Here is a 64,819-nt window from a genome sequence, read left to right as displayed (position 1 = left end):
CAATACTTAATGACAACTTTAAAAATACAAAAGAAACTAATGAAAGTATTATTTCGATCATGTTAAAGGTCCAGTCAGGTGTAGTTCGAGTGCTTACAAGAATAATTTCTTAAATTCGTTACTGTTGTTACTGCCTTAGTGGCTGCTCGAATGTTAACTGGACATTCCTTACATGCACATTCTCCTGCCAAGGCAGGCTGCCCTGCCCTTATGTAAGTGCCGTTGTGGCAGATCGCTAGTTTTTTAAAACTGTTCACTTGACTGTCCTTGGCAGTCACGTAGTCTATAAGTCAGGTCGGAAGACTGAGCAAGAGCCAGAAGCAGTAAGAATTTAATGGAGTTGCAGCTTGGAGGGCCAGTCGTGAATCCTGAAGGTATTTCTTGAATTAATTTTTTGTATAACAACATTTTCCGTAACATAAAGGTTGATTCGCCAAAGCTGGCAAGGGATGAGTGATTGAAAGTTTGTATGTGTGTATATCATAATGAAGTGGTTGAATTGACAGGGTGTTCACTTAAAAGTGTGCCAGCTTTTGTGAATTTACTTGTACTAGGTTATAATTTAATTTTTTAACCTCGTGCCGCCCACCATCAAAATTATAGCCAAGCAAGTTTGAATCTTGTTGTATTTTCAATTGGGTTGAATTTCCTTTGTCCGAAAATGTTACGAGACAAATGAAATTCTACCTACTTTGTTTTTAATTAAGGATGACATTCCATATTCCATCGAAACTGAGTGTACATCCTAATGTACATTGGGCGGCACGAGGATATGCAAATCTTTACTTGAACAAGGGGGTGGTTAATAAAGATTACTATTTCACCCCTAAACAAACATTGTTTTTGTTTTATCTTACTTTAAATTATGTAACACAGGAAAAAGCTATGAGAGCTTATACTCTCATTATACTGTGAAATATGAATACTTAATAATTAGTAGAATATGGCCCATGTGGGTTTTAATTTAATATATACCAACAGTCTTTGGTTGATCAATGTTTAACCAGAAATGTTTTAAAATGTGCTAATATATATTTTCTGTCATTCAGGAGGAAGAAGCTTGTAAAAGGAAAGAGCTGGAGGATATCATGGCGGAAAATAATAGACGCATTGAAGAAGCCCAACGCAAGTTGGTGAGTATATCTCCTATTATTATTCACAATGACGTGAATTAGTGTTAACCTTTTGGACGCCAATGACCGATATATCCGCACCGTAGGTTCAACGCCAAAGATCGATTAATCGGTCACAGACCACAGAGCAACATCGACTTATGTGCATATACCATGAATCTAGTATTAAACTGGATTGGGCATGAGTAGTGGGGATAACTGACAGAACGGGATAGTCTTATGTATCTTTCAGTAGGAGTAGCAGCGAAAGAGCTATTATTGTTATTGTTGGATGTGGAACAGGTCGGTACAGCAACGTCTTAGCATCGGCGTAAGTGCTAGACTCCTAGGTAATTTTGTCATTAGCCAAAAAAACCTATTATAAATGAGCAGTCAAGCGTGAGTGGGACTTAATGTACAGAACCCTTGGAACGCGAGTCCGACTCGCACTTGGCCGGTTTTTTGAAATAAAAATTACTAAAATGTAATATTTGACGTTTTTTATGTATTTATCTTGACATCCGCATCCGCGGATGTGAGCCTTTAAAAATCCGCATCCGCATCCGCGGATGTCAAAAAATCGGCATCCGCAACATCCCTGATAAAAATATCTCAAGACTACACTCATGGACAAATCTAGATTAGGTAATGTGCTAACTTAATTTTCAGGCGGAGGAACGGTTAGCGATGATCGAAGAACAGAGGAAAATGGACGAAGAAAAACAAAAACTGAAAAAAGAACAAGAAAAGAGAATTAAAGAGGAACAAAAGAAAATCTTAGGTAAAAACAACTCGCGACCTAAATTGTCATTCTCTCTGAAACCACTGTCGTGAGTACAAAACATGTGGATTGTGAACTTTGCGAACCATGCATTCATAACATTCTCCTTAGTAGGTGTAGTGTGAACTAGTATTTTATTCAAAATTGTCTTAACTTGATCGTCTAGAACAACATTTGTGGCCAAATCTTGTAGTTCATATAAAAAAAAATAGATTGTTTCAGTTACATGGAGGGACATAATTATGTACATACAAATGCAATAAATCTGGGTGTATTTAAATGATTTAAATTTCATTAGGTAGGTAATTTCTACTAGTACCTAAATTAGGACCGTGGGACGCTGGAGGTAATAACCGTATTACCAGAAACATGAATAACATGAATGGTCAATCATAAATAAGTTGTACGTACGAGTAATCTGTTAACTATGTCCGATATTTATTCACATTTGTGACGTTCCCCGGGAAAAGGTACCTTATGGCGCTTACGTCACATAGCATCGCAATAGTATTGGAGCGACGTTAATAATAGCATAAGCGCCAAACGGTACCTTTGCCTATGTGATTTCATATTTTATCATTGTAATTTGATCGTAATATTCGTCTAAATTGATAATTTATCGACCAGGGGCCGATTGCATAACAACTTGTAACTAATAATATTAGCGGAAGTCTCTTTTCCATTCCTTTTATTAGAAAGAGACTTCCGCTTGTATTATGAGTTGTAAAATGTTATGCAATAGGCCCCAGGATGTTAGCTTTTAAGTTGGTGCGTTTATTTAACAAGTAATACAAGCAATACCTGCCATTGATACTAAATGTCCGTGGGCTGCCTTCTAAATATAAGAAGTAACTGCTCAATAGAATAATAGATGCAATAGTAAACTATAGAATGCAGTAAAATAGCCAATATTTTTTCCTTCTATTACTATGATGAGGTTATTTTACGCCAAGGCCTTAGTGGTAAAACGAAATAATGTTAACTAAATGTCTATCAAATTAAGTACTAGAAAAGGGGGCATTCCAGCGATTCCAAGAGAATGTCGCTTACGTAACACAATTCTTCTAATACTTCTGAAAATGCTGACGAAGCGTTATTGGGTCTGGCATTATTTCATGGCTTGGCTAACAAATTGACAGTGTATTCTCGTTTACGGATTTGATTGAGTTAGCTGCCATTACAAGGCAAACGCGTTACGTAAGCGACATTCTCGTGGAATGCCCCAGGTACTTTCAGGACGAAAGGCGGTTTAATCACGATATGTTTCTAAGAAAGGGAATCTTTTAGATTTATCAGTATCAGATAGCTTTTAATAACAAGTTAATACTTAATCTGAAAAGTTGCCTTTTTGTGAGTACTTAGTAAGTACTACTTACAGTCATAGAGATATGCTTGATACATAGTTAAAGACTGTCACAACGTGATTAAAGGTTTTAAAGGTATAGTTTGTTATAAACATTGCAATGATACATTACATAAAAGTAAGTTGTTTTAATATAGCTGGTCAACCAAATCTTGTCAGTAACAAAAGGCGCGAAATTCAAATTTTCTATGGGACGATATCCCTTCGCGCCTACATTTTTCAAATTTGACGCCTTTTTCTACTGTCAAGATCTGGTTGACCAAGTATATAAGGCAAACTATCCATTTCATGCGTGGTTTTCAGAATGGTCACAACTATTCAAGCGCTTATTACATTTACAAGGTCGTCGGGCACTTTTTCTAGAGAGACAGACCGGCTTTTTTTATTTATTTACAAAATATGCCGAACAAACCGTGTGGATGATTACATCCAGTGCTTATTAAAGCACTTAACTTGGAAAAGAGAGAGTAGGACCTTATCTGTTGGAGCGAATTGAATGATTTTTCTATTTACCATGAAAAAAAATAAGTTCAAGTTGTGGTACATTACAATAATACTTCCATGTTCGGCGTATTAAAGTCTAATTAACGTAGGTCAAACCGATTAAATGAAATTACTCGGTAATGCTAAGACATACAGTGTCACTAAGTGTTATAGGGTGATTACATTTAACATGTTTCTTATGTTTACTATACAATTTTTGGAAATTAACAGCGTTCATCAAATTAGCTACATTAGTATTGTGTACAGTCGAGTCGATTATTCAAATGTCGCAAGTGCAAAAATATGACTAAGAATACATCAGGATCCTTAATAACATACACAGATGGCTCTACACGATGGGCCAGCGCCGGCCACTCTAAGGGACGCAGCTATGTGGTAGAATGAGATAGCAATATCACTTGCTCCCTCTAACGCATAAATGGGCGTTTTTTTTTTGTTGTCCCCTACACTTTTTTTCAAATTTGGGATTTTTTTATGTTATTTCTACTCAGAATCATGAGCTCTTTCTATCCTAATAGGAGAAAAAAAGTGTCCTAAGGTTTTTATTTCCATTACGTCACCATTTTTCATAGACTTTGTATGGCGGTCGCGGAATGGAAAGATCGAAAAATGTATGGAAATTTTGGGACACGTTTTTTCTCCCATTAGGATAGAAAGAGCTCGTGATTCTGAGTAGAAATAACATAAAAAACCCCAATTTGAAAAAAAATGCCCAAATGCGTCCCTTGGAGTGGCCGGCGCTGAGATCCCAAGACACGAGGTAATATGTAGGAAATGCCGTAATGACATACAATATCAAAAAAACAATGCACCCGTTTGTCACCTGACTGTACAAAATATGCCAATAGTGGATATATAGTTGTAGATATTATTTTAGGTGTAAAATAAACCTTTAATAAGCTGAGTGCACCATGATTACGCCGTTGTAATTTGCAAAGTAATGTCTAGCTTATAATTATAAATTACTGTTAAGAATTATTATGTATATTCTGTTTCTATCAGTTTATCAATCATTATCAAACATCGGTGGGTGAATCAACTTTTAGAACACCGATTTCGTGTCCCTAGACTCCCTAGCAACAAAAATCGATTTTTCAAAAACCATGTTGATTTTTTGACTTTTTTGTTTACGCGGTCATTATTAGATACGTAAATATTTAATTAACACAGTAAATTAACAACTTGATGAGATAAAAGTTACATTTTGTACGGTAACGCAGTAGAAAAAGGCAAAAATGGTGTGTCCCTGATTTTTGTATGGGAGATAACTTTTTTTCTCCTGCGTTACCGTACAAAATGTAATTTTTATCTGATCAAGTTGTTAATTTTAACGTGTTCTTAAATACTTATGGATCTAATAACGCCCTTGTAAACAAAAAAGTAAAAATATCGACATGGTTTTTGAAAAATCTATTTTTCTTTGGTAGGGAGTCTAGGGACACGAAATGAAATGTTCTAATAGTTGATTCATCCCGGTAAGTATCGCGAAAATGTCGGCAATGTGTGTGTGTGTCAATAAATCTTTATGAGGTCCTAACGCGAACACCAAACTCACCAAAGTTCGCAAATTGCGGGCATCTTTCTCTGACATCACTCCAATTACGCCGTAATTGAAGTAAAAGAGAAAGATGCACGCAATTTGCGTACTTAATGTTCGCAGTAGACCCTCTGATTCCATTAACTAGAAGGGACTTAGTGTGTTGCAATAGTTGCATATTCTACTTAAAATATGTACAGTCGCCATCAAATATATCGAAGCGGCCGAGGTGCTCATAAATATCGACGAGTCTGCCGCCTTGACAATAGAGGCGTGTACAGATATTTCTGAGCGCCTTGGCCGCTTCGATTTATATGATGGCGACTGTACATTAATTGACACCACGTAATATTTACTGAAAATTACACACGTTACCTATGTTTGGCAACTATAAAAAAAATTGTAAACTTGTTCAGTAGCATTCTAGTGGTATGATTTCGAAATTAATCACTTGTTATACTGTACATAACCTACTAGCATTTCTACAGATGATTCATACATAATTATTTAAGGTACTGTAGTTTATTTTTGGACGTAAGGTTACGCCTTGAACAAGGCACTGATTTATCGATGGAAAACAATTTAGGTATTATGCTTAAATTATCTTTACATCCACAGCGGAGATCGTGAATGGTTGTAGCAAAGTTTTAAGTATAACCTATCTATTATTTTTCAGTAATATAACTTTCCGTGAGAATCATTCACCCAACTGTATTGTTATTGTTTCATAAATAAAATCTTAGACTAATAAAAGTGTTTTATTTTTCTTGTTATGCATTACATTTCATACCTTTAGCAATCGCATTTTGATCGAAGACAATATCTTACTTTAAATTATGCATTTTGTTTTGTTTGGTTTGATTTGGTAACGATAGGTAAATTAATTTTGTCAGGTAATTACAATGGTAACACCACATACACGAGCCTAATTCTAGACGTAGCAAATAGAGACAGTGCGTGTTGGCGTTCTCGTGACCTTCCTCGAAAGCGAAAACAATTCACGCTTATAAGCAGGTGCTGCCCCCTATACTTCACGCTGGCTCTATTTCGCATAGTAGGGTCTGCCATCTAGTGGCTTAAATCTAAAAATGGAAACTTGACATAAATACACTTTACTCTTTGGTAAGGTGGTCGCCGTACGTGCGTTTAGGACGCAGCTATAAGTTAGAGCTAAAAAGAGATATTCTGACCGCACCAAGGTGCGCGGTGCGGTAGTCTGTTATGGCTTTAAGAATCATTCAGTAATAAAATTTTAACCTAAATTCCTAACGTAAAAAAATTCAATCATGGGACGTGTAGTGTAGATTACTTATTTACTTTACTCTGGTGTAGATGGTGCACGGACCTAGAGAATAAAAAAAACATTATAACTTCATGAGATGGTGTAAATCAATATTTCAAATTAGTGTGCACTAAACGCTTGACGCCATGCCACCAATGAAAAAAGAATTTATACGTCATCTTTTATACGTCATTGCATGCCACGTCTCACTGACATTTGACCAATTTGACAATGACGTCAATGACAAACTGACAGTAGAGTTCGAGACCGCAAACGAATATTTTTCGGTCGCTTTATCTAATCAATAGATTTGCCTAATATAATTTTATCCCAGATAGCACCCGGATTGTAGAATCGCTAAGTTTAATTTTAAATGTTAGTAAAATGGCGGAGTTTTTAAAAGGACTTCTGCTCTCCGTTTTGTCGGAAAACTGTTACAACGAATATTTTAACAACTACAACTTTCTCGATGGTAATTATTCTTTATTGCATGCATTACTTTAACCTTCTATTTAGTTATTATACTCTTATCAGGGTTCAGAGTTCATTATGCATTGATTAAAATTAGCTTAATGTACTCTGAAAAAGCAATACCTAAGTAATCGATAAATGCGCTTAGTGGAGGCACTTAAAAAATGTTTTACAACAATAAAGTTACTCATTAGTCTTGTATGTCTGTTATTTTAATTAACTAATATGCTAAGTACTAATTTCGACGTATAATTAATTATCTTCCAGTTCCCTGTTTTAAGAGTACGTTGAGTAAAGGACTAGGTATTGGAATCATAGCAGGTTCCATTCTGGTAAAGGTCCCGCAAATCTTGAAGATTCTTGGCAGCAAAAGTGCAAAGGGCATTAATGTCTATGGAGTGTACTTGGAGCTCTTTGCCATCACTGCTAACTTTGCTTATAGTTATGTTATGAGTTTTCCATTTAGGTAAGTCATTATCTTATCAGTTAATCTGTGTTAGTGTTGCATCCTGTGGTGACTAAAGGTTGTCGGAGCAATTGAGCATGCTGTCTACAGATAAAGATATGTTTATCCGTTAATCATTAATTTAACAAAAGATTATATTTATAAGATTTATGTAAATTTGTCTAAAATAGCCCCATGATAATTATTTATATATTGTACTAGCAAAGAGTTCTCAAAACTCTTGATGGGTTACTATTTGAATAAAGTTTGACTAAGCTAAAAAATTACTAAGTATATTTTGTTTATGTTACAATGTATATTCTTCTTTTTCCAGTGCCTGGGGTGAAGGGACATTCTTAGCAATTCAAACTGCAATAATCGCAGCTTTAGTATTGCATTATGGAGGTTCCACAGGAGGGGCTACAGTGTTCCTTGCCACATATGCAGGCCTAGTATCAGTTCTAGTCAGTGGCTACACTCCAACAGACATTCTGTGGAATATGCAAGCCATTAATGTTCCTATTATCCTTATTGCTAAGGTGAGTTTAATTTAAGAAACTACATTTATAACTTCTATTATCTGCTTTATATTGAGAAGCCTGAGAGAAGCGCTGGTGGCCTAGCGGTAAGAGCGTGCGACTTGCAATCCGGAGGTAGCGGGTTCGAACCCCGGCTCGTACCAATGAGTTTTTCGGAACTTATGTACGAAATATCATTTGATATTTACCAGTCGCTTTTCGGTGAAGGAAAACATCGTGATGAAACCGGACTAATCCCAATACGGGCCTAGTTTACCCTCTGGGTTGGAAGGTCAGATGGCAGTCGCTTTCGTAAAACTAGTGCCCACGCCAATTACTGGGATTAGTTGCCAAGCGGATCCCAGGCTCCCATGAGTCGTGGCAAAATGCCGGGACAACGCGAGGAGGAAGAGATCTGCTTTATATTATAACAAATTGCTAACACATATCAATGTCTGCTAATTTAGTACAAATCATGCAAGCACCAATTTAACACATGCACTCCCAGACAAAAAATGGTGCACTACCCCAGAAACCGGTTGTCTATAGCTGCGTATAAAACTACCCGCCCAGCGGCATCTGGGCCATTTTATTTAAAGTTGTCCCCTACACTTTTTTTTCAAAATTGGATGTGGAAGTAGAAATAACATAAAAAATCCCAATTTTGAAAAAAAGTGTAGGGGACAACTTTAAATAAAATGACCCATCTGAGCAAAGTTCACGAGCGCCCACCAGGTGGGTTCCTGGCAGTGAATGTGTTAAACAACCAGAGTTTTTATAACTTACCAGTACCAGCTATTGGGTTGATTTCATTATCAGCCACCTATACCTAACCTTGTACTTCTATTTTCAGTCAATTCAAGTAATCACAAACTACAAAAATGGCAGCACGGGGCAGCTATCAGCTGTTACCGTGTTTCTTCTGTTCGGCGGCTCCGTCGCCAGAATATTCACATCCATTCAGGAGACTGGGGACTCCATAATCATACTAACATACTGTGTGTCTACTGCGGCTAATGCTGCCCTGGTACTACAACTGCTCTGGTACTGGAATGTTGACAAAACCACCAAGAGTAAGGGAAGGAAGAAGAGAAAGACCACATAAATAAGTTATTGTGTACATAAAATGTCTTATTGCAATGAACAAGTACATGAATAATAATATATTTGTAAGGATTCACATGGTCTATTATTTTTTTTCTATTAGGGTTATTTCCCGATAATGTTCTGATAACTTCAGCAGCAGCTTTACTAGTAACAGATGACAATGAGTAAAAGAATCCTAATGTTGCAAGTAACACACAGTTTGCTAACTTTCTAAGTAACCATCATTGGTTCAAGGGGCTATTTCTTTTATAATAACAGGGCATCTAATCAGGGACCGAATACTATATTTTTCATAGAAATTAACCGGTATTCAATTTCGGTATCTTGGTTGTTTATGTATATTTTTTCACCTAATTTAGCAAATCTGATCGATCTATCCTTACCTAAATACTATTCTATAATATCAAAGAAATAATGTGAAAGCTATGAGATATTTTGATTTTTAGTTATACCGGTAACAGTCCCTGCATCTAATACTTACAAATGTTATCCTGGGGTGTAAATTTTAAATTAAAGAAATTAAATGCAATATATATTACTGACTCATTATTTATATTTAAAAAAAACCTTATTTAAATATCTTCTTCAACCTAGCGTTTTCCCGGCCTAGCGCCAGGGTCCGCTTTCCTGCTTAGTCTTCTCCACTTTGCCCGGTCTTCGGCATCCTCATGTGTGAGATTGTTCTCTTGCATGTCCGCTGTCACGACGTCCAGCCAGCGCTTCTTAGGCCTACCGCGGCCGCGTGATCCGCGTGATATAATTACATTATTTTAAATCTATATTAACACTAGCTTTACAGGTTCATGTGGTTCAGGCTTATGTGTTCAACATCTGATGGTTTACTGCCAACTTGCAGTCTTGCAGGTTTACTGCCAACTACGAGTTCCCAGCGACCTTTGTCACATTTTTTGAACTTGCACCCCAGTTCCTCTTTCAAAACTCTACGCAATGTGTTGATTTGTCCTGGAAAGTTGTACTCATTCTTGGCTGCAAATAAGATTTTTTTTAAAGTTAACACTTCTTTACCGTCGCTTTGAAATCTGTGTATGATTTTTCTTATGCCTTCTATCATAGTGTCATCTATATCTAATCTCTTTTTGGGGCTTTTTCTTTTTCGAGTTATTGTTGTGAAATCAATTGTGCCTGTGTCTGAAGATGCTTTGATTCTCAGTGCTTCTTTTTTTACTCTTCTGATTGTGCCCTCCGGCACGCCTGTAGCTATAGCGGTGCGTTCTAAGGCTCGATCTAATGATAATAAAATGTTTTTGTTTCTTTTCTCCATTTCAAAGTAAGTCAAAACTTTGTATAACACATTACGCACCTCATTACTTATTGCCTTTCCCTTTCCCATGGCTATAAATTACTTAAGTACTTATTTAGCAATTGCACTAAATCAAAAACGAATAGTTCAGGTCAAGAACGGAAATATGAGAATAATATACAAATTAATAAATTATTAACGTATTTCTTCAATTATTTTTTGACCTATCCTCCAAGCCGAAGTATACTGACAGAGGTGACAGTGACAGTAGTGACACAAAGAGCAGTGTTGCCAAGTTTATGTATAAAGATACATTTAAAACTTTCTACTATACTCTTTGCGATTACCCTTCCCGCCTACATTTTTTAAATTTGCCGCTTTTTTCTACTGATGGAAATTACTTAACGCATTCACTGCCAGGGGGCGTGGCCTAGGAACAAACTTCTACGACGCGACGGTCCACGCACATGTGCGTCGGTCGCAGTGAACGTGTTAAAAGTGGTTAAAAGCGTTCAATTTCACCTCTCCAGACGGCAAAGAGCCAACCCGCGAGTAAATGTCTAAAAACGTCTACACAAACGCCCAAGCGGATTTTTGACCAACTAACCTTTATGTAGTACGTAACCACTCACTGGAGGCTGCTGGGAGGCAGACTTTACTGATTTTCGCATCAACCAGCGAGTTACGCGGGTGGGTCGCTATTTTACTGGTTTTCGATCAGATCACTTGAAGGATTATGTCAATAAGGTCAACATCTGGAGAATGTCCACAGGGAAAGCACTTGCCCCTATTTATAGCTCAATTTCTGTTTTTGTTGTTACATCTCCGCTCTTATTTAACATAGACTACTATAAAGTAATTAAGCATAAAATGGCTCTTCAAGCGCTTATTATAAGGATTCAGTTTAAGTTGGCATACAAAAAAGGGCAATGGGACAGAATAGTAAAAAAAAAAACAACTTCAGTGTTCATTCTTTATTAATATTTTTAGTACCGCCTTAATTAACACACATCTGACAAGATGTAACATGGAATGGCCTTCATTAGAATATGACAAGCTACAATTGATTGAATGCAGTTAATTTTGACACCAATTTTCTAAAGAAAATACCTACAGTATGCATAAAACTATATTTACAAAAACCTCAAGGATTTGTGTTAAAATGTGTAATGCGAGTGAATAAGTCAGGACCCTAACCAATGTAGTATAGCTTAAAAATTTTAAAACGGTGGTGTAGGTGTTACTCTTTGGGAGCAGGTTCAGAGGGTTTTTCTTCGGTGTGGTTCCTTTCTGGTTCGTTCCCGTCGGCCCATTTTCCGTCATATTCCTTTCTGTCCACGTATCTTTCTTCCTCGTACTCGCCCTCGCTGCGGTGGCTGTCGCGTTCAGAGAAGCGGGAGTAGCTGCAAATTAGGAACACATTATTCTTAGGCACAACACCTTACAGGGTATTTACACATGGTTTAATTATTTATTACGACAGGACAGAAACAAAAGGAATGCTTCCACATATTTTTGTATGTAAACTGCTGCTCATGCTCAGTCAGAATGCTGTTACAACGAGCTGCCAAATTGCATGGGCACGAAGTCCATTAATGAAAAGCGACTGCACTTTTGGGGCTGGGTGTACATGTACAGTCGCTATAAAATATTTTGGGTAGAGAACTTTAAAGGCCCCAGTACACAATGGGCTATCGCCGGCCACTCCAAGGGACGCATTTATGCGTTAGAGGGAGCAAGTGATATTACTATTTCATGGCTGCGTCCCTTGGAGTGGCTGGCGATGGCGCATTGTGTACTGGGGCCTTAACATGATGTCAACATTTCTCTTCCTTCAAAGTATCGAGATAGATGGTAGAGGTACAGTCGACGTCAAATATTTATATCAGGGATGTTGCGGATGCAGATTTTTTGACATCCGCGGATGCGGATGCGGATATTTAAAGGCTCACATCCGCGGATGCGGATGTCAAGATTAGGTACTTAGAAAACGTCAAATATTACATTTTTAGTATTTTTTAATTTAAAAAAAACGAAACGTTTAGTATTTGAGCAAGAATATAGGTGCGTTATATTTAATAAACAGTAACTTGGCCGACTTTTCTGGATCTAGACGATTTCGTTATAGGTAATGACGAAATTACCTAGCACTTACGACGCCGCTAAGACGTTCCTGTACCGACTTGTTCGACATCCGCATCCGCATAAGCTCCGCATCGATTTTATGCGGATGCGCATGCAGATGCGGATGTTGAAAATAATGCGGAAGTTCCGCGGTTGCGGATGCGGATGTTCGCAACATCCCTGATTTATATGTTCAAACTTTACTCCTTTGTAATAAGGCGAAAAATGTAAACATATCTTTGACGTCGAGTGTACAATAATCGTACACTGACCTGTCTCTATCCTTGTCGCGTCGCTCGGGACTGTAGGAGCGCGAGCGGCGCGTCCGGTCGGGGCTGCGCGAGCGCGAGTACCGTCCGCCGCGGCGGTCGCGGAAGTCTCGGAATCCTCCTCTGTAAAAATGTCTCCATTTTAATCTACATTGTTATTATAGTTTGTAGCTTTCTAATAGACCCCGAAGGCTAATCCTATTGTCTATTGTTAAGAAAAACCGCTCGTGCCACGTGCCACAACCACCTGCATAAAAAATCGGTACTTCGGTTACTGAGTGCCGGCGAGTCGAACGCTACAGAACCAGTCTAAAATGTGTCATCGAGATGCGTAACAAAGGCGCGTTATCGGAGAGCGCACCTACACTGGTTTTTTGAGCGTTGGACTAGCCCGCGCTCAGGTGCCAAATAGAATAATTAGGACCCTTTTTTGCAGGTAAGTAGCACGTGCGGTTTTACTGAACAATAGACAATAGGATAAGCCTTCGGGGTCTACTAGAAAGCTACAAACTATACTAGGGTCATTGACATTAGTACTCGTACGAATATTGAAAGGTTTTTGGTTGTCAGATATTAGCGAATTAGCACGAATGAATGAGCATTACGGCCTGGCCACGACATTGCGCGACTGGCTTCGGCTAAGCCGACAACCATAGGTTGGAGCGAGACAGCTATCGGACCTTTCGTTCCCACCTATGGTTTCCTTAGCCGATGTCAGTCGCGCAATGTCGTGGCCAGGCCGTTAGCAGCGACTACGCTGAACGCGTCAGTCTGGTAGGAAGCAATCTGTTGTTGTCATCAGACTACTTGCGACTGCGAGCGTACTTTGCGGAGCGTTATTATTTAATTTGCATGTCAGTAATAGGCTGAAAATGGAGACACTGTCTATAGAATAAAATCATTTATGTATACCCATTTTTTTACAAATAAACATTTCCATTTTTGTGTGTGTTTTACCTGAAAGGTCTCCCCCGTCCACCTTGCCCGCGTCGGGGCCGGAAAGGCCTTCCCCCTCTGCTGCGGTTGTCGCGCCAGTCTGGCTGGAAGCGGCGCTGGTCGTCGCGGCGGAAGTCGTTGTTGCCGCGGCCGCGCCCGCGACCCGCGCCGTTGAAGGTGTGGAAGCGCGGCCGGTAGTACGTGCCGCGCTCGAAGCCGCCGCGACCGCGCCAGTTGCCGCGACGGTTGAAGCGACGGAATCTAAACAGATCAGGTAGATTCATTAGGTAATTATTATCAATTGTGAAACTATTGTATCCAAAAATCCCAAAACTTTGTTTTGTCATATTGTGCCAAATTCGATGAAGCTGCGCTGATATATTATATTGCTATTATTTATGTCCTTAGATTTCACGGGCCTATAATCCCGGTCTTTTGATAGGCTTGCGTGGGGATACAGATCCAACACGTAGAGGCCCCTTGGAGAGCTTTTATGTCATGTAGAACGCCTGCTGGAACCCGTTTACAGGCGCAACAATAGACACCCATGAACCGGTCGTAGCAGGCATTGGGACTATTGTAGAAAAATGAAAAGTATATTGGTCTATGGATTGAAGTGTGGGTGGACAATGAGACTGGGCTATTGTAAAAGAACCACCACCACACCTGCCATAACAATGCTAACACACGTTATCGAGGCAGGTGGTGACTTGCCGCTGATTAGACGGACGGGAGTTTCAGGGAACTGCCGTCCTGAAGCCAGCCAGGGCAACATCGGTGTGAGCGGCTCAGGGGTGTCGAGAGGTGTGCGCCGCTTTCTACCCAGTTGCTGTTAATAGCCACTGTGCCAACTCGCGTCTTATGCATCTTTCACTTCCACCCCTGGAGCATATAGCTCTAACGACTCCTCTCTGGACGGCCAATGAAGGCAAGTCAGAGCTGAGAGTCTTGCGGGTCCCCTTGGACACGCCGGAGACGGAGACCCTGACCGACTCTCTGGAGCACTCGGGTCCGTGGGGTCGTTACTCCCCAACAGCTCGCCCACGGAAGAAAGAATGAGCGCGCCGCGCTCTGACGAGAAACGGCATGTGAATAGTATGGGAACCTATGTCGCCAAGACGCTGTCACAAAAATTGGCCATATTTTCTTATTTCGAAAGGGAGTATGAGCCCTCGCCCATCGCAATAATTTGAACTTTACAGTAAACAAAATTATGTCGAAATTGCACTACGATTTTTATTTTTCGTAAATAGTCATTTATGCTCTATCCCTTTTACACTTGCATGGCTTTTTCAAGAGTGAATGCGATAGGATAAAATATTCGACTATGTGGTTGACACATGCGATGGGGATGTGCATGATTCGGTGTGATATCGATAAACGCTTATTAACGATTAGTGTACACGTAAACTACTCACGTTTTTTTTATACATATAATGTATTACTATATTTTCTGGCGAAGATTAGGTTACCTACTTACTTTTTAATAAAAAATGCTCGTATTGAAAGTAATCAAGCCACTAACCACGCATATAACTGTAAGCGAGTATATAATAAAAACTGTTAATCCTTAGCCACAGGGCGGACACGCCATACATCAAAAATGATATACGTTTATTATATATGTGTGCGCGGCACGTCTGTACACGCGTCATTGTGCATGTGTGGGTAAGTCGCAGTACTGAGGGGACGGCAGTGGCCTATTTTATAAAGCTACAAGTTACAATTTACAAGCGGAAGTCTCGTTCTAAAACATAGGGTTAGAAAGAGACTTCCGCTTGTAAATTGTAACTTGTAGCTTTATAAAATAGGCCACTGAAGTCCGCCAGATTCAAGTCGCGGGGCGAGGTAATGCGAGTCGGGGCGGGGCGGTGCGTGGCCGTTCTGTATGATAATACTATTACTTATTCTGTGCTATAGGTAGGTAAGTGTCTAACCCGTTGTGTACTTTCAGTTTTTTTTTATTAAATCAAATGTTCTTATCCTCCCACCGCGGTGTGTGCGTGCTTGAAAAATACTCAAGTTGCGTATTTTTTACCTGCAATTAATATACTCACTAGATGCGTGCGTAAAAAATACGCAAGTGTAATTAATATGCAAGTGTAGTTAATAAGTGTTCACAATGCTTATTAACTAGCACGTTATTATGTTAAGGCATAACATAGCAATAATGTTGTGTCATCCATCAATATGAATCTCCTATATAAACTCGTATGCAAAATTATTAAAAAAGCGGCCAAGTGCGAGTCGGACTCGCCCATGAAGGGTTCCGTATTTAGGCGATTTATGACGTATAAAAAAAAACTACTTACTAGATCTCGTTCAAACCAATTTTCGGTGGAAGTTTACATGGTAATGTACATCATATATTTTTTTTAGTTTTATCATTCTCTTAATTTAGAAGTTACAGGGGGGGGACACACATTTTACCACTTTGGAAGTGTCTCTCGCGCAAACTATTCAGTTTAGAAAAAAATGATATTAGAAACCTCAATATCATTTTTGAAGACCTATCCATAGATACCCCACACGTATGGGTTTGATGAAAAAAAAATTTTTGAGTTTCAGTTCGAAGTATGGGGAACCCCAAAAATTTATTGTTTTTTTTCTATTTTTGTGTGAAAATCTTAATGCGGTTCACAGAATACATCTACTTACCAAGTTTCAACAGTATAGTTCTTATAGTTTCGGAGAAAAGTGGCTGTGACATACGGACGGACAGACGGACAGACAGACAGACATGACGAATCTATAAGGGTTCCGTTTTTTGCCATTTGGCTACGGAACCCTAAAAACGCTAATTAAAAACAATGGAAATATAGCTGGTCAAGCAGATCTTGTCAGTAGAAAAGGCGGCAAATTTGAAAAATGTACGCGCGAAAGGGTTATCGTTCCATAGAAAATTTGAATTTCGCGTCTTTTTTTACTGACAAGATTTGCTTGACCAGCTATATCAGGGCTCTCCTAACCCCGGCCGGCGGGCCAAAATGTATGGGTAGTTGGGTACAATACTATAAGAAAAACTTTAAATCAAATAATCCATTGAATAGCAATAAATAAGTAAGAATATATTTTGTACATAATATAAAATGTGCATAAGCGACGACTTTTTCGATATGATCATCCAGAGGAAAAACAAAAATAAATTATTAAGAACATGTAATATGAACCTAAACAAAACGAACTGTGTATTTATACAAACATCGACATCGATAACTTTTTTGATATGGTCCTCGCACTGTGGCCGAATAGCGCACCCGTACATGACTTTTACGCTAAATAGATATCAACCTTATCTCATTTACATAAATTTGATTTTTGTACTAAACAATCCAAAATCCTTGCGGAAACCGAAAATGTAAAAAATGTTGAAATATTACATGAAATAATACTTACCGATGATATGAAATGCCTCCATGTCTAATATTTTTTGTCCGGCTAGTGTTTTTACACTCCCAAAATGGAGCAGCACGGCATATTTGTAATTATTTGTAATTTTAACTGGAATCGTTTTCACATCTGACATTTCATAAGCGCCATACTGAACTGACACACGACTGACAGTAGCCTGTGGTGAAAGTGAGTTCAGCTAATCATAATGTTGCCACACGCTATACACGTACGTTTCGCTTCTATTACTTCTTTGTTTTGTGGCTCGCCACAAGCTATTATTATATATTATTATTATATATGTTTAATCAAGCAACAAGGCTCAAAAGGCTGTGAAACATAAAAAAATACTATAAGGTACATCAACATATTATATCACATTAACAACATTGTTAAAAGAAAACATTGTGATAAAATTGGACTAATCCCAGGAAGGCATAGTTTCTCCTCTCAGTTGGAACGTCAGATAGCATGGCAGTGCTTTTGCTAATTCTTGGCATTATGTGTGCAATGTGTGTGTGTATGTGTGTGTGTGTATGTGATGCGTGTTACTTTGTTTTTATTACATATCTAATTGTGAGTTCCTGTAATTGCCACTATATATCTATTTAAGATTCCATTTTTATTTAGTTAGCTATTGGATCTCCTTTTTTAAATAAATAAATAAATTAGGTACCGAGCGCAGGCTCCACAAGTCGGGGCAAAATGCCGGGACAACACTAGTAGAGACTCACGATCAGACTAGGAATCCTCTAGACTGAGTTTAGAGCAATTATTTAATAAAACCGATGCTGCCAAAAATACGGGGGTGCGGGGGGACGAGGTGAGCGAATCCCGTACCGTGATTGGTCCGTTCAAAGACACGGACCAATCACGGCACGGGATTGACTCGAAGATGGAGTAAAATTACCGTATAAGTGGCAGAGGGGGTAGCGATACTATGCTCAGTCTAGACATAGAGAAAAAAAATACATAGAGTGCTCACTCCATACATCAGTTTTAGTACCAAAAAGACTATTAGCATCTAGCATCGAGTAGCGGAACTATCAGTACTGCTACTTGACAATAGATGTAGCACCGACCGGAAAGTCTTATGCTGTTGAGATAAGACTTTCCGGTCGGTGCTACATCTATTGTCAAGTAGCAGTACTGATAGTTCCGCTACTCGATGCTAGATGTAGACACTGAAATTAATAGTCTACCTTATGTATGGAGTGAGCACTCTTGTCTTACTATATTTCTCTATGGTTTAGAGCAATTATTTAATGAAACCGATGCTGCCAAAAATACGGGGGTGCGAGGTGAGCGAATCCCGTGCCGTGATTGGTCCGTGTCTTTGAACGGTTGTCTTTGAAATTGACTCGAAGATGGAGTAAAATTACCGTATAAGTGGCAGAGGGGGTAGCGTTACTATGCTCAGTCTAGAGGATGTCTTGTACAGACAAGACATCCTCTAGACTAAATATTTTTGACTATTGTGGGCACAGGCCCACAATAGTCAAAAATATTAAAAAAAAAAAGAAAATAAAAAAATGATAGCATCGAAACAAACCTCCCATCCCTAGATCCGGAGCGGCTGCGGGACCGGCTGCGTGAGTAGTAGGACCGCGAGGCGTCGGAGCGGGACCGGGACCGAGGCGAGCCGGAGCGGCGGCGCCGCGATCCCGCCGAGCCGCTGCCCGACGACGCAGAGCGGGACCGCGAGCCCGAGCGGGACCGGTACTTGCGCGGCCGGGACCTGAGGGGTACACGGGACGTTATAACACGCCGTATTCCTGTCTGTGTATGTTAATAGTACATTATTGTCGAGGTTCGGAAGTAGCTACTTGCTGGCTGAGGATTCGTTTTAAACGGACGACCTTGGGAGTCCGTTTAATTGGGGGTTAGTTAGTGTTTCTGGGCATTTTCCGCAAATCGACAACCAAACATGTCGAACATGTGAACTGTCGGTAATGCATGAGACTCTTAATCTCAGGGACCTGAGGGGCACACGGGACGTTATAACACGCCGTATTCCTGTTTGTGTATGTTAAAGTGCTATTCGTGACATACTAGCCACGCTAAAATCGTGCTTCATACATTATAATGGTATACAGTGTGGAAAGATAAGTCGGGCCCTGGAGGGAAACTACCTTAAATCCTTAAGCTGGGTCGTTTTACTTAATGGAGACATTCCTTTATTTTTAAAAAGAAACAAAACTGCATTCAAAGTATTTTTCTTTTTTTCTTCAATTTGGCTTGTCTAAAAAAATCTTGACTACTAAATATTACGTTTTATGGATTTTTTGTACGACAGACGAGTTAAAGACCTAATGTTTCCTGGAGAAATGTTATCATTAACATTAACTGTATCGACTAGTAGAATAAAACTGCGAGTTTTTATTTTTTGGAATTTTTAGTCGGTTCGAGTCCCGGGCGAGGCAAGCGAGTTTTAGAAAATCTTTGAATGCAGTTTTGTTTCTTTTTAAAAATAAAGGAATGTCTCCTTTAAGTAAAATGAGCCAGCTTAAGGATTTAAGGTAGTTTCCCTCCAGGGCCCGACTTATCTTTCCACACTGTATATGTATAAATATATTGTACAATTTGTGTCAGTTAATATTGCGCGGTAAATACCGGCATAGAGAAATATAGTAAGACAAGAGTGCTCACTCCATACATCAGTTTAGATACCAAAAAAACTATTAATTTCAGTGTCTACATCTAGCATCGAGTAGCGGAACTATCAGTACTGCTACTTTATAATAGATGTAGCACCGACCGGAAAGCATTATGTTGTTGAGCATAAGACTTTCCGGTCGGTGCTACATCTATTCATCATCAAGTAGCAGTACTGATAGTTCCGCTACTCGATGCTAGATGTAGACACTAAAATTAATAGCCGTTTTGGTATCAAAACTGATGTATGTAGTGAGCAATCTATGTATTTTTTTTTTCTATGATATCGGCAAGTGGCGTGCAGCTGGTTTACTATAAAAATGATCCTAGCCTTACACCCTGGCTGCTATCTATCATGAGAAATAGTTGAAATTCGCAGCCGAATCCAAAAACCCGCATAGCCCTTACATATTGGTCCGGCGGCTCTCATTCGTTCTATTTTATACTGAATAGTAAACGTTTTGGAGCGTCCATTAATTACGTGAGCGTCCAAAAAATCCTCAAAAATTCGTCGCGTAATGAATAGATGCCCCCTTTATTTTATACTTTTTTGTAGAGTAGAAGCGTCTGCTAGATATATTAAAATGATTACGAAAGTTACTTATTTTATATATATGAATTGCAGTTTTAGCAACTAGCGGTGTATCCTTTCACGTATACATAATTTGTACTAGGCTCCTATTGAAGTTGCAGGGTCTCAACTCAAACAAATATGTCAGCCAAAAAGCAACCTGAAGATTTAAAATTTATTCGGATGCGATATCGGGTACGGGTCGAGATTAAAATAGAACAAAGGGTTACAGTTTTGTTTAGTTTAGTTATTGTTTTCTTTGCGAACGAATGAGAACCGCTCACGCCAGAGGCGGCGGGTAATGTCTCCCGGCCCGGGGCCATAGAGAAAAAAATACATAGAGTGCTCACTCCATACATCAGTTTTAGTACCAAAAAAACTATTAGCATCTAGCATCAAGTAGCGGAACTATCAGTACTGCTACTTGACAATAGATGTAGCACCGACCGGAAAGTCTGCTGAGATAAGACTTTCCGGTCGGTGCTACATCTATTGTCAAGTAGCAGTACTGATAGTTCCGCTACTCGATGCTAGATGTAGACACTGAAATTAATAGTCTGAACTGCCAGCCTATTATGGATAGCTTTATCCATCTTTATCCATGTGATAAAATAACTGTCACTGTTTAACACCGTGGGATAGAAAGTGACGGACACCGTTTTATCACGCGGGAACCGAAAGATGTAAACACTAATAGGCAATAAACAATTTCTGATTCTGATTCTGATTATCACGCTGTCACGTAGACAAGAACGACCATCATATCCGTACTGATGTATGAAGTGAGCACTCTATGTATTTTTTTCTCTATGCCGGGGCAGACCTGCTGCGCGACCTTTTCTGGTCTCGTCCGTCGTCGGATGTGGAGGAGCGGCGGCGCGGCGAGGGGGGGCTGCGGGGCCGGCGCGCGCCCGGCGTGGGCGGCTTGATGCGCGTCACGAACTGCTCCGGCCGCTGCCCGCCCACAGAAACAGGCGTCTCACCCTCCTGGGCCAGACGGAACGACCCGAACTTGTCCAGGACTATGTTGCCCTTGCGGACCTGAAACAAACGTCAATTAGGAAATTGGGTACTTTCCTATACATAACCTGCCCGATCCCGCGACCCGAAAACTAATTTTGTTGTTGTCTCCCAGTTGAGCCACTGGGAGTTGAAGTGGGAAGTTTTGAAAATCGTGGGAAATCTGGAAAATTTATTTACGGCTCATATTTGAGCCCTTGGGATATGACAGGTTAAATAGTACATTATTGTCGAGGTTCGGAAGTAGCTACTTGCAGGCTGAGGATTCGTTTTAAACGGACGACCTTGGGAGTTAGGCTCAAATGGGACCGGACCAGTCACGTCTATCGCATGCATCCGGATATGTGGGCTAACTTAGCCACCGAGTGGATGCCGGTAAAGTAGCGTGGGCGGGGTAGGCCCGGGAGGAGATGGCCAGACGTCTATGACACCTTTCTTGTACCCAGTAGTTTTAAGTTTATGACGTGTAAAATGTAACTATGTTTATATTTACCAATAAAGTCTGTATTCTGTATTCTTTCCAACTGGCCGGAGGAAGCAGAAAATTGGGAGTTATGAAGAACCAGGGGAGAAGCCTTTGCCTAACAGGCTCTAAATACACATATACACTCTAAATACACTAATACACTCAAATAGGCTAAGAAATATAAAATAAAAATAACCTAATATAACCAAAATTTAAAAAAAAACCCCCCGACTATAAGAGCTGATGATCGAATTTAAACTGTTGTGAGACATACTAACATTGAATAATTTTACGGTTTAGACTGACTTGTTTTAAGCTTGTTTTGCGAGTGACTTAAAACAAGTGAGTCTAAACCGTAAAATTATTCAAGAGCTGATGATCTTCAAACGGCTGAACAGATTTTCATGAAACATGGCTAAGAACACCCAGGATAAAATTGTCTGACACAAAAAAAAACTAAACGAAAATCGGTTCATCCGTTTGGGAGCTACGATACCACAGACACGTTAAACTTATAACACCCCTCTCTTTTTGCGTCGGGGGTTAATGACATTCAATAGAAGATAAGGAAACAACACGGTCACATAGACGCTGTAGGTTAGCATTACAAACTAGTAACAAATTAGCACTTAGAAGAAAAAGCGCTTTTAACATGTGCATTACTATATTTAATAAACTACCAGCCGACTTAAAGACATTGCCAATAAACCAGTTTAAAACAAAGCTGTATAACATATTGATCGATAAATGTTTTTATAGTATTAACGATTTTTTATTGTATACATTTTGAATATAACCTGACAGTTAATTTACATATATTTAAAAGACATGACTTATTCCTATTTTAATTGTAATTTTTTTTCCTTTTATTCTGATTACTATTTTATTTGACCTGTTACTAAATTAATTATCTACTATTATAAATATTTGCGAAAATTGTCATTAATCCTGTAAGTGTATCTAATTTTAAATGACTTAGTGACTATATATCACTGACAAATATTTTCACATGTCTATATTGACTGAATGTATAATGGGAAGCAATGTATTTAAATTAAGATCCTATTTTTATCATATGTTAATTGTGGATAAACGATTTCATTCATTCATTCATTCATTCAATATGATTTTTTTCATTTTTTTCAATTATAGCTTGACCTACTAGTACCAACAATAAATCTACTATTACCTATACGATTAGAAAAGACGTCCGGAAAATAAACTATACTATATTTTGACAAAATAATTCCATTAACTATTTAATATTCCAATTTATTTATTGACATTATAATCCTGAATTAATTTATCTGACTATGTAGATGCTATTTTATTAAATAATTGGTAACTTTAAATGATTATATTATATAACCTGATAGAATCGTATAAAGTCCTATATAACTGTAAATATAAGTACCTACTATTGTGTGCCCTTACAGGGTGTCATGAACTGGCCTCTTAAATTGTAACACCTTATTATGTACATGACAATGCAATATTGAATAAATGACTAAATGATAGTTACCGGAGGGTGCTGCTCGGTCCCGGGCGGGTCGGGCTCCCGGTTCTTGTTGTTTGACGGCAGCGGCGGAGGCTCCTTCATGGCCATGGCGCGTCGCACGGACACGTTCTTGTCGCCACCAGTCGGGGGCTATAACATTCAATTCAATTCAATTTTATTCATAAAATATGAATTTTACACGTCAAATTTTTAAACACTATTAAATCTAGGTACATTTTGTTATAAATATTTCATATTACAATACTTATTACATATTTTTTTATAATAGATTTCTTATTAACTTGTTACATGTCTATTTATTCATTGAATTTGATACAACCAAAGAACTCATCAATCGAGTACAAAGCGTCTATTTCAAGTTTTGTTTTTATCTTTCGTACAAATGAATTATAGCTTGAAGCCTGTTTAATTGCTGGAGAGATTGCATTGTAAACCTTAGTACCAATGTAACTACATTAGGACATTTTTTAGCTTTAACGAGCCGTGTGTGAGGTAAGCTAAGCTCATGCCGCCGTCGAGTAATGGAGCCGTGCGTGTCAGCGTTGGTACGGAAGAGTTGAATGTGTTTTTGACGTACTTAGCCAGTTCTAGGATGTAAAGACTGGGTACAGTTAAGATTTTGTGATTCCTTGTGATTACAAATTGTTAACATATTTCAAGAACATACCTTGCAAATGTTGACCAATATACTCATTTTATCATTGACAGTTGACAAGTTGAATAATGAATATATTAGTGGGATTATTCGTATTTGCATTATTTGACACATTATGACTGACGTATATAGAGATGTAACTACAGTCGACTCTCGTTAATTCGAAACTCGAAGGACTTTTAAAATATTACGAATTATCGAGGGTTTGAAATATCAAATGGTTCGAAATTCTTAAGAGAAAAAATATGAAAGTTCGAATTATTGAGTAGGTAGGTAGGTAATAATCAAATATTGATTAACTGCTAATTTTTTTACAATATCAAAAAGTGCACATTGCTGAGACTGATCTGAAAATACTTTTGCAACATCACTTGTCTTCCCACCTACCTCCATTTTTACGATTAACTCCTGCTTTTCAGCAATCATCAAGCATTTATACTTTTTAGGACTCATAACTAACACTAACTTTTAATCTGTACACATAACCAACGAAAGAGTGCAACGAAGAACTTGAACTTGTCTCAAAATGTGCGGTTTATTATTACCTCTGTGAGGTCTGCAATCTGATAAATTTGAATTGTAAAGTGTTTGACGCCTATGAGTTCGAATGAACGCGTCGTTTTGTTACTTACCGATGATTATTTTTGTTCGAATTACCAAGTGCTTAAAAATGTATTGATTTATTTCGAAATATAAAGAGATGTTCTAGGGAAATCGTGATAACTTCGAATTATCGCAGGTTTGAATTAACAAGAGGCGATTGTAACCCAAATCGATTGTCACAGTAAGTGATTACGATTGGATGGCACCTAGACTGAGGTATCGAATTGTGACGTTTTAATGAATTTTTATTTGAGATTTAAATAAAGCTAGAATTATATGGTTTATAAATAATAATAAGAAGATATAATAAAATTAATAATGCTTTGTTATAAATATCTAATAACTATTGTAATATGAATGAATTATAACAAAATTTAACTAAATTTAATAATGTTTAAAAATTTCACGTGTAAAATGTAGAGATGCAACGGATAGTTGTTTGGCCGGATACCGGATATCCGGCCTGGACACTGGCCGAATATGAGGTATCCGGCCGCCGGATATTCGGCCGGCGGAACTATACCTATATTTTGAGTTTTGCAGGTGCGCGTCGTGCAGGTTTCGACCTGTTTCGTAGTGAACGTTCGCGCGGACACATTTCTAGGATCGTAACGAGTTTTATCATGTCATTACGTAGTAAGTTCGTTTATAGTTACAAGTGCGCGCGCGTATTTTTGTGTAAACAAATAAGTGTATTGTGTGACATTGGTTATGTATTCATTTCTAAAGAAATTCTATCTACTGTGTCGTTAGCATTATGACCGTGACTGTTTTAGATTCCATTTTTTACCCCAAAATGTGTTAATTGTACTATCCGGTATCCGGCCGGATAGTAGGTTACTATCCGGCCGGATACTAAACGGCCGGATACCGGATAGTAACCGGATATCCGGTGCATCTCTAGTAAAATGTATATTTTATGAATAAAATATTGAATTGAATTGTTGCGACCTAAAATGAAAAATGTATATCGATTTACTTAGACGACTACCGATTATAACGGTGGTGTCCGGCCAACCCTTAAAAAAAACGACGTAGAACGTAAACGTTCGCAGTGCAATTGTCTTCCTTTGTAATTTCGATGTGCAAGACATTTTACGCTGTATTGCTGTTGTGAGTGACATGTGTCAAATAATGCTAATACGAGTGTACAAAGTATAATGTGCGTGCGTCCATAGGTATCTGGCGAATTACGGCTATAACAACTAATAATAAAATAATGCCTTTAACAAAACATGTGGTCTTTTGAAATTTTTCCGTATTTATAAGATATAGAATCACCAATGTTTTTGTTAATCGTCTATAGCTTTACATAATATTATGTACATGTTAATGCATTATCATATTCATGTCAAATTTACTTGTTGGCCCCAGAATTAGCCCTTACCTTAGGCGGGTCTTGTGAATCATCGGAACTGTCTTCAAATGCATAATGCTCCTTATATCCCTTGCTGGATGACTTTTCTTTCTTCTGAACTCTACTGTAAAACATGTTAGAATAAAATAGGCATAGAAACAAGTGTAGACAATGTAATTGACACTTGGCTTTTTATTTTTGTTGTCCGTCTATTATCCTCTACATGTCGCATTTCTCAATCGATACTCGTAAGCAAGTTCAATTAACGTTTTTTTTTATGAATCATATTTTGGAAAATTTTCAAAATGGTGGAGCCATGGGAGTTCGCCAGGTGTACAGCTCACAAAGCTACAAGTGCCATTTAAATTGTAAAGTCTGTCCTGTACATGTAGGTTCGAGTTGTTAACAGAGCATGGACGGTTTTGAGTAGCAAAATAAAAGCATTTTATACCAATTAGCGCCACTTGCACCATCCAACTAACCCGCGGTTAAGTGGTTAAACCGTTAACCCAGTGTCAAATTGTACTGGCCACCATGGTACCTCCAGGTTTAATTGATTAACCCCGGGTTAGTGAATAGGGGCTCAACGCAATTGCTTTTTAGGGTTCCGTACCCAAAGGGTAAAAACGGGACCCTATTACTAAGACTCCGCTGTCCGTCCGTCTGTCACCGGGCTGTATCTCACGAACCGTGATAGCTAGACAGTTGAAATTTTCACAGATGATGTATTTCTGTTGCCGCTATAACAACAAATACTAAAAACAGAAATAAAGATTTAAGTGGGGCTCCCATACAACAAACGTGATTTTTGACCGAAGTTAAGCAACGTCGGGCGGGGTCAGTACTTGGATGGGTGACCGTTTTTTTGCTTGTTTTGCTCTATTTTTTGTTGATGGTGCGGAACCCTCCGTGCGCGAGTCGGACTCGCACTTGGCCGGTTTTTTATTGAAGCGTTACTAACGGGTCCTTGACGGCGCTCATGGACATTTTCCACTTGGGCTTCTCGAGCGGCGGGGGCGGGGCCTGGTCGAGCGGGCTCACGGAGCCGCGCTCGCGCTTGCTGGCATTCTCCACCATCACGTGGTACGCGCTCAGTTTAGACTCGAGCTCTTCTAGGCCGTGCATCTCGTCCAGTATCCTACACGAAAATCAATGTTAGGGTTTTGTTTCGTTTAGTCATAGAGAAAAAAATACATAGAGTGCTCACTCCATACATCAGTTCAGACTATTAATTTCAGTGTCTACATCTAGCATCGAGTAGCGGAACTATCAGTACTGCTACTTGACAATAGATGTAGCACCGACCGGAAAGTCTTATCTCAACAGCATAAGACTTTCCGGTCGGTGGCGACATCTATTGTCAAGTAGCAGTACTGATAGTTCCGCTACTCGATGCTAGATGCTAATAGTCTTTTTGGTACTAAAACTGATGTATGGAGTGAGCACTCTATGTATTTTTTCTCTATGGTTTAGTAGTCGGGTTTTCGGCACTGAATGTGTTAATATATAGTCCCAAATATGAAAATTTTAATAACTCCATGGTCTTTCTGATATAATGGAAATAAGGAAGCGTTTTCAAAGATTCGAGGTCAGGTCATGTCGTGTAAGTCGTGCTATAAGCCGTTGCAGTGGTTCCTAACCTGGGGGTAAAACTGGTTTTTACGGGGATAATAAGCTAACCTAATATAACAATACAACAAACGTACACGTTTTATTTTTTATTACCATTGGATTGGGTGACCGGACTGAAAAGGTTAAGGAACTAAAGGAACCACTGCGTTAGTGTCATTCGAAATGAACGGCTTTACAGTCGCCATCAGATATATCGGAGCGGTCAATGTGTTCACAAATATCTGAACACGCATCTATTGTCAAGGCGTTAAGAGTGCGCGTTCAGACATTTTTGAGCACCTCGGTCGCTCCGATGTATCTGATGGCGACTGGACATAACACTACAAGGGAATGGTAGCAAATGAGTTGGTACGGCCAGTCGTCTTATACATATGTTCTATCCATAGACTAGGAATCCTCTAGACTGAGTTTAGAGCAATTATTTCATGAAACCGATGCTGCCAAAAATACGGGGGTGCGGGGGGTCGAGGTAAAAAAAAAAAAATTAAAATTTAAACTGTTTATTTCAGTAAAAAGACATTGTATTACAGGTGAGCGAATCCCGTGCCGTGATTGGTCCGTTCAAAGGCACGGACCAATCACGGCACGGGATTGACTCGAAGATGGCGTAAAACTACCGTATAAGTGGCAGAGGGGGTAGCGTTACTATGCTCAGTCTAGAGGATTCCTAGTCTATGGTTCTGTCTAATACAAGTAGGTAAGCGATCTGGAGCGATCGTGGTTTAACATACTGTTTTAAGACTACTCCCAACACCAGACCAGTAGTTACAATTACTAAGGGAAAAAGTAAACTTAGATGGCGAAGTATACCTTTTGTCACTGTGTTTTCTATCATATTCGCCATCTGAACTGAGGTCCCTCTTCGATTTCCCTTTCAATTCTTTTCTGTAACATGCATATAACGTCAATATTTATAAATCGCACAGCTACTGAATTTTGGGTGAATCAACTTTTTCTTGTCACGCATTGATGTGGTTACGTTCTCCTCAATCACTTTTAAAACTGATTTAATAATATAACAGTTTAAACTCTCGCGTTTTGTACACACATTTAATTACACAAACTGGTCTACCGCGATATAATTTCAGTCTCCGTGACCACAGCTGGTGCAACTCAGCTGAAACGTCGGAATTTAAGGTAAAAACAATTAAATTATATCGCGGTAGACCCGATTGTGTAATTAAATATGATTTTATAATATTCAATTAATGTGGTAGTTATAAGCCCTTACCATAATGAGTTAACTATCTACTAAGCGTGTCAGAAGAATGTGCTACTTTGGTCTTCTAACAAACTGTGCTAGTTTTGTCTCCTGGCAGAACAGAACAACAAAAAGAAATAGTTGATCCACCCTTTTAACATTGTATTAATTAATTTGCGTTAACAAGCGAAATGATCATTTGTTCGTGTGTCTTACCTGATAGCATCCCTAAGTTTCTTGTCGCCAATGTTGTCCAAATCTCGCAAGTTGTAATCGTTGTTGGCGGCAGAGCGAGCAAGCTTCGACTTCCGCTTTTCCTCTCGCTCTTGCTCCTTGCGTTTACGTTTTGATTCTTTCTTCTTTTTTCTACAAATTAATTATATACAATTGATACTAGAAAAATAGGGCATATAAAAAGAAATTACTGATATGAGACTCGGTTAAAATGTTAAAGGCAAAGATAAAGCTGGTCAAGCAGATCTTGTCAGTAGAAAAAGGCGGCAAATTTGAAAAATGTAGGCGCGAAAGGATATCGTCCCATAGAAAATTTTAATTTTGCGCCTTTTTTACTGACAAGATTTGCTTGACCAGCTTTATTAAGGTTATGCTTACACGTGCGTGGCGTGAGCAAGAGTGTAAGAGTTCCGCGATGTTGATGTTGCAAAAATGAATTGAAATCTCTAAACAAACTGTGAGTATTTCACCAAAGCCTTTGATTTTCATTCATTTATAATACAGCATCAAGTTGTGCACTTTGTCCTCGTAGTCAGATCCCAATTTGGTCATCTCTAGGAACTTATCTCTGTTTAATATTGTAATCGAATTATAACTAGTACCTTTGGCACTTTTGGGCTAGGTGGGGGTCGGAATGGGGTTGTAGTGTGAGTAGGATTGTATATTAGTAGTGTGTTTTTTTTTTAAGTTTTAATGTCTTTGTTTGTATTTTATGTCTTTTATGGGTATCGTCTTGGGTCGTCCCATTCGTTTTTCATCAAGTTCTTAAATTGGTCCTATTCTGCTTTCGTCACGCATTCTACATTGAAAGCCACCGACGATTGTGACAAATGTAGAATGCGTGACGAAAGCAGAATAGGACCAATTTAAGAACTTGACGAAAAACGAATGGGACGACCCAAGACGATACCCTTTTATGTGTACACGTTTGTTTTAGTATTATAACTTACTTGTCTTTTTTCTTTTTCTTCTTCTTCTCGTGGTCGCCGCCCGGCTGCGGCTGCTGGCCGAGCTCCTGCATCTTCCTGTTGCGCTTGTACTGCGCCGTTTCCTCGAGGAAGTTGCGCACTTTGTCCTCGTAGTCAGAGTCCTCTTTCGTCATCTCGAGGAACTTCCGCACCTGGTTTGATAACACGATAAACATTCATTGCCACCCAGCCAAACAAGACATCCGCACCAGGCCACAACAATTTCGTCATATAAAGCTGTAGTACCACGATCCCGGTCGTCCGGCCTGGGAACGAAATCATAAAATACCCGATAGTCTGGTTTTCGGCACTGAAGGTGTTAAATTTGATCGGTGTATAGACTAAAGTCTATTTTTTATTCGGTAGACTGAAATGACAGTTCTTAGTATGAACATAAAATGTCATTTCATAGTATGAACTGTCATTTCAGTCTACCTAATAAAAAAATAGACTTTACAGATGTACTGCAAAATACGTCGCCATCGTATTTTCTCGGAAATGTTCGTATTATGTCATGCTACTTCAGTCAACATCAGTACTGTTTGTACTGAAACTGACTGAAATAGCATAACACGTTCGTGCGTTTCCGTGAAAATACGATTGAAGGATTTTGCACTACAGAACAGTCATTGCAAAGATCATCAAATTAAAGCGCCAACTTTAATTTTATGATCTTTGCCATGACTGTTCTCATATGAGCAACAGAACATTTTTACTATTTTCAGTGCCATTTCGAATAACTAATTATTGGAGAAATAATTAGTTAGTCGAAATGGCACTAAAAATGCTAGCCAATTTAATTTATGACAAAATCTATGCCAACTGATACTATGTGAATTGGTTGCATTGGACACACTAATCTCTCCAACAATCACTTGATAAGATTTTTGCTATGGTTTTAACTGTGACTTGAGTGTACCTACGTATTGCATAATTTAGACAGTTGAAAGCTAAGAGAAGAACATACACTTGAATGGAACGAATTTTTAACATAGGTAACCTATCGTAGCGTAATCTGGTAACCACAGTAATGGGTGACGTGCGAGTTTCTGTCTCTCCTCGCAATAAGAAAGTTTACACAACATAATTAACCTTCAACTCATATTTCATAAATATCTGCCTGCGACCTGGCGTTAGCTGTCCGCATACAGCCATGCCATTATACACAAGTGGCGGCGTCAAACATATTCATAGACAAGCCGGGGCTAATTTGGCTTACATATTTCCTTTACAACTCTGCTCAAACGTCCAAAAACAGGCAAGCCGGTAGGAATCGGCTTTTATGGACGCGCTGCCACTGTTATACACTACATAAAACTCACCTTTAACTCGTAATCTATATCTGCCTGCGACCTGGCCGGTGCGTTAGCCTCTTCCACAGGAGGTGGTAGGGTTTGGTACCCGTACGGATGGTTGAACTGCGAGTTGTGCGTGCGCGTGGCGTCCGTCCTCATATAACCATGCCATTATACACTAAAACTGACCTTTAACTCGTAATCTATATCCGCCTGCGACCTGGCCGGTGCGTTAGCCTCTTCCACGGGTGGTGGTGGGGGCTGGTACCCGTACGGATGGTTGAACTGCGAGTTGTGCGTGCGCGTGGCGTCCGTCCTCATATAGCCATGCCATTATACACTAAAACTGACCTTTAACTCGTAATCTATATCCGCCTGCGACCTGGCCGGTGCGTTAGCCTCCTCCACGGGTGGTGGCGGGGGCTGGTACCCGTACGGATGGTTGAACTGAGAGATGTGCGTGCGCGTGGCGTCCGTCCTCATATAGCCATGCCATTATACACTAAAACTGACCTTTAACTCGTAATCTATATCCGCCTGCGACCTGGCCGGTGCGTTAGCCTCTTCCACGGGTGGTGGTGGGGGCTGGTACCCGTACGGATGGTTGAACTGCGAGTTGTGCGTGCGCGTGGCGTCCGTCCTCATATAGCCATGCCATTATACACTAAAACTGACCTTTAACTCGTAATCTATATCCGCCTGCGACCTGGCCGGTGCGTTAGCCTCTTCCACGGGTGGTGGTGGGGGCTGGTACCCGTACGGATGGTTGAACTGCGAGTTGTGCGTGCGCGTGGCGTCCGTCCTCATATAGCCATGCCATTATACACTAAAACTGACCTTTAACTCGTAATCTATATCCGCCTGCGACCTGGCCGGTGCGTTAGCCTCCTCCACGGGTGGTGGCGGGGGCTGGTACCCGTACGGATGGTTGAACTGAGAGATGTGCGTGCGCGTGGCGTCCGTCCTCATATAGCCATGCCATTATACACTAAAACTGACCTTTAACTCGTAATCTATATCCGCCTGCGACCTGGCCGGTGCGTTAGCCTCTTCCACGGGTGGTGGTGGGGGCTGGTACCCGTACGGATGGTTGAACTGCGAGTTGTGCGTGCGCGTGGCGTCCGTCTCCCCGAGCATGGCCATGCGCTTGCTCAGCGGCGAGAGGGAACGTTGGCGCTTGTTGTTCGACTGCGCACGGCGCTTCTTCTTGCGGTTGGGACCTTCAGAATCTAAATTATACAGACAATTAGTAAAAAAACTCACTGTGACATGAAGAGATTGATCTTTTAAACATTTAAAAATATGTGTGCATAACTTAGGCCTGCTTGCACCATCACACTAACCCGGGGTTAAGATGTTAAACTGTCAACTCAGTGTCAAATTGTACTGGTAACACCACCGGTTAACCCCGGGTTAGTGAATGGTGCAAGTGGCGTTTATTGTACTAAAAGCAAGTTAAAGTATTTCCAAGATACCCTCATCTTCTAACATTAGTTCCCAAGGACTAATTAAATTTTAGAAGTATAGTTTGGCGAGAATCACTTGTCACTGGAATAAAGGCAGAGAGAATAATACTGTCTTTTTCTCCAATATGCTCGGAAATGTTCACCTTATTGTAGCAAAAATAGTACCGGAAGTACTTCTTTATTGTCAAACTCTAATTTAAAAAAATAAAACTATCGCTGTCCTGTTCTAGCGGACGGGAAGTAAAAAAACACTACAGTAATAACTTATTACTGTAGTGTTTTTTACTTTTTAAAAATAAAAAACGCAAACAGCCAATTATTATAGCCGCGGGCCGCGTCTACACGACCCGATCAGCTATCATTTCAAGCTATAGGATAGAGTGAGATAGTAATATAAACGACCTTACATGTCTCGTTCTTACAAGACCGTTGTGCTCGTATATGATCGTGCGAATACTGCTTAATAAAATCAAAGATTATTTTTATATTTTTTTAAGGATCTCATCCGTGTTCATAAAGCTTATATTGCACAATTATAGTTTGACATAGACAGAGAGAATCATACTATCTTTGTCTTACACCAGTACTAGAACCCAAAAGAAAAGGATGAGTATAGTTTTTTTTGTTCTTATTTACTGACAATTTGGTTTGACCAACTATATTTTCAATGAACGAATATTGAATGGTACTGAATGGCAGAATAAGTTTGTGCCTTTAACTTTTAAAAATAAATTACAGAGGGAAATTGTTTTTGACGTTTTTGATGTGAAGTTTCGATTTGAGTGATGCTCGATGCTTAAATAATTATTATTTTACTTTATTTCCTCGCATGTTTTGGAGAAAAGCACTATATATGCCTCGGCCGGAATAGCAATACGTGGATTCGTCTTCTTTGTCGGACTCCGCTACGCGTCGTCCGACAAAATCGAAACTCATCCACGAATTGCCCTTTCCCGGCCTCTGCAATAATGTACTATTTCTTAAGCCGCGTTTCGATATCGCGCGGCGGCCGCGCGAGCAATGTTCGACCGCGGCAAACCTGTATTTTTGCTCGCGAGCCAATTTTAGCATCATCTTGAACGATAGCGCGGCGGCCGCGCGCGGCAGGCGATCCGACGATCGACCACATTATATCACAAAAATTAATTATTCGGAACGAAGTATAGCCAAATAGAAAAATGATCTGTTGCGATAACCACTACATTTACTGTTCCATAGAAACTGTTTAGTGCCGTATAATTTAATTAAAGTACGATACTTTTCATTATCCATGTATGCGGCCGCGCGAGCCAACTGAAATACAGGGTGGATTTTCTTTTTGGGTCAGTGAGGGCAGCTACCAGATCCCGTGCTGCTACGAGAAAACGGTCTAAGAAGACCTTCCCTCGATTTCAAATTAATGAAGATTGGCTTTTACAGATTTTGGAAAAAAACATACAGGGTGCGAGAAAAAGGTCATTTTTGACAAACTTTTTTTTTGATGCCAATCGATCCCATTCCTATTAAGGATCAAAAGCTTGTATGGAACCAAAAAAAAAATTCCGGCTAGAAAAGCCACAAATCGAGAGAAACTTTTCCCATACAATTTGTATGAAAATGAAAACTTTTATTTTTCACATGCTGTTTTTGTATGCCAATCGATTCCATTCCTATCCAGTATCAATAGTTTCCTAGGGGTCAACTTACGGTAATGTACTAAAAAGCCACAAATTGATAAAAACTTTTTCCATACATTTACTATGGGGAAAATGTGAAATGTTATTCTCAATTTTCTATCTCGCCCATCAGTCCTACAGCAATGTCTTCATACAGTATTATGGTCCTTAAATGTAACAGGACTGATTGGCCAGATAGAAAAATGTGAATTAAATTTCACGTTTTCTCCATAGTAAATGTATGGAAAAAGGTTTCTTTAATTTGTGGCTTTTTAGTACATTACCGTAAGTTGACCCCAAAGAAACTATTGATACTGGATATCTTCATTAATTTGAAATCGAGGGAAGGTCTTCTTAGACCGTTTTCTCGTAGCAGCACGGGATCTGGTATTAGCTGCCCTCACTGACCCAAAAAGAAAATCCACCCTGTATATACACATCCGTCCCAACTGCGCGCGAACATTCCTTTGCCGCGCGTCGAAAAACCGACAATGAATGGTTCGTCGCGCGGCGCGTTCGAGCGAGCCAACGATCGAGTTGGCTCGCGCGGCAGCCCGGTATCCAGTGCGCGCGGCTGCCGCGCGAGCCAATGTTCAATAGCTTGCCGCGCGATATGGAGACGGGGCTTTACACTAATATTATCCTCCTCCTCACTTTTACTAACACATGTAATACTGACAGGATTTATCATTAACTATTGTTTGTAATTTTGACACCGTAAGTAGGTATATTATTTACTATATTTGATAATTGATACATACACATAAGTTTATCGCATGTAAATTTTGTTCTTAATCATATTTAGGGTTAGAGTACAGTTCAGAACGATGTTCGCCTCTAATATGCATGTAAACGCAATGACTAACCTGTTTTGTGAGCCTAAATAAATAATAATTATTATTATTATCACCCCGAAAACGGTATAAGTCTAGTTAGTTTTATTCTACTGCTACTAACAAAATTGGATTGCCAGACTAGGTATACAATATCTGGGAGACCTCGGAAAACATAAAAACTCAAAAATGCGCGTTTTCCCAGAGATAAGACGTAGGCTAGATCGATTTATCGCCCCCGAAAACCCCCATGTAGCAAATTTCATCGAAATCGTTAGAGCCGTTTCCGAGATCCCCGAAATATATATTTATATAGGTATGCATATAAATAAATATATAAACAAGAATTGCTCGTTTAAAGGTATTAGATATTACCCTGAAGGCTACTTGATTTTAATTATTATGTAATATCTTTCTTACCGCTAGTGCGCTGGTGGCCTAGTGGTAAGAGCGTGCGACTTGCAATCCGGAGGTCGCGGGTTCGAACCCCGGCTTGTACCAATGAGTTTTTCGGAACATATGTACGAAATATCATTTGATATTCACCAGTCGCTTTTCGGTGAAGGAAAACATCGTGAGGAAACCGGACTAATCCCAAAACGGGCCTAGTTTACCCTCTGGGTTGGAAGGTCAGATGGCGGTCGTAAAAACTAGTGCCCACGCCAATTGCTGGGATTAGTTGCCAAGCGGACCCCAGGCTCTCATGAGCCGTGGTAAAATGCCGGGACAACGCGAGGAAGATGATGATCTTTCTTACCGCTAGTGTCCGAGGACGATGAGGAAGATTCCGAGGACGAGCTGGAACTGGACGAGTCGCTGGACGAGGAAGACGAGCTGCTCGACCGCTTCCTCTTACCCTTGCCTCGCTTCTTCTTCTTTTTCTTGTCCTTCTTCTCAGTCAGATTCAAAAGCTGCTTAATAGTTTCCTTCATCTCAAACGATTTCGCTCCGGTCAAACCGGGCAACAACAACTCTGCCGGTTCAATCAGCGGCTTCGCTGTAGACGTCTTGCTCTTAAGGAAATCCAAAGAGTTCTGAGCTTCTTCGTGAAACGGTATGATGGCTAAACAATCCTCGTATGCCTTTTGAGCTTCCGTGATTTTATTCTCATCCTCATAGCTGCGACCGAGAGCGACCAATGTCTCTCCCAAATACTTCCTAGCGTTAGCGTGGTTCGGATTCAGTTTTAAAGATGTCTCAAAATCTTCTATTGCCTTCTTGAAGGTTCCACTGTTGGCGTATAGAGCGCCTCTCGCGACTAATCCTTCCACATTTCTTGGGTCAATGCTTAGGGCCTTGTTGAGACATTGGAACGCTTCAGAGTGACGTCCTGCCTTGAAATGTTCAATGCCTTCGGCTACTGAACGGAATGCCCACTTACTGGCTTGAGCTTGACGAAGTTCATCTGCATAATCCGCTGGCGAAAATCCTCCCCTGGGGATTAAATTGAAATTTTTTAACGCTTGGTTAGCGGTCGTCGCAAGTTAAGACAGAAAGTTAGACTTAACTCACACAACAAGTACAAGTTAAAGTTCATCTAAAATGTGTAAAAGTGAATATTATATTATTTACCTTAATGACACAAAGTTGGTGCAGTGCATGTTGGAGATTCCAAGAAGTTCAGACAGATATTGGATGCAGTTGGGGTTATTGAACCCTGGGCTCTTCTCCAAAATAGCTTCGTAACTTTCTCCCTTCATATCCACAGTTTTCCTATTGAGAAAAAGTTTTATTAGTCATCAAGCTTTCCCAAAAAAAGCATGTAATGTCCGTTTGTTAGAAGAAGTTATTCAATTTGACTGTACATCTTCATATTGCAAAAAAGATTTTCAAGCAATGAAATCCTAATTGCTTTATTTGAAATTTTTGGTAAAGTCACACGTACGTTATCCTCACCTGTTCCAATGGAGCTGTTCAAAAAATTGATATTTTACTGGTATTGGCTTATATTTCGTTGACACAAAGAACATCATAGATTAGGTGATAGCGGCCTCACAATATGACATTAATATTACCAAACTCATCGACAGTCACAACTTATGCGGCGGTCTAGTGTACAAGCGTCTTGGGGGTCCTCGCTACACCTAGAAAAGAACACCCTAAAATAATGGAGGGAGATGGTGCACAGCTTGGGAAACCTCTGGCTCCACGGAGCTCATGTCTGGTGGTGTTTTGTCAAACTATATCCTTGGGAGCCTCATCAGCAAAATTGACAAATGTCGGTAGCTAGTCCAGTATTACAAACAAATAACGCCCACATCCGATAAATGCTGATATTAAAAGTCCAATCATTATTGTTTGAATATGGCTGGAATATTAAATATTAGCTTTAATACAGAAATCACAATTTCCCTTTAGAGACATCAGAATGAAGTAACCCTGAAGCATTTTACTGACCTTTTCCATATATTAAAATAATGTGTAAATGATTTCAACACTAATGGGTTCAGTTCCTCATTATACACATCAGTGTTTCTTGTTATTTTTTTATAGTTTATAATCTTGCAAGAATCCAATGGTTTTTCTTTTCTTTCATTTCGTCATAAAAAAATGTCATGAAATCATTTTCACAAGTTTTGTGAAATGTGTAATCATTCCCTCTGCAAGTGATCAGAATCCAGTGAACACATTAACATATTATACCCAACGAATTTGCTCCTTCCGAAGTTATGCATATATAAAAATACCTACATGCAGTGTGAACTTTGTGTATAAAGCTGAAAACTTGTAGGTAGTTGAAGCATCTAAGGAGGTTGAACTTCCCATCAAGGCAAATTAAAGTGGCCTGTCACCAGATGATGTGTTTCATTATCATTCTTCCAGTTTTATTCCATTGTCATGGCAAATCCTCGTCAAGAATTCCTCAAATCTTCACATCCAAAGCAGGTACAAACATTACTGACAAAATAAATACCACTGTTTTCAAGATCTTCACAAAATAAAAATACACAGATACAATACAAAAAGTGTTGACAAATTCAGACCTGCAAAATAGGTGTAGGCACACAGTGATTAATCGTAATTCCCTAGTGGTGTGCGGTACATACTTGTAGACTAATGGGAAGTCGTCTGTGCTGAGCAGTCCCAGAGGGGGCTTAGGCGGGGGGTCGTCCGGGCCCCGAGTGACTCCCTTCATCCCGCAGACCATTTTGTCAGTGTCTGGGATCACTTCAATGACTTCACAGCAGACAGTGTCATTCATCAGGTAGTTTCTTGAAACATTTTTCTTGTCCACAGCTGGTATGATATTTCCCACAGGTAAAAATGCCTGGTAAATGAAAATATTGCCTTATGAATATGAAATACCAATAAGGTCAATGCTAGGGCATACAACAATGACTGTTTATCATGCAATTGAAATTGTAAAAGGTGCAATGAAATCGATTGTTTTACAAATAACTGGCTTTCAATTTTGTGGTGCTATTATTTGACATCTATAAAAATTTATTTGGTACAGTCAGCAGCAGAAGTTGCTAGGCAGGTGAGGTGTTCAAAATTGCCTTGACACACTCTTAAGTCTCTTAACAATAAAGTCGTGTCAAGATAATTTTGAACACCTCGCCCGGTTAGTAACTTCTGCTGCTGACTGTACTAGCTTCTGCCGACAACTTGATGATGAAGATGATCATTGATAAAAACTATCTTGTCCTTGCTCAGGGCCTCAAATTTACTCCATACCAAATTTCATCTTATTTGGTCCAGCTGTTTAAATGTGAAGACGTAACAGACAGAGGGACAGACAGTATTACTTTCACATTTATAATATTAGTAGGAATGACATGACTTTAATGATTTAATGACTCATCAAGTAGTACTCTTACTAGTTTATCTAATAGTTTCACTTGCATAACATTGTGCAATACCTTCACATTGATATCAGCCACATATCGGGATGTAGGTCCGGCAGTGCAGAGCACCTTCAGCATCATCCCAGAGGCTGTCCTGTTGATCACAGCTCCTATCACCAATTCTCCCGTCTTCACATTCTGGAACAAAACATTTGTGATGAGTGTGTATATCTAGTTCCACTTTTGGTTAGGTTGACACTTTCTGCTATAGAATACTGCTACACCACCCTAGTTCCTTTAGAATGAAACCAAAAATGTTTAGTGTCTAATGTAGGAGATCCTCCGCCTTTTTTTTATTTTTTATTTATATAATATTAAAGGCTAAGTTTTTTGCTACATACAGTGAAAGTAATAATTATACTGTTTTTATAGCAATAGAAAAATAAAGAGCACATACATTTTAAAGCAAGAAAAATGTAGGGTTTTGTACTTTCTTATTGTATAATGCCAAAAATATGATTGCTTGTAAGGAGGTCCCTCCAAATATTTTTATTTTCTATTGCGAATAGAAATATCTACAGTTCTTTTTTTTCTACACAAAGAGCTAATTTTTTCGAAAATTCTTGTGAAGTGTCCAGGTAACTAGAAATAGTAGCATAAGTTATTGGTCAGTCATTAAAATGTAATAAAATATAAAATGCATCTCTTTATTACCCTGTGGTATTTCTACTGATAATGTTATCAGTAGTAGAATTTCCATAAACAAGCCAGGTGTAATCAAAAGTGTAATTTCATTTTTAAATACTTACTTCAAAAAAATGCCTCAGTCTTGCAGATTTATCTACATTCAAAAACGTTTCAAACGGTGGCATCAATGCATATAGATCTGAAACAAAAACGACCTGAATATTATGACGATCAAATTACAGAAAAAAATAGATAAGTGGAATTGTGCCTCACAGGGACAATGAATAATTGATCAATCTTTCAAGTAAACAACCTTGAACACCATTGTTATACTAGTTTGTGGAAGGCAAAGCCAACCTGTTGCTAAGTAACTACTATTGATTTTTTAAAAGCTTGTTCGTGCTTACTGTCTTCAGGTGCGGTAGCATCAGTCCCAAGACTGGATGAGGAAGGCGTTTCCTCCTGAACTGATGTATCAAACAATGCATTTGCTTCTTTTGCAATAAACTGATGAAGTTTCAAGCGTTTTCCACGGTCTTGGAAGGTTAGGTGTTTATGCCTGGACTGGTACACCGCAAAGTCCAGGGCTCCAATGCCGATTTTAGACAAATCGTCCTCTCCTCGTTCTGCCTCCCACGTTTTCTGAAGTTGCTGTCCATGGTAATTTATGGATTGCGTCACGAGAGACGCATCCAATTTCCCGTCCATATCAAAATACTGAAACAAAGTATAGGGTTGTACTTTCTCTACTTGATACTAAATTACGAAATTTTATACAAATAAAAAGTGAGAGTAGGTCGCCGCCATATTGATTTTAATGCAAAGATAAAGGATGCGAATATCCTGTGATATCACAACATATTCAAACAAAACTAATCTACTTTACCTCTGATATTTTAGTTATATATACAATAACACAGTTTTTAATAACAATTAATAATTCCACAAAATGCGAACACAAGCACACGGCACGGACATTTTTATGGAATGGCTACCACAGACTATGAAAATTGCCTTGACAGTTGGAGCATAGACCATAGATATGGAACTATGTCAACAGTGCCACCTACTGGCGATTTTAAACTTTGATTTATTTTGTAATGTTGGTTGTCCTGAAATCACTAGTTAACTTTTATAGCTTGTCAAGTGGTCAAGCCATTTTTTCTTCGATCAACACGGGCTTCCGACACGAGCATTTTTTCGTCAGTAGAAAAAAGCAGCAAAAAAAAGTAAGCGTGAAGGGGTTTTCCTCCCACAGAAAATCTGAATTTAGCCTGACAGTTTCTACTGACAAAGTGGGTTTGCCAGAGTATATTTTAATTATACTTGGTCAACCAGACAGAGACCAGACAGTAGAAAAAGGCGGCAAATTTGAAAAATGTAGGCGCGAAGGGATATCGTCCCATAGAAAATTTGAACTGACAAGATTAGGTTGACCAGCTATATTTATCTACGTGTCACTACCGCGAAAAACGTTTTTTTAACCGCGGTCAGTGATATATTGCTTTTTTTCATCACACTTGCTCGACAAACATCTTATTTCTTGCAGCCCTTGCAGGTGTAAAATGTCATTCAATAGAACTTGCTAACTATGTAAACAAACCGCCATACTAAAATTGACACTAAATGTCAATTTACTAGTAACTTTTGTTTACATAGTTACAGTGGCGTAGCCGAGCGCGTAAATGACAAGTCTGTGGGCGTAGCTAGAGGATATGGCGCCCGGGGCAAGCACCAAATTTCCCCCCCTCCCCAAACGAAATGAACTAACGAAAGGGTTACTTTTTACTTAAATTATTAAAGTTTACTTTTGATTTAGACAAATAAGTGTTTTTTTAGTCCATCGGTGGCTAACAAGCTTACGACTCACCTGATGGTAAGCGGTCACCGCATCCTATGGACGTCTACACTCCAGGGGCGTTACATGCGCGTTGCCGACCATTTTAAAACTTGTACACTTCTTTTTTGGAGATCTCCTTAGACTTGAAGATTCAATATCGCTTGTAAGTTTGGGATCGTAGACTATTCATAGCGCGCCTTTGGACTGATTTGAAGGGACCAAGGTGGCATCTAGGTGCTCCTGCCCAAAGGTGACATCTAGGTGGTCCTGCCCAAAGGTGACAGCAGTACTCATTATATGGGATCTGTCCATGGTCGTACGCAGCATTTTTTAAGGGGTGGGGCAGAAGTAGGGGAGGCTGGGGACGTTGTAACAGGGTACGGTTGAAACAGAGATTCTTAGCTTATGGCACAGATTATATAATAGTTCTTACGAACAGATACTTATCTCTCAAAGAAAACGCAAATACCTACCGTTTTGATACCTACACAAAAATACAATGGAGTGACCTTCAACGCGCCGCTGCCCGCACCGCGCGCGCCGGCACAACGCTAGGGTTGCCGACGCTTAGAAATGATTTTACAAATAAGTAGGTACCTACCTACTTAAACTATAATTATATTCTATAGAAGATACTTACTTAAAATGTAAGTTTTAATTGTCCAACTTGCATTACGCATAACGTACATAGCGTACAATAACTATACATGAGTAAGATGAGTTGCAATTAGTTATTATAATATTCCGTTTATGCGTTTTATTCCGACAAGTGACTGCGAAACATTTTAAAAGGTCATAATATCTCCCTGCAGTAACCGCAGTGTTTACGCCGTTTTATAAACTACTTATATTGAGAATGTCTATCTATCTATACTATACTTTTCCTATCTATCGGAAGAACAAAAACGGTTTTTTTATTAATTTTGTTGTTTCTGCATCCATCGACACTACAAGCTGTGTTATTTGTTCGTGAAGAAGACATTTCTTTCGCATACAATTTGGCATATTCGAGCGCGCGGCGACGCGACGTGCGCGCGTGAGCGCGTGTGGCAACCAACTGGCTCGCTTTTCTACCGTGAACGGGAACAGATTCGTAGGTATAAAACCGAGCTCGCGCGGAGAGTTCCATAGGCCTGCTTATGGTCAGAGACCAGGGTGGGACAACTGCCCCACCTTGCCCCACCGTGGGTACGTTATGGATCTGTCTGCCCCAGAGTAAAGTATCGCCTCCCTTTATTGAGCACACCGAGTTTTTTGGATACGAGCGCAGCCTACCCAGCAAGGTGGCTACGAAATTATTGGACGTCACTGATGGAGATGTCAACACCGAGGCTCCCAATACTCCCTGACATGGGAAGGGTTGTGCCTTGAAAAATGAGGTTTTCTTAGCGGTAAACGCGCAAAATTGAGCCTTGGTGGGATTGAATTTGACTAAATTCTCCCGATCCCACACCGAAACTCTGGATAGTATGCTCGCAATACTTGACACAGGTTTTTCACGGCATTCTATGTAGTATCACAGAACGAGCGATGTTGGCACGGTATGTGTTATACAGGTTGGTCCAAACCTTGCCGTCCTTAAATTTTTTTTAGATTCCTCACGCTGTGGGCTATCAGTCATCAGAATATGTATGTTAGCCGACTTTTCGTAGTTTTCGAATTATGATTTTTATTTTTATTACTTTTAACTTTTGTTGAGAAATTCCGGGTTGAAGCAATTATTTATTAAAAAAACTATTGAACTTTTTTGAATATTTCTTTTTGTAACATAATCCTTCACAAGCGGCGCAGTTGCTAAAAAAAAATCAGCATCCTCACTTGGCTGAGTTGGGAAAAAAAGACAAACTTTTACGTTCAAGCATGTCAAGCTTAGATGTTGCCCTTACTTAAATAAATAAAAAATACAAGCGATTTCTAGGACTTTTGGTTATTTTAGAAACTGCTAGACCCTACGTTTTTTAAAAGGTCAAAAAAGTGATACTTAATAGTCATAATTTGTCAGAGTCGCCGGTCAAAGGAACTGAGGTGGAAGGCTTCCAAATTAGTAATTCATTACAAAAATCCTCTTTTGTTATTTCTACTATTATTTTACGGGGTCACTTCCCCATCGCTATTTCATGTTATCAGTGTAAATACCACGAACAATTATTAGAAGGCATAAAAGTAACGCAAAGCTTAGCTTCACCCCGGAATTTCTTAACAAAAGTTAAACTCGAAAAATCGGCTAACATACATGGGGTATATTCTGATAACCAACCCCTAACGACGAGGATTCTAAAAAAAATTTTTGGACGTCAAGGTTTGGACCACCGTGTATACATTGTGGCTAAAAAATAACTGCATTTCCGTTGCCAGGGAGGTTTTGCGATTATACTGAGCAATTTTTACTATGAGACCAAGCCCTAAGTCGCGAAAAAAAAAATTTGACTGTTTCCTACATTTTGGCTAGTCCATTTTCTATGGGAGGTCTTTTGCCCATTTTGGCGCCCCCCCTTGGACGGCGCCCGGGGCACGTGCCCCCCCCAGCCCCCCCCCCTAGTTACGCCACTGCATAGTTATATAGCAAGTTCTATTGAATGACACTTTATCGTGCGGGAGTTATGGATTGTAAAAAAGGCTATAACTCCCTAGGAACAAATTCATACGAACCAAGTATTACATGAGTTATAACTTTTAAAATAGGTACTGACGTTTATAATAAATCTTTAAAAACATTCAATATCGTTTAATATTTTTTTTTACAAAATTTCAATCATGACTGAATGCCGGATGGATCTACAGGCCTTCGATGCTTAAGGCCCCAGTACACAATGGGCCATCGCCGGCCACTCCAAGGGACGCAGCCATGCGGTAGAATGAGATAGCAATATCACTTGCTCCCTCTAACGCATAAATGCGTCCCTTGGAGCTTGGAGTGGCCGGCGATGGCCCATTATGTATTGGGTGTTCAATGTACTTTACTAAATGATATTTGCAGCGCTACACATCGAGTAATCAATGCTACGGGCTACGGAGGTACCGCGCTCGTAGCGAATTTGCAGTAAATGCTTTACAGGCCAATTCGTCAAATCATTGTGATGTCAGTGTACTTTCAAATTTGCCTGTTACCTACTTAAAATAAGTATGGTTGTATCCTACCATCTATGGGTTGTACACTATCAATTTAATGTCCATCGACCGATTTGTTACGGTTTTGATCTTATTTTGATATAATCTTGCGAAATAAATGAAAGTCGTGCGTGACGTGAGATGAGCGGCAATCGTCAAGACGATCATCAGGGTCATATCAAAACCATATATAACTGGTCAAGCAAATCTTGTCAGTAAAATTAGGCGCGAAATTCAAATTTTCTATGGGACGATATCCCTTCGCGCCTACATTTTTCAAATTTGCCGCCTTTTTCTACTGACAAGATCTGCTTGACCAGCTATAAATAACAAATTGTTAAATTAAAATAGACCTTCTAAACTTTACTGGCCACTCTGCTAACTCAGAGTATTAAAAAAAGCATTGGCTTTTCTTTTATGGCAACAACACTGATTACCAGTCCGCCGGACGATATCGGCCTGTCAGTTGTTCGGAGCTATCAACTTTTTGTTCTTACTGACAGGCCGATATCGTCCGGCGGAGCGGACTGTTAATCAGTGGGCCCCTTAAGAATCACTTGTACTTTCCTATATGTCTCGACGATACCCTCGATTAAATAGAGAAAAGTTATATCTGTGTTCCGTTGGTTACCTTTTGGTGACGAAACCCTGATAAACGATGAAAAAAAGTCCCAGTATGACCCGATTTAATTGTTCTTTAGAGTAAGTACATACAATAGGATAGGACATTACTGACATTTACAAATGTTTTTGCAAGTACCTACTTAAAGGTTATTGACATTTACAGTGAGCACATCTATTTTAGATTTAAATATAAATATTGATTTATTGATACCTTGTTACTCAACTACCTACTACCCTACTTACGTTACGACATCAAGCTAAGCCATTCACAACGTAATATTTCTAAGTACGATATACTTCATACGGGTATCTTGCATACTTCAAAGCCGCCATAAAGCGTCATTGGGAAGGTCTCACTTCAATAGAAGAGGCGAATACAAAAGAAAAGAGGGCTAGGTAATGGCAGACACAATGGGAATACTGTTTGGACTAGAAGCGGACCCGGCGTGTAGGTACTGCCATTGCTTGCGCAAGTACGAGCGTGTAAACCACTTTAAAGGCCTACCGCCAAAATCGAAATTTCGTTTTCTGCCTTTCTATCGAACGATAGAAACACGAACGATGACGACGATGGACGATGTTCGAACACATGCAATGCAAATGTGAAGATTTGTTTATTTATTTATTTATGTTGGGACCAACCTCGGTGATATGGTAATTCAGTCTCTGATTTTTAGGGTTCTGTACCCAAACGGTAAAAAGTGTAAAAACGGGACCCTATTACTAAGACTCCGCTGTCCATCCGTCTGTCTGTCTGTCACTAGGCCTGTGTCACATGTATCTCATGAACCGTGATAGCTTAGACCAGCGGTTCTCAATCTTTTTTTTAGACGGAACCCTTTTGGAAAGCGAAATACTTGATGGAACCCTACAATAAAACAATAGTTTTTAGAAGTGTATTTTTTTATTAAATAAGCATAATTCTAAATTCTTGCGGAACCCCTGCAGGGGTGTCGCGGAACCCTAGGGTTCCGCGGAACACACTTTGAGAATGGCTGGCTTAGACAGGTGAGATTTTCACAGATGATGTATTTCTGTTGCCGCTATAACAACAAATACTAAAAAGTACGGAACCCTCGGTGGGCGAGTCCGACTTGCACTTGATCGGTTTTTGAAGTGAAAACTTCTTAAGCGGCGCTGTGCACTTTTTGAGTTGGGGAAAAAATGTTAAACTCGAGACAGCGTAAGACGATCACGTGACCGTAAGACGGACCTGCGGGCTTAGCACGGGCGTATCATATTGCACGTGGTATGATACGTTGTCTTCTAACGTTATTGGTAAATTTGTCATATCGCTGAGCATGGCCCCGAGCTACGATAAGCCTACCACGTCGATATTGAATAAAGTTATCGACTATCATACGATAGTGACCACGACTGTCTATGCGTAGAGCTTATGAAAAATCTATTCAATGGCTGCCCTTATTCATATGTCGGACGGTGTCGGACATAGTTTGAACATGAATAGTCAATTTTATTACTACACTTCCAAATTGAAAAGTGTTTAAATGAGTGACAGCTTTATACAAATTGACCTACATTATAACATGCACGGATAATCGTGTTTGACAATTGAGTCAATTGACAATAATTTGACATTGACAAGCATCGCGTACGCGCGTGATCAGTGAAAATATCAGAATACAAACCAAGTTGAAGAAAAATACTGATTTGCTGTGAAATCTAAAGAAAATGCCACGCATAATGTAAGTTTCTCTAAAAACCAATAATTTATTTACAGAAAAAGTTATAATTCGTTTGATCATAACTGATTTTGTCATGAATATGTTTTTCAGTCGATTCTTTGACGCAGAAGAAAATGCTAGCAAAATATATAACTCAGCATCCCCTGTTCGCCTACAGGGAGTACAGGGAGGACCATGAGCCTCTCGGAAGCCAGAGATAAGTGCAGTGCTGCATACAAGTTCTATGAGAGCACGATCCGTACAGATCAGTGGCATCAGTGGCAACAGGCATGGAAGTCGGTAAGTACTATGCTAATAATTAATACAGATCAACCTCATCTCAAACTAAGCAAAGTTTGTAGTATGGACACAAGAAACATCCATAACTTAGCATTACTTAAAACATTCAGTGCCAGCGCGAGCTACGCGCTACGAGTGTAGCCGATAACACGGGAAAAACCGTATGTAGCAAAAAGCGCCTACGAACAGTGAACTCCCCTAGTGAGTCGCTGGCAGTTAATGTGTTAATGTTTGTTGTTTATCTTGTTGATATTAGCCCAAATCCAGTTTCTAACTACCGTTGCAGGTAGGGTCATCAAGTCATCACTGAATACAATTTAGCTGTTAAATGTGTCAATTATCTATAAATTCTATTTTTATTGTCAGACTTGTCGTTAATTGAGCTGCAAAGTTAGAAAAATCAATGTGGCAGCAACCCAGGCTCCGCTAGCAGTGAGCGGTAACTCAACCAATTACCGGGAGAACTGGCTTGTCTAAAATGGATCCAGAAGAATCAAGGATTGGAGATGTAAGTACACCTTTCTTAAACTAAAATCATGAAGAGTTTATTGTGCCATTTAAAACTATTGACACTGATCTTCTACTATGACTATGTTCTACTAAGTGACAAAAGTTTGTTAAAAACTGTTCTATGACTACTATAATTGCATGAAGTTGTCATGGCAACAATGGATGTTGTAAAAGTTGATCCAACTGTAGATTAATTACCTAACTAGAAAGTTCTAGTTTGTTATACTTGTTTTTGGTAAACTAGAGTTAACAACATTGAAAGATACACTACTAAACTACCAATTGACATTTTTTTCACACTGCAGAAAAAGGTCATAATGATTGTAACAACAATTAAAAACTTTGGAACCCGTAGACCTCACTTTCAAAATTGTTTTTTTACCCTGTCTGAATATTGTAGAAGCTGGTTTTGTATGTAAGAATTCAAGTGTATTGACAAAAGAAAAACACCACCACACTTTGTGCCATGAATCTAAGACATAAGGATAAAATATTATTAATATTTAATTTTTATGTACAGTCTAACTGCACAGGTAAAAAGGCATTCGACTGCAGTTTCCAAACCGGCTTTACCTGTGCAGTTGAACTGTACAGTGTACATGCTAAACTGCGCAGGCATAGCCTAGTGTGTATTGCCAGCAGTTTAATTGAAAGATTTAAGTAGGTACTCTTATTTTAAATGTTTTCATTTGCAATACCCTAAGTGGTTTGATTGTATACGTGACAATGGGAAGAATTATGATTTTAGCATGTAGGTATGTATTATGTATGTAGGTATGTATGTATGTGTGTGGGTATGTTTGTGTCGTGTATTACCCTAGCATAAAAGCTTAACTACTGAGACAAATATTGTTGAATAAGATGTTCATTGGTATGTTTTTATGCCGCAGGTGGCATAGACTACACTTTAATACATAATAGGTACTCTTTAATAAAATAATAATAACAAAAATGCTTTAAATAACGGATTAATAGTTACTGGAACAAAATTTAATTTATTTTCAGTCGAAACGAAATCGGACCAATGAAACTATAAAATCCCCCTGACTTAAAAACGACAGCTTTCTAAAAATGACATTAATTTCTTATAATTTGCAAATGAACCTCTGTACTAGCCTGCGCCACTATAGAATCATGACCTCATCTAATCTATTTGTTTCTGTTTCAGTCATAACATATTGGAGGACACTCAAGTTATCGAGGACACGATAGAAATTAACTAAAATCTGCAGCCTCAATTATTTAATGACTTATTTAGAAAAGGGATAGTCATAATATTTAGCTATAGAACGAGAGAGTGCGCCAAAAAAAAGTTCTGACTTTCTGCCTGGAACACACTTCTCAGCAGGCACGTCCATGCATTTCGAAGTCAATAGTAAAAGTGTTTATTTGTTAAGCATATGTAGGTGAAACTATTACAGTGGTATTTAAAAGGTTTTTTCTAACAAACCTTTAAGTTGCAATGTATGTATCAAGTACATATTACAAGATAAATTAGACCCCACGTCTCTTTATTCGATTGAGCTAAAACTTAATATACATTATTTAAGTTGGGTGATAACTGATAACGCAATATTATGGTACCACCGAATATCTGATGATGGACGCAGGATGTGGGCAAAGAAACTCTTTGATATATATAAAGCAACCTAATTTGTGTTTGGGTTTCTTAGAAATTGTTTTTATGAGTAGGTATTAATTGCCTGTTAAGGCCCCAGTACACAATGCGCCATTCTGGGGGACGCATTTATGCGTTAGAGGGAGCAAGTGATATTGCTATCTCATTCTACCGCATGGCTGCGTCCCTTGGTTTGGCCGGCGATGGCCCATTGTGTACAGGGGCCTTTATAGTCGGCAATAAAAACTTTTATCAAAAATATCATTTTTATTTGACAAGATATGTACTTACCACCTTATTCATAAAACTTTACGGACCTGATTTAGTTAAATAATTTTTTATCCCTTTCTTTCAAATACATAAGGGAGCCGGTCTACCTAGCTTTATTTGACGTTCATAAGCGCATTGTAATTATGCCTACTTGAATAAACTATCTTTTATCTTATCTTTATCTAAGTCAAAATGACAGATAAAGACAAACGATTCATAGCTAATTCAGGGCAGTAACACTTTTATGAATAATGCCACTAGGCTAAGCGTATTATGAGACGCAGGCGACGCAGTTCATGCAGCGCAGCACAGAGCAGATTTTGTAAAGTATGGAACGTCCTTACTCTGGAGTGTGCGTACCTAAAGGACGTTCTATACTTTACAAAAATCGCTCTGTGCTGCGCTGCGTGACCTACGTCGCCTGCGTCTCAGCATACGCTTAAGTTTCCGTCACACAGGCGCGTTTCCCGGGCGGGGCGTGAGCGTTTTATATGTAAAAGCGGCGCGCCCCGCTAACGCCCCGCCCGGAAAACGCGCCTGTGTGACGAAGCCTTTAGCCTTACGGCTTGGCCATGACATTGCTCGACTGGCTTCGGCTAAGGCGACAACCATAGGTTGTAGCGAGACACAGCGATCGGACCTTTCGTTCCCATCTAGCCTTCCCTGCCTTAGCCGGAGCCAGTCGCGCAATGTGGCCAACGCGTTAGTATTTTTATAGTTTACCCCGCGACATCATTAGTAGTTTGTTTCAGTTCTTATAAATTGAAATATATGTCATACACTAAAGATAAAGTGATCAAGTCCACCGGTGGCCAAGGCTGGAAACGAGGCAGAGTACGCGGCTAACGTCCCAAATTCTCTTATGTAAGTACATATATATGTTTTGACGACCGGTCTGGTCTAATGGGTAGTCACCCTGCCTGTGAAGCCGCGGTCCTGGTTCGAATCCCGGTAAGGGCATTAATTTGTGTGATGAGCACAGATATTTGTTCCTGAGTCATGGATGTTTTCTATGTATTTAAGTATTTGTATATTATATATATTAGTCTAAGAGCTAGCCACGGAAATAGGTACTTATGCAATTTATAGAGCAACGAAATCCCTCTAGTTAGTGGGCCATACTATCATTATTAATTAATCCAGCATGGCAGCAGTTCAGCGGTGGGTGTGTGAGTGGATGGGCAACAAAGGGGTTGTAAAATGATATCATAGCTAATTATATATTTAATTCAAATATAACAATGCCAGGCGTTTTATTTGGGGGAATAGTAGTGTCAGGTGATGAAAGTACACAAACCACTTGAGCGCCTGCAGGAAGACCATGAGCAAATTCCACCTGACTCACAATTGCTTCACGCATAGTTGTATATGTCTTCTACTTTTTCTTAACACATACCTAGGCGTAATCGAACAGAGTAGTACTATTATTTATTCTGTGACAGAGTACAAAAAGTACGATTGCGAAAAGTACGAGTGGATTATATACGTAAAGCAAAAACGCCTGGCATTGTTATATTTGAATTAAATACATAATTAGCTATAATATCACACCAAACACAGAGCTCTATAAATTGCACACCTTCAATTGATTTTACAACTCCGTTGTTGCCCAACCACTCTCACACCCACCGCTGAACTGCTGCCAGGCGACCGGATTAATTAATAATGATAGTATGGCACACTAACTAGAGGGATTACGTTGCTCTATAAATTGCATAAGTACCTATTTCCGTGGCTAACTCTCCGGTTATATCGTTGTCTGAGTACTCTGAGTGTGTCTGAGACCAAAACACTTTTTCCCTTTTCAGGTCATTACTATGTATACCTATACATTACGGCCCTCGCTCCGAGCCGTTCCTGGTGCAAAAGCTGCCCATAGTAATCCAGCGTTGAAAAGTTGCTAGCATCATGGGCACTTTCGCACCGGGGACGACAATTAATGATTTGTTTGTATACCATAATTTAATGTGAAAATAAACTTGGTTTATCTTTTTGGCAATAGTTGTGTTATTTACCCATTTATAATATTCTCTCCAGCAGCACAGAGCCGATATTGTTAAGAGCCCATCAACGTGCACACTAGCGCCACTGCTAAATAATCGTTATTATTTCAAATTAACGTCAGGTATTTAAAAAAGGGGGCCGCTACGTACTGTATTTTGTATTTGGGGCATTATCTATGAAAAGGGACCTTATTGTCGATGGCGCTTACATCGCGCGGCATTATATTTATATCGGAGCATCTTTAATAATGACGTAAGCGCCATCGACAATAAGGTCCCTTTTCATAGATTCCGTCACATTTAAGTACCTCTTGAATACATCAAACTAGTTTTTATGTTGCTGGATTCTTCAATCTATGCGTCCAAAGTTAAAACGGCCGTTTTTGTTTTAAGTTCATAGATCGGCGAATCCAGCAACATAAAACTAGTTTGATGTATTCAAAAGTTACTTTAATACTATGTAGATACAATACGTAGCGGCCCCCTTTAAAAAAATCTTTCGTTAAATTTAAATTATCACGATTATTTAGCAGTGGCGCTAGTGTGCACGTTGACGGGCTCTTAACTTACCTAGTAAACATAGAAGACTGACAACAGTGCCAACGCCGCGAGAATATTGACATTGTTGTTAATGGATTTAACATAGTTTTTTAAAATTTAACATTAATTATTAGAGTATTAAACTCTGTCTGACCGTAGTTATAGTTACTAAAGTAGGTAGACTTATAGCATAATAGAGCATTTAGGAATATTCTTATTTAACCTTTTGACCGCCACAGACTAACTAAATGCATCTTTAAATAAGAACGTGCTTAAAATGCTTTAATTATACTATAGTGTATATATATGAAAGTCGGATTAAATACGTTTAGAAGCTATAAGTAGTAACAGTGACAGATTTTGTACGCTAAAATGAAAAATAAGAATAAGCGACACCTACATGCGGGGAATGCTGTTTTGTATGAAGATTGACCATAGAAAAATAGGTAAATAGATTAGGTAGGTATTTGTGTGATAGTAAAACATAGTTGGTTATAGGCGAAATAAGTATTTATTAAGCTGGCTCGCACGCGCACATTCTCAAGAGCCCATCAACGTGCACACTAGCGCCACTGCTAAATAATCATGATTATTTCAATTTAACGAAAGATATTTAAAAAAGGGGGGCCGCTACGTACTGTATCTTGTATTAAAGTACCTTGTGAATATATCAAACTAGTTTCTATGTTGCTGAATTCGTCAATCTATAAACTCAAAACAAAAACGGCCGTTTTAACTTGGACGCATAGATTGACGAATCCAGCAACATAGAAACTAGTTTGATGTACGAGTATTCAAAAGGTACTTTAATACAAGATACAATGCGTAGCGGCCCCCTTTTTTAAATATATTTCGTTAAATTGAAATAATCACGATTACTTAGCAGTGGCGCTAGTGTGCAGGTTGATGGGCTCTTAACAACAGCCGGTTTTGTGCATGATGCTTAGGAAGTCCTCGGGGAGCGCCTTCCTTAATTTCCCCCTGTATCCACGAGAAGTTTTCTGGAAGAAAAATAAGGAAATAAGTAACAGCAGGTTCATGTGGCAGCTATGAATGAAATATTTTCACATGAGTGCAGGCTATTTGCACCCAAAATATAGCTACTAGTAACTAATCGACGGGAACGACCATTTCGGGGAATAATATCCATTGGTTTTTATATATATTATCCGCTAGTTTTTATATATATGTATTATCCATTGGAGTCTCGTGAAGAGCAATATGAACGCTTACTGATGCACACCAAAAATATGAAAGTTAAGTTTTGTCCTAGACTCAAAGTTGCTGCTTGCTGCGCATTCCGCTAGTCATCAAGCAATAGGCCTGTATTATTTTTTTTGAATAAAAATATGACTAAGTATGTTTGTCAACAATGCAGCACATTAGAACTAGAACTGGATGCCTTAGTTAAACCTTAAATGCATTCCCAGATTATGATATGATATGATTTATTTATCTCACAATATACAATTTCACTTAAAATTACACATGGTAGATTTTCAGGAATTTATATTGTGATTGTCAGTTTTTTTCACATAATGAATAATTGAATATGAAGAATAACAGTATGTATCCTAGACCCAGTAACTACTTAACATAACTATCAAACAATAGTTACCTATCTCATTGCACAATACAGCCACACTCATACTTATTCAAAAAAGTTACTAAGACACGCCTAGTATTACAGCTAATACTGTTAAAACCTAAAACAAATAAGAACATAGATGTAATATTTGTACCTAGGTAAGTAGACTTTCCCCTTTAGGTTAGGATATGAATGTTGAGGTAAAAAGTGGCTTAAATAAGTAACCTCTGTTAGTAAGTATAAGATTGTGCAACAGAATATCTTAACATACTAATTTTTACAATTATAATATGAGATAGTATTTAAGAGTTTAGTAGCATTGTCATTGAGACGCCTGTCTTACATGGAATACATATTAACTTTAAAGAAACACTACAATTTTATTAAGCATTACCTTTAAGGTGTTTTGGTAATCCATCACCGTTTTGAGACTCTGCGTTAAGTTCGGCACATAAATGCACTGCACACTCCTTACACTCTGTAAATATGCCGAAACTCTTCGTCTGGCATATCAAACGGGTTGCAAGCGTTTCTTAAAGCTATGCACGAGATTTTTCGACGCTTTGTTTCTTCAACAGCAGCCGCGAGTAGGAATAATAAAATTTGACTTCCCTGCAAATAAAATATTGACTATATTATATAAAGCGGAACATTATAACTAATAACTCTCAATATAATCATAGAAAAACGGATATTTACCTGTAATTTGTATTTGTAATAGGTTTATTCACTAGTTTTGCTTTCACGACAAGGCTTATCGTCACCTAAGAAGCACTTAGATAAAATTAACTAAGTTGAACTGTCAAAATGGGATAATATGTCAAATTATCCAACCCCCATGTTATGCAAATTGTCTTCTGTCATCTACCGCTGTCAAATGTGGATAACTCCATATATCGTCTGCTACCATAGTATGCATGATAAAATCGTCGGTAACTAACGTTTTATTCACATATTTTATACCATATTGCGTGATAACTGCTACCGTGCTAAGCCCACTGATGCAAAAACTGTTACATGTAATGTCATTGAGTTTTTCTTTATTGATTTAAATATCATCTAGTGAGTTTCGCTCTAACTGGTATTAGTATAACTAAAGTACTAACAGTGATGTGCTTAGGGGTATCAAGTAATTAATGCTAACGCTAGATGGCATTAACCTCAATTATACCTAGTGCATTTTGCAATAGTCATTGAGTTTTCACTTCTGCCGGCACTCCCTGGGTGCAACCCGTTGTTTTTTTTTCAATAACGTGGGATATCGTTAGGTTCCAATAAGTTAAATTAAACATACAAAAGCTTGATTCGATCGAATATGAAAATAAATGTGGAAGCTAATAACAATAACGAAATTTCGATTTTTGATGTTCGCTATACCTATATGCTTTCTTAAAGTTAAAATTAAATTACAAATTGTTTACTTATTCGGTTTAAGAGTTACTTATAGACAGGGCCGGATTAAGCATGTCGGGGCCCCTAGGCAGTGCAATGCTCGGGGCCCCCTTAGGCCCTTACAGTCAATTCTGCATACATTTACTTAATGTTCATTTTTCAGTTCAGGGAAGTAAGTTTGTGGTTTTAATTTCATCCTTCAGGTGTGTCGGTTGAGCCGATACGAACATGCCGAGCGATGTCTTTTTCGCTCTTATTGCGTGGACATAAAGCTTTTTTCTATCAGTTTTTGCCGATTCCTTTTTGCGTCAAGTGTGGGGAGAGCCCTTTTTTTCTCCATAGGTAGTTAAATATTGTGCGAGGCTGAACAGCGATTGTCCGACCATAATACCATACGCCGAGCCACATGATTAAAATTAACGTAATAATAAAGATATTCCATAGTTTAAATTACAATTCATTCACCGGTCAAGTTAGCATGAAGGTACAGGGTCAACCAGAAAAGCAGCAAAAAAACGCGAGCGCAGCGAGCGCGAAAATTTTTGTAAAAAAAATGAGAAAGCGTGTTAAAAAGGCCGGGCCGGGCCTAAAAATCCGAAGTTCCCCAGTAAGCCGAGCTTTCATGCGAGGTCAAAGCCGTGCTTCAGGATAAGCTCAGCTAGAGCACAGACGCCAACCAATGTCCATTGTATTAAAAAGCGAGACCGCAGGCCGAGCTTGGCGCAGCGAGGCTAAAGGCTAAGCTGAAGAAGAGGAGATTTGGAAGACAAACCAAACATGGAGGTAAAAAGTGAGGCTGAAAGTCGAGCTCAGCAATCTCCACATTACTTAACAAGCCCGAAGCGTACTTATAACCAGCGAGGTGAGCTTTCATGCAAGGCAAAAGGCCAAGCTTCTGAAATCAATGTTTATATTTGTTAAAAAGCGACGCCGAAGGTCGAACTGTAAGAAAGCAGCGCTCTGACACGAACCAATCGGAGATATTAGGCCCTCGGGAGCCTGAAAATCGAGCTGGATATTACAGACTTTAAATCTATAAAATAACATAATTTACATAATCATCTAATGATTGTGTATCTGAGAAACTGATATTGGACATTAAGTAGGTATAAATATTTAGGTACAATAAAAACAATATTTATGAATTTTTGCCATTTGAAACAAATATTGTTTTTGGCGCGCGCGGGCCCTGCCGGGGCCGTCGGGGCCCCCTAGCCGAGGCGGGGCCCATAGGCAGTTGCCTACTCTGACTTAGGGTTAATCCGGCCCTGCTTATAGAGTTGTAAGTGTTGGAATATTTCTGCATCACGTGATAGCTCGATAGGCTGCCATACCGGACCGTTAGGATTAGGTAAGTAAGTTTGTTCGGCAAGCGTTAGGAATAACGTCTCCTTTACAATGCGGTTCGCCAACCTTATTTTATTCCTTCGACACTTATTTATTTCCATTTTAGCGGTCTAGGCTACTTAATTCTTAGCGAAGTACTTAAATTGTGACTTTGAGCACAGAATAAATAATAGTACTAAGTACAGAAGACTCACTCTCTAACAAAACGCGTCTGTTACGATCAGCACAGATATGGCCGCTAGGTAGCGACAGCGCCACGCGCGGTTTATGGCTTTTCCCAAAATTGGGTCCGAACGGATGTACTTTTAGCTACCTGTAGCAAAGCGACGAAATCGCGGAGTGAGACACGCCTGCTTTGAGCCAAAGGCACTCATACGAAGTAGGTAGGTTCACTCCGTACACTTCCTATTGACTACTTATACCTACTAAGTACCTACCTTATTTATAAGTTTATTTTTAAGTTTATTTTTAAGTTTATTTATAAGTTTATTTAAAAGTTTACCTACTAATAATATTAGTAATAATAATACTAATTGTTACCGCCTACTTTCAGTAAACCGTATACTTATAGGTAGGTTGTCAAGAATCGTTTGTTTGTGGAGTATAAGTAGGTAGAGAAAATCATCCTGTCTCTTTTATTTACGATTATTTATACTATTAACATAAACCCGAAAAAGGGATGCGTATATTTTTTATTGTAGGTACCTACTGTTACTTACAAAACTTTATTGCCAGACTACTAAAAACATACTTATAAAGAATTTCCCAAGGTAGGCTAAATATCTTGAAATACGATTTTCACCCACTAATTGAAAGACAAAACAGAGGTCACGGTCACGCGCCCCGTTTACCTAACAATAACAAAGTACTTCGTGTAGTTCGTGCACAAATCTAATACCTTTAAACGAGCAATTCTTGTTTATTTATTAATATATATATATATATATAATTCGGGGATCTCGGAAACGGCTCTAACGATTTCGATGAAATTTGCTATATGGGGGTTTTTGGGGGCGAAAAATCGATCTAGCTAGGTCTTATCTCTGGGAAAACGCGCATTTTCGAGTTTTTTTATGTTTTCCGAGCGAAGCTCGGTCACCCAGATATTTAGACTTTACATAAGTAATAATAACTCAATCAAGTCGTGATACTCGTGATGTTTTTTTAGTACCGGAGGAAACAAACAGATGGAGCAATCCGTCAAATTTAATTTACCAAGAGGTCGATTCTAATTTAAAAATTGTTATGGTTTTAAACTGGTTTCGATACGAACTTGGCGATAGTCTTGATGAGGCATCTCACGCACGACTCTCGCTTCATTTCGAAACCACCAAGCGCGAGCAATCTTCAAGGGCGTATCAAAACCAGTTCACAATCATTATTAATTGTTAAAACTGAATCCAGGAGCATCTGTAAACTCCGAGGTGTGAATTAGTTGATCTTGCATCTATCAAAATCGCTACGATAGCGCTACGCGGGCGCTACGAATTATATTTTATTTACTGAATCCCTATTGAACTGATTGTACCGAAATGTAACTCATAACTTATTAAATTCCGTATCAGTTCCGGAACATAAACACATAGGTAATAACTAGGTAAACGCAAAGGCACATAGAGCTCAACGAGGGTGCGGGGTGTTAGGGGCCCACTGATTACCAGTCCGCCGGACGATATCGGCCTGTCAGTTGTTCGGAACTGTCAACTTTTTGTTCTAACTGACAGGCCGACATCGTCCGGCAGACTGGTAATCAGTGGGCCACTTTGCGGGTCGGTAACGTGCATGTACCACCTCTGGAGTTGCAGGCGTCCACAGCCTACGGTGACCGCTTACTATCAGACGGGCCGCATGCTTGTCTGATAGCGACGTAGTATAAAAAGGAGTCTTATCATTATACAAATTACTTTTTCTCTGCTTTTTAGGTTTTTTACCTAAGTACATGAAATAGGTATTGAGCGAAAAATATTCGTCTCTTCAAAGCGAAGTTATATAGAAAACGAGACAAAGTGTTACAAAGATTTCCCAAGATTTGTTCTTTTATAAGTATAACAAAGGAAAACATAAAATTTTCATCGAGGGCACAGCAACAATAAAAAGGTCGATTCATACAGAAAACTACAATTTTCGTTTATACTTAAGCACGTATCAGTTATTTTGACACACAATACACAGGGTGTTTGTCAACTGCGTTAGATATGCGTTTCATTTTAAAGTTGGTAAGTTTAATGACGTGGAGTTAAAGGTGATAGTCGCTTGGCTTTTATTTTCGTGGGAGGAGCGTTAAATTGGTCGGTTGCATATGCGAGGTGTATTCTGTATTGTGTGGGTTCACACAATACGCCTCGCGGCTTTGTGCCTCGTTCGCACCATTGTCATCGGACATATTACCCAACGTTTCAGCATTGTATACTCCTGCTGTCTCTGGCTTCTTCCTTTGATGAGACACCTATCTTATTTGTAGCGTTGCTTCTTATTTGAGTCTGTTATGATTCATGTTACAAGGTAAGGCTTTTGTTATTCTTACAAGAATGTTTCTAAGTAGGCGGCGTGTTTTGAAAAGAAGTCGTCCTACTTACGTATCTCTGGAACATGAAGGTTCTCTACATAGGTTTGTGACAAGACAGAATTAACAATACGGGTCCGTTTCGCGTTTTGCTTAAGCAAATTTATTCAACGCCGAATATCGTAATCTAAATCATAAAGCGGTAATTACCATGTCAATAGACTAAAGGCATCGCGATGTCAAAAGGGAAGTGCATTGAGGGTTAAAGGGTGACAAGTGTGGTGCGCGAGGGTGTTGCGCGGCATGCGAGTACGCTCTAGCCGGCCGGTCACAGTCGGCGTTCACCTCCCTAGCAAAATGGCTGTCCGCGCGCAATCTGGGCCCAACTGAACTTTTTCGTCGCGTCGTTTTCCCGCCAATTGTTTTTCGGATTCAGTGATTGTTGTGTGCCAGTATTTATTGTCTGTGGTTTGTGTGTGGACTTTGGTGTTGTGTTCTGTGCCTTATTGGAAATTTTGGAATGCTCGGACTGATTTGTTTATGGCACGTTGTTGGTAAGTTTGAGTTGTTTATATTTTGTAAATGTTATAGTTTTTATCTCACAATGTCATTAAACACAAAATAGTTTAGTTTTTAATTGCTTTCGATCGATTTAGATTAGGCAATCCATAAATATTTTCATAAAATTATAAAATTCGGAATAAAAAATAACTTTTTGCTAATACCTTGTTCCCGTTAATACAAGTACCTATATATTTGATCTTGTGCTTATTTGTTTTTATTTTATTTACCCAGCTTAAAAAAGGAAGTTTATGATGAAGATTGCCATTTAATATATACTCAGATTGTTTATATCCAATTAGACTTCATATTAAATTAAGTTGTATCATTTAAATTGAAGTTGTCTTTCGCGATACCCCGTTTTTATAAGCATGTTTGTAAGTCATTAGGTCATTACCTATCACAAACGATTTACTGGTTAATTTACTTTAAATAATAATTAAATCTATTTGTCTATAGAAAATGAAGCCAGGTATTGTAAGCTTAATTCAAAAGTTTAGTGCTAATGCTAATACCTGGTGCTCTACACAAAAGCGTTGAACAGAAAGCCCGTACCGGTGCGGTTGGCAATAAAACGGAAAACAAAAGCCAATCGCATCGATAGACACGTGATAAAGTTGCAAACAACAAAATTATGTAGTCGCAAAATTAACGTTCCCATTGTGTTAGCACAATAATCCACTATCTAGGCCAGCCTCAGTGCTGCAGACGAACCTTTTGTCTTTCATGTTCGCCGTTAATAATGGCGGACGCCGAAACAGCCGCACAATACCGCGAAATGTGCGCGTTTTCATTTGCAAGACAAAACGCGCTTTGTTGTGTCCGCTCAATATGGAATTTATAGCGCGGACCGCCATTGACGGCGCTAACGAACGTAAATGCATTTTGATCGGCCGTCGATGGCGCTCGTTCGCGATTAGGAATCCTGTAAAATTTCTTGTTGTACCTATGTATGTACTAGCTGTTGCCCGCGACTTCGTACGCGTGGATTTGTATATTGGTGGTTATAAATTCTACATTAGCTTAGAACATTATGCAGCAAAAGATAGCAGTAGGGACGGTTAATCATTTGTTAATTATTATACAACGCATGAGATTTGTCTTTCACAACCTGGCTACGAAGTTTCAAGCCCCTAACTGAATAAAATTGTTCTCGATAATCTCGATATAATCTCTCTCAACCCCCAGAAGATTTTCAAGTCCACTATTTAATAAAACCTACTACCTAAGTACCTATTTACGAAGTTTCAAGTTCCTAGCTTTAAATAAAATTTGAACCCTATACAAACTTTCAACCCCTTTTGGACCCTTATAGGGTATGAATTTTTAAAAACGCTGAAATTACTTTTCTCGTATTCTAATAATATGTCATTATACATAGATTCAAGTCCCGTACTTACAAAAAATATTGACCTCCATACAAATTTTCAACCCCTTTTTCACCACCTTAAATGTTGAATTTTGAAAAAAGCTAACAATAGTTTTCTTCTCTTTTAATGAAATAACTTTTTACGAAGTTACAAATTCGTCGGTTAAAATAAAATATAAACCCTATAGAATCTTTCAACCCCTTTTTAACCCTTTTAAGGGATGAATTTTTGACAACGCTGAAATTACTTTTCTTGAGAATTAATAATATGGCTTTATACAAAGATTCAAGTCTCGCAATCTAAAAAATATTTGATCTCCGTACAAACTTTCAACCCCTTTTTCACCAACTCGGGGGATGAATTTTTAAAAACACTGAAATTTGTTTTGTTGTTTTTTAATTTAATACCTTTTTGCGAAGTTTCAAGGTCTTAGCTTAAAAAAAAATTTGCACCCCAAGACAATGTTTCATCCCCTTTTTTACCCCCTTAGGGGTTGAATTTCCTAAAACGTCGCAATTCCTTTTTTTTGCAATCGGCTATTATGCCTTTCTAAAAAGTTTCAAAGCATTTGTAATGGATTCAAACTTTCAACCCCTTTTTAACCCTGTTAGGGGATGAATTTTTAAAAACGCTGAAATTACTTTTCCTGTCTTATAATAATATACCCATATACAAAGTTTAAAGTCACACACTCGCAAAAATATTTGATCTCCATACAAACTTTCAACCCCTTTTTCACCACCTTGGGGGATGAATTTTCGAAAACGCTGAAATTAGTTTTCTTATTTTTTAATATAATACATTTTTACAGTTTCAAATTCCTAGCTTAAAATAAATCTTGAACCCCATACAACCTTTCATTCCCTTTTTAACCCTTTTAAGGGATGAATTTTTAAAAACGCTGAAATTACTTTTCTTGACTTTTAATAATATGGCTTTATACAAAGACTCAAGTCCCGCACTCTCAATAATATTTGATCTCCGTACAAACTTTCAACCCCTTTTTCACCACCTCGGGGATGAATTTTTAAAAACGCTGAAATTAGTTTTCTTTTTTTTTAATTTAATACCTTTTTGCAAAGTTTCAAGATCCTAGCTTAAAATAAAATTTGCACCCCAAGACAAAGTTTCATACCCTTTTTAACCCCTAAGGGTTGAATTTTCTAAAACGTCGCAACTACTTTTTTTCGTAATCGGCTATTATGCCTTTCTAAGAAGTTTCAAAGCATTTGTAATGGATTCAAATTTTCAACCCCTTTTTAACCCTGTTAGGGGATGAATTTTCAAATACGCTGAAATTACTTTTCATGTCTTATAATAATATAACCATATACAAAGTTTAAAGTCACACACTCACAAAAATATTTGATCTCCATACAAACTTTCAACCCCTTTTTCACCACCTTGGGGGATGAATTTTCGAAAACGCTGAAATTAGTTTTCTTATTTTTTAATATAATACATTTTTACAGAGTTTCAAATTCCTAGCTTAAAATAAATCTTGAACCCCATACAACCTTTCATCCCCTTTTTAACCCTTTTAAGGGGTGGAAGTTTAAAAACGCTGAAATTACTTTTCTTGAGTTTTAATAATATGGCTTTATACAAAGTCTCAAGTCCCGCACTCTCAATAATATTTGATCTCCGTACAAACTTTCAACCCCTTTTTCACCACCTTGGGGGATAAATTTTTAAAAACGCTGAAATTAGTTTACTTGTTTTTTAATTTAATACCTTTTTGCAAAGTTTCAAGGTCCTAGCTTAAAATAAAATTTGCACCCCAAGACAAAGTTTCATCCCCTTTTTTACCCCCTTAGGGGTTGAATTTCCTAAAACGTCGCAATTCCTTTTTTTCGTAATCGGCTATTATGCCTTTCTAAGAAGTTTCAAAGCATTTGTAATGGATTCAAACTTTCAACCCCTTTTTAACCCTGTTAGGGGATGAATTTTCAAAAACACTGAAATTACTTTTCCTGTCTTATAATAATATACCCATATACAAAGTTTAAAGTCACACACTCACAAAAATATTTGATCTCCATACAAACTTTCAACCCCTTTTTCACCACCTTGGGGGATGAATTTTCGAAAACGCTGAAATTAGGTTTCTTATTTTTTAATATAATACATTTTTACAGAGTTTCAAATTCCTAGCTTAAAATAAATCTTGAACCCCATACAACCTTTCATCCCCTTTTTAACCCTTTTAAGGGGTGGAAGTTTAAAAACGCTGAAATTACTTTTCTTGAGTTTTAATAATATGGCTTTATACAAAGTCTCAAGTCCCGCACTCTCAATAATATTTGATCTCCGTACAAACTTTCAACCCCTTTTTCACCACCTTGGGGGATAAATTTTTAAAAACGCTGAAATTAGTTTTCTTGTTTTTTAATTTAATACCTTTTTGCAAAGTTTCAAGGTCCTAGCTTAAAATAAAATTTGCACCCCAAGACAAAAGTTTCATCCCCTTTTTTACCCCCTTAGGGGTTGAATTTCCTAAAACGTCGCAATTCCTTTTTTTCGTAATCGGCTATTATGCCTTTCTAAGAAGTTTCAAAGCATTTGTAATGGATTCAAACTTTCAACCCCTTTTTAACCCTGTTAGGGGATGAATTTTCAAAAACACTGAAATTACTTTTCCTGTCTTATAATAATATACCCATATACAAAGTTTCAAGTCCCACACTCACAAAAATATTTGATCTCCATACAAACTTTCAACCCCTTTTTCACCACCTTGGGGTATGAATTTTCGAAAACGCTGAAATTAGTTTTCTTATTTTTTAATATAATACATTTTTACAAAGTTTCAAATTCCTAGCTTAAAATAAATCTTGAACCCCATACAACCTTTCATCCCCTTTTTAACCCTTTTAAGGGATGAATCTCTCAAAACGCTGAAATTACTTTTCTTGAGTTTTAATAATATGGCTTTATACAAAGACTCAAGTCCCGCACTCTCAATAATATTTGATCTCCGTACAAACTTTCAACCCCTTTTTCACCACCTCGGGGGATGAATTTTTAAAAACGCTGAAATTAGTTTTCTTGTTTTTTAATTTAATACCTTTTTGCAAAGTTTCAAGGTCCTAGCTTAAAATAAAATTTGCACCCCAAAACAAAGTTTCATCCCCTTTTTTACCCCCTTAGGGGTTGAATTTCCTAAAACGTCGCAATTACTTTTTTTTGTAATCGGCTATTATGCCTTTCTAAAAAGTTTCAAAGCATTTGTAATGGATTCAAACTTTCAACCCCTTTTTAACCCTGATAGGGGATGAATTTTCAAAAACGCTGAAATTTTTTTTCCTGTCTTATAATTATATACCCATATACAAAGTTTAAAGTCACACACTCACAAAAATATTTGATCTCCATACAAACTTTCAACCCCTTTTTACCACCTTGGGGGATGAATTTTCGAAAACGCTGAAATTAGTTTTCTTGTTTTTTAATATAATACATTTTCACAAAGTTTCAAATTTCTAGCTTAAACTAAAACTTGAAACCCATACAACCTTTCATCCCCTTTTTAACCCCCTTAGGGGTTGAATTTTTCAAAATCGCTTCTTATCTCTTGTACACTTTACAAATGCAACCTAGTGTGCAAATTTCAACTTTCTAGCTTTTGTAGTTTCGGCTCTGCGTTGATGAATCAGTCAGTCAGTCAGTCAGTCAGTCAGTCAGTCAGTCAGGACACTTGCATTTATATATATAGATATAGATAACCCTTTACCTACGGGTGTCAACCAGAGTTGCCAGTAAGGCAACACCGCTGCAGTACGGGTGTCAACTATAGTTGATCGAAGTAATGGTCGTGTTAAAAATTTTTTTAAATCAAAACGAGACCTTGTGGCT

At 38.7% G+C, this 64,819-nt stretch overlaps 3 protein-coding genes across 3 annotated transcripts in view; 2 read left to right on the top strand and 1 right to left on the bottom strand.

Moving 5' to 3' along the window:
• Positions 1–2,019, top strand: part of LOC134648125 (UPF0430 protein CG31712-like) — a 3,165-nt gene extending 1,146 nt beyond the window's left edge. Inside the window, exons 4-5 of the mRNA XM_063502596.1 lie at positions 1,050–1,133; positions 1,782–2,019. Of these exons, the coding sequence (XP_063358666.1) occupies positions 1,050–1,133; positions 1,782–1,946 (249 nt within the window). The 3' untranslated portion in view covers positions 1,947–2,019. The remainder of the gene's footprint in view (positions 1–1,049; positions 1,134–1,781) is intronic.
• A 4,822-nt stretch (positions 2,020–6,841) lies between these two features.
• Positions 6,842–9,190, top strand: LOC134648124 (mannose-P-dolichol utilization defect 1 protein homolog). The gene is made up of 4 exons (XM_063502595.1): positions 6,842–7,051; positions 7,318–7,516; positions 7,830–8,034; positions 8,867–9,190. Exons 1-4 carry the CDS (start codon positions 6,964–6,966, stop codon positions 9,116–9,118), a joined length of 744 nt encoding a protein of 247 aa, XP_063358665.1. The 5' UTR covers positions 6,842–6,963; the 3' UTR covers positions 9,119–9,190.
• A 2,166-nt stretch (positions 9,191–11,356) lies between these two features.
• On the bottom strand, positions 11,357–40,702 carry LOC134648381 (tetratricopeptide repeat protein 14 homolog). The gene is made up of 19 exons (XM_063502910.1): positions 40,592–40,702; positions 40,113–40,422; positions 39,828–39,904; positions 39,094–39,216; positions 38,278–38,498; positions 36,803–36,943; positions 35,988–36,664; positions 32,276–32,505; positions 29,964–30,133; positions 28,996–29,145; positions 28,389–28,463; positions 26,908–27,084; positions 25,977–26,070; positions 23,335–23,460; positions 21,150–21,367; positions 18,653–18,838; positions 13,732–13,971; positions 12,778–12,897; positions 11,357–11,784 (listed from the first exon to the last, which is right to left on the bottom strand). Exons 2-19 carry the CDS (start codon positions 40,411–40,413, stop codon positions 11,622–11,624), a joined length of 3,489 nt encoding a protein of 1,162 aa, XP_063358980.1. The 5' UTR covers positions 40,414–40,422; positions 40,592–40,702; the 3' UTR covers positions 11,357–11,621.
• Positions 40,703–64,819: the final 24,117 nt, after the last annotated feature.

This window comes from Cydia amplana, chromosome 5 (genome assembly GCF_948474715.1).
Source record: "Cydia amplana chromosome 5, ilCydAmpl1.1, whole genome shotgun sequence".
Taxonomy (NCBI): Eukaryota; Metazoa; Arthropoda; class Insecta; order Lepidoptera; family Tortricidae; genus Cydia; species Cydia amplana.
The sequence above is the reverse complement of the archived record's forward strand: the minus strand, read 5'-3'. Positions and strand labels throughout refer to the sequence as shown.

Coding starts and splice junctions, on each gene's coding strand:
- LOC134648124 (XM_063502595.1), top strand. CDS start 6,964: ATGGCGGAGTTTTTAAAAGGACTTCTGCTCTCCGTTTTGTCGGAAAAC. Junction 7,052..7,317: donor CAACTACAACTTTCTCGATG/GTAATTATTCTT, acceptor ATTATCTTCCAG/TTCCCTGTTTTAAGAGTACG. Junction 7,517..7,829: donor GTTATGAGTTTTCCATTTAG/GTAAGTCATTAT, acceptor TTCTTTTTCCAG/TGCCTGGGGTGAAGGGACAT.
- LOC134648381 (XM_063502910.1), bottom strand. CDS start 40,413: ATGGACGGGAAATTGGATGCGTCTCTCGTGACGCAATCCATAAATTAC. Junction 28,464..28,995: donor AAACTTAGGGATGCTATCAG/GTAAGACACACG, acceptor TGCATGTTACAG/AAAAGAATTGAAAGGGAAAT. Junction 21,368..23,334: donor GGACCGAGCAGCACCCTCCG/GTAACTATCATT, acceptor CGTTTGTTTCAG/GTCCGCAAGGGCAACATAGT.